This window comes from Indicator indicator, chromosome 32 (genome assembly GCF_027791375.1).
Source record: "Indicator indicator isolate 239-I01 chromosome 32, UM_Iind_1.1, whole genome shotgun sequence".
Taxonomy (NCBI): domain Eukaryota; kingdom Metazoa; phylum Chordata; class Aves; order Piciformes; family Indicatoridae; genus Indicator; species Indicator indicator.
The window spans coordinates 5,429,741-5,499,864 of NC_072041.1; the positions used below are offsets into that span (position 1 = coordinate 5,429,741).

At 48.6% G+C, this 70,124-nt stretch overlaps 1 protein-coding gene across 1 annotated transcript; it reads left to right on the plus strand.

The window, feature by feature from the left end:
• Positions 1-42,581: 42,581 nt before the first annotated feature.
• Positions 42,582-59,045, plus strand: DISP3 (dispatched RND transporter family member 3). The gene is made up of 20 exons (XM_054395014.1): positions 42,582-43,500; positions 44,721-44,940; positions 46,367-46,503; positions 46,920-47,054; positions 47,278-47,438; positions 47,810-47,949; positions 48,701-48,846; positions 50,117-50,278; positions 50,649-50,810; positions 51,250-51,372; positions 51,947-52,083; positions 52,740-52,921; positions 53,356-53,486; positions 53,586-53,758; positions 54,734-54,860; positions 56,021-56,166; positions 56,502-56,661; positions 57,029-57,142; positions 58,090-58,256; positions 58,683-59,045. Exons 1-20 carry the CDS (start codon positions 42,582-42,584, stop codon positions 59,043-59,045), a joined length of 4,005 nt encoding a protein of 1,334 aa, XP_054250989.1.
• Positions 59,046-70,124: the final 11,079 nt, after the last annotated feature.

Sequence of the window (70,124 nt, forward strand, 5' to 3'; positions counted from 1 at the left end):
AGCACCTGATTCTATTTAAGCAGTCAGATTTGTTGTGACATAAAATCCTACTGATGACTCTGAGAGAGACTTGCCAAGAGATAATAAAGAATAAAAGTAGAAGAGTGTTCATCTGCAATTACCTTGGCTCTTTTGGTAACAAAAGAATGAATAATTTTGCATGCAAGTGAAGCTACACAGAGATTAATTTAGCCTACAGCTTTATTTTTTTTTTGTGAGTTATCTGTACATTTTTCTTTTCAAAGTCTGTTTTCCTCTTCTCTATTTGCAAAGAGAGATTGACCATGACACAAGAATGAGCACAGGGTGGTTTCAGGAGTAGACTGACATGACTTGTTTATCCTTTAATTTCAGAAGCACACAGGATAGAGCTATCTATCTAGTCCTTCAGTAATTCCCTCCTCTTCTTGATTATTTCCCCCCTCTTCCTGAAAATTGCTACAGTAAAATTGCATGGGAGCTGAGATCTTGGCCAAAGAAGCTTTCTGTGCCAAGACATGAAAAGGAAAATGTCAGAGACAAAGTATCAGGAGTTAGGATGAAAGTGGTGATACGACCTTAAATCTAGTGTCATCCACAGCAATGCTTTAATTTATTCAATCCATTTCAGGGCCCTTAGGCTGGGAAAGGATAATGCTAGGATATTAAATCTGTCCCTCTCTCCAATCTGTCACTGCTGTGTCAGAGCACATTGATTCCTCTAGTCCTGTTTTATTAACTGTCTCCTCGATGTGGCCTCTCAGTCTGTCACACACTAACCTGCAATTGCTGTCTGAGTGCAAGACCCCTGGGAAACCTCTGGATTCTCTGCTGGCCCCATTTTTCAGCACTTCCAGTGCAGATGTGATGACCTGGTCGTAATGTTTGTTATCCATCCCCACATGCCTGGGAACTGCCATACAAGACTGGTCTGTTGTGTCTTCTCTTCTCTCCCAGGTTAGTGATAGGTCATCCGAAAAGATGCACTGTACCTAACTGTGGTACACAGCCCATGGCATGATGGATGATCCTTCCAGATCCCCCTTGATGATGGACTGTGGCCTGCAGGGTGGGAGCTGCTCAGTCTTGGATTTTGTCTGCAGTTAGTTTAATTGCACCTGCCACTTCTGCATTTCTAGCTTGCAGCTGTGTTGGGCCCTGGGGCAGCCATTGTCAGCAAGTGGCTGCCTGGGGCAGCAAAAGGTTGGACAGTTTCTCACTGTGTAAATAGCTGGGAGCTGAAGGGCAGGCATTTCCCAGTCTGACTGAAGTGTCAGTGCACCTAAGGCTGGTCTGACTTGCCCTAAATTAACTCTGTACTTGACAGTATTATAATAAGGGCTAAACTCATCCCTGCTATAGCTTGCTTAGTGTGGATTCAGATCCTTTTTAAAGGCTAAGCCTACTTGTAAGCATCCTGTGGATTAGTTTCCAAATGTACGAGCACTTGGTGTCGCTGGTTTTTTGGAAGTCTTCCTTAGTGGCCAGAGCTGGCATTTATGCCTCTGCACAGCTTTGCCTCAGTAACTACTGACCCTCAACAGCACAATGAAGCACACATCCATGACCATTAAAGCTGGAAGCAACATTCTGATCCCCCACTCTGGCCTTCTGTCTAACACAAGCAGAAGACTCTAACCCAGGCTGCCTGTCTTCTCAGCTAGGACTGACTCGTATTAATCTGGGGTTCAGAAACTGCTAGGGCTGGGAAATCTACAAGATGTCCTTTGTACAAGTTGAAATAAATCAGATTAATCAGAGAAGTAAATTGCCCAGGGAGCTCAGAAGGGTAAGGGAGCAACATGTGCACAGCTTGTGTCTCATCACGAGCGAGTGACAGAGAAAGTCCTACCTAACAACCATTGTCACAATGGCTTCATCTAGTCCTGGTAGTGGTTTGGAGAGAGGTTTAAGGTTCCCATAATCACCTTCCAAGCTGCAGTACCCAAATCCACTTGCAGCTTTGAAAATGACAGACTTTTGGCTATCTCCTGATTCCATTATCCATAGTCCCAGAGTGCGTGGGGATGGTCCCACTGCAAAGATGGGCATTGGCAGTGGCCTTCTTTGAAAATATGCAGAGTTTCCAGCATTACTGAAAACTGTCTGTTATACAGAGAGGTTCTTTTCCCTTCTGAGTAATTGAACCACCTCTTCCTTGATTTATTTGCCCATAGAATTCCAGGTGGTTTTGGCACCATTTCTTCCCCCTGTAGAGTGAGCAAATATTTAGCAGCAAATCCTCACCTTAATTTCATTAATTATCTGCTGGGGCTGCAAGCCTCTGGAATAATGTCTGATTTTAATAGAGATCTCACAAGCAAAATGAGCTCCCTGTGCCTCCACTTCTTTCGAAGGTCTTTTTCTCCTTTCACTTCGCATCTGGTTTTAATCTCTATCCTTCACTTTCCAAGGATTTCCAGGTTTCTTTGTTCTCATCTGAGATGGAGAGAATAGGTAATTGTGTTTCATTATCATGTCCAATACAGTCTGATCCTGGCTAAGTTTCTCATTCATACAAATAAACAATGAAATAAAGTCCTTAATTCAACCCAGTGAGTTTTCGTCTTAGTGCCTGCCTGCATAATTATTCATTGTGTCTATGAAGATCAGGTTGGAAAGAAAGAAGCCATTTTGCTTTGCTGGCCACATCCTGCTATGAATAATACACAGAGGGAGGAAAGGAAGTGGAGAAGAAACAGCTGACTCAAGTCTTTCTGAAAAGATCCTATTCAAGATGCAGATTCCAGGACCCAAAAGCAGATGAGAAATCAAGATTTTGTTTTCTAGAGCAGTCCCTGAGGTCTGGGGTTCTTGTGAAGCTGAATCTCACTTTGATAGTCTGTGGTAGTCCGGCTGTGTTCTACCGCCCCTGACCTCCCTCCTGCTGCTGCAGCAGCACTGGAACTGAGAGGAAATTAGCAAAACAAAAATATTCCAAATCATTTAATTAAAAATGGGATATTCATGGTGATGGAGGATGGTGCTGAGTGTCCAGATCCCCACTAGTTTACTGAAAGAAACACTTAGAAAGCAGAGTTGCCAAGGAAAAATACCAGAACAGCTAAACAGGTGAAGGCCAGTTCAGGGCAGTGTCCACTGGTTGATGGTGCCTTGAGGCATCATCACAGGCTAGAGACTTCTTTCATCATTTTGTCATTGGTAGGAAAGAACTCCAGGTGACTGAAAATGCCATTTCTCTTCTGACAGAATCTGACCATCGCCTTTACCTTCCTGTCAGCACCCACCTCTGCAATCATTCAGTGCAGTGCTTTGGGAATAGACCTGGTCTGTGAAAGCAATGATGTCCATGTCCTGAAGTCCGTCCAGGCCTGAAATTGGCCAACTTGCTCTGCAAGTACTGTTCAGTGTGCTTTGGGGGACCCAGGAACTGCCACTCCTAGGGTAAGGAGCACCATCTGATGCTAGTATCACTGCCTCTTAATTTAGAGACTGTGTTCTCTGGATGTGCTGGTTGCAGCCTCTTGCAGCAAAGAAGATTTTAGTCTGGCTGTGCTTTTGGTTGCAGGCAGACTATCCTGGACAGTCATCAGCCTCAGGAAGCCAGGCAGGATAAGCTTTCAGATGGAAGCTCTCCATGGCATCTCAGGGAAATGAGGTGTTTATTTTACTATATCTAAGGGTGATAGATAGCTCCAGACATGGGGGTGACTCAGTAGCACTCCTCCATCCAAGCCAGCTTGAAATTAAAGCCCAGCATGCCACTTGGTTATGGAGAATGCACATATGTGTCCAGGATAGAAAACCTCTCTATCATGACCAGCTGCTGAAAAGTTGTAATGTTGTTTTTCATCATCTCAGAGATGTGTCCAACTGCAGAGCATTTAATTACATCCTGCCTGTCTGTGCTTTCCTGTTCTTTCCATTGCATTCCCATTCCTGGCTCCCACAGTGGGGGAACTGGCACAGATCCTCTCTTCTCAGTGGCAAACCCTTGTCTTGCTTCAGCGGAGCAGGGACAGGCTCCCACCGCCCAGACACCGCTGCTTGTCACATCGTTATGTGCAGGTTAAGTGGCAGCTGTGCTCCTCCCCACATGTGGCTGTGCTGCAGGAAACAGAGCGTTCCGTTTAGCATGCACAGAGCCATGCTCTTGAAGTCAGGAGGAGCCTCCACTTTCTCCAGTGGAGCCTTTTGGGCAGCCTGGTACTGCCCTGCTCCAGCAGCATTGCTGACAGCCCCTGATTCCATCACTCCATCACAGATTCAGGATGGGAACCATGTTAATTTCTCCAGACGCAACTTGCAGTCTTTTAGAAAGCAGAAGCTGTTGCTCTGTGCCTCTCTGCTTGTCCATCCTTGTCCATTTCCACAAACATCCATCCCCTCAGCCAATCCAGCCCCTTCCTGCTGCACCCAACTCCCAGGCACAGAGGTGAGCTGATTCCTGCTGCTGATTCCCGAGGGTGAGGACCAGAGCTCTCTATTTACAGACATCTGTTAGGCAGGGACAGGAGGCTGTTCAGGGCACTGCTGGGTTTCCAGATAGGGGAAACTTGTGCCTATCGTGGTAAATCAATCTCCTGTACATAAAATATCACTATAAACAGGGAACACATTTCTCATCTAGTCACTATTTCTCCTGGGAGAAACAGGCAGATCAGAAGTTCCAGGAGAATGAAATACATCTTGCAGAGGATAAATCGATGTGCTCAGTTATAGGGAAGAGCAGAGCATGGACTGTGTGCAGGTGAAAGGGGTGACAGCTGCTATCATCTGCTCTCCAAATACGATTAAAAACATTCCACCAAACAGTTTGTGGGGAAGAAGGTTCTGTGAGCAGAGGGATGAGGCAGCCAGGAAGAGGGAGGAACGTAGGCTTCATTGAGCAAGTTTTCTTATTACCACCCCTGAGAGCAGTGTGTGATATGGATAAAGATGTGGCAGGTTGGTGGTTTAGGGAATTTTAAGTGGGAAAAATCACTTTTATAGGCAATGCCTTAGGACAGCATTTCAATCACTGTGAGCACAGAGAGCACAGTCATTTGCAGAGTGCTTGTAATTAGTTAAATATGCAGGGGAAGGGCAGTCCATCAGTCAGGGCAGTAACCCCAGAACTGAGACCACTCGATTTCAAAGTGCCATGGGGAAATGATCCACCCAGAATAATCAGAGGATGTCTCTCATCTCCTCTCCTAAATATATTTGTTGGGCTGAATCTCATTTTCCCACACATGAAACAAGGGATATTAACAGAGAGCGTTTGGGGACTAAATCCATCAGCCATTAACACAGCTCACAAACATCCTGGCTGGGAGGACTGGCAGCAGTAGGTGGACAAATAGGTAAGTAGATAGCAAGAGATAGAGAGGAGCAGACAAGCAAACACATCTCTGTGTGCTGTGTGATTTGCTTCTAGAGCTTATCTAAGACTCACTCTTGCAAGTCCCTTTCTGAATTTCTGCTCTCATCAGGACATGTGCTTATGGTTTGGGGTCTACTCGTGGGCACGCTGACATTTGAAGACTTCAGTGAAACCAGGTTTTGTTTGTGCTTGTGGAAGTTCCTTCCAGCCTTGGTGACTCTATCAGGTTAAATGGAGAACTGCAGCAGTTGTTGCAATTAACTGATAGCAAAGTAGGGTTCTGAAGCAGCACGTTCCATGGGGGAATAGCACACCTCAAGTGGAAAATAATGGCTAACATCTGTTTCTAAGCCTTGAAGCAAGATCAGAGTATATAGGGTGGAAAAGGATCATAGAATGACAAAATCATTTCAGTTGGAAAAGACCTTTAAGATCATCAAGTCCAACTGTCAGCTCAACACCACCATGTCCCAAAATGCCATGTCTACACAGTTTTTTAACACCTCCAGGAAGGGTGACGCTGCCACCTCCCTGGGCAGACTGTTTCAATGCCTGACCACTTTTTTCATTAAATAAATATTTCCTAATATCTAACCTAAACCTCCCCTGGCACAGCTTGAGGCTATTTCCTCTGGTCTTATCCCATAGGTACCTCTGCGGGCACTGCCCAGCATACATCCACAGCCTAGAACATGTCCCTCGTTGTCCCAGTTGCAGCCCCAAGTTGAATTGCCTCATTGGGTTATCTCTTCATCTCCTAAGTATGTGTGACATTTAGCATTTATTCAATGAAAGTCTTTTCTCCAGCACTAATTATTAAGCCTGAAAAGTTAATATTGAGTGAGGCCACTGAGCCAAGACAATTCAATAACTAGCAGGGAGGAGAGGTTATTCCAATAAAATAAGTTTGCTTGAGCCAGCTGGACTTCCTAGGATGTACTGGGACAATATGACACTTGAAATTGTCCTCTGGCTTGTGTTGACAACCCTAACTGTGCTATTAAAAAGCCATCAATGAACTAGAGTGAGGAGTTGCGAGGAAGGACAAAATGAGAGGGAAATTGAGGGCATTTTAGACAAAATGTAGAAGCAGTGAATATAAAATGCAGCAAGGCATAGCTGGGGGGCTCCAAATTCCTCTGTGATCCTCAGTGACTGAGATCAAAGAAAACTGCTGCATTTCTCCAGGAATCAAGGGCAGCCATGCTGCGACCTGCCCCTGCACAGTGGGACAGGCTTCTCCACCCAGTGAAGGTCTAGCTAAAAGACCTCTGCATCCTTCCCACAGATTTGAAAAGGAAATGATTTTTTTGTGCTGGGAAAAACCTGCCAGTAAATCAGCCCTCCCATTAGACATGGAGGCTGCTCCCTAGAGCTGTGGCTGGAAGACCAGTGCCAATATTTGCCCTGTGAGACCTACACACCAGTCCTGCTAGGTCTGTAGAGACACCTGGAGATGGTCTTGTGCCAAAAGGAACATTCATATAACCAGAAAGCATACTTTGAAATCAGACTCCTTCTGCTACCTCCTCTCCTTCTTTTCTCTCTTCTTTTAGATTTGCTCCCTTCCCCTTCATCTCTTTCTTGTTCTATGCACTTTGCCTTGCCCTGTTCTTCACCCTCTCCATTCCTAACCTGACCCTGAATGTTCCAGTTTGTAACCAGGACTGCTCAGAGTCAACATCTCTGTGTCCTTACATTTTTCTCCATACTTCATGGGACCTGTGCCTTGTGTTGTCTGCCCTGGGATGCTGCTAAAAGCCTCTTTAAGGGTGGAAATGCCACCCTGTAACAAGTTGGGTGGTATATGACATCCAATTATCCAAACAGAGTATAATGTAATTTCACCCCTGGGCAGCGCTGAAAGGAATGAATTTCCTCTGGGTGTGATGTATGAAGCTGCCTCTGCTATCTCTGTTTGCTGAGCCTCTTGCTTCATTCCTACCTCCCCAGCAAATCTCTGAAGCTCAGAAGACACTGGAGCACAGCACGTTTCACAGCTGAGGAACCAAGATAAACCAGAGACACAGCAGCTTGTTGTTTAAATCCCAGAGCAAACAGAGGCAAATTAATGGATCTGTCTATATCCCTCCCTTTCACTCTTCTGTTTGTCTTTTCCTTTCTTGTTTTCTCTCCTCTTTCCCTTTTCCTTTGTTCTCTTCCTTCTTTGTCTCTTGTTATGATAAACATGATCCATGCCACAGTGGCATTCAGCCCTAGAGGCTTTGCTGCACGCCAGGGGAATGGCTAAGACAAGACCAGTTCAGGGGATTTAGCAACTTTAACCTTCCTAGGGATGAGTTGTTTGCCGGGAAGGAAAATGGAGCTGTGCCGAGATGAGTTAGTTAAATCCTGAAGGGAAGGACTGGCAGAGGTGCCAGGCTTTTTCTAATCTTGCACCTCACAGATTTTTAACAGTACTCTTAAATACTTCACTCTCCATTGAGGAAGTCTACAGCATTCCTGATTGACTGTTTTGTGACAAAAGTATAAAAGTATGGAGGCATCTATAGACAGAGAAACACATCTAACAAAATGTTCTAAGCCCCTGAGCAGTTGGGGGTGCCTGATTGTGCATAGGAAGTGGTCACTCAGCGTTTTGGATGCTTGCTGGGGTCTTGCTGCATGAATGCCTGCATCATTCAGTGCAAACAGCCCACAGGAACTGTGGCCTTGGGTTTCAGCTGCTGCCTCTGAGTACCTGCACCTTGTGTCTGCCTGCATATTCCTGAGTGCACAGCTTTGGGAGAGGTAAACAGAGACCTGGATGTAACTAATGTGCTGCCCTGAGCACTTAAAACTTCCCTCTTAGCAGAGAACTGTCCAAATGTGAGCATCAGATTATGCCATGATTAATGGATCACAGATCTGAGGAAAAAAAGAGGAGTTGCTGTGAAGGAACACATTCGGTGTCTGTCTGATCCCTGGAGCCAGCTCTGCTCCCCCACCAGCTGGGTGCTGCCCCAGAGGCTGCTGCATGCAACCTCAGGCCAAAAATGGGCTCAGCTACTACACAGCTTCTGCATTTCCTGATGAAAGGCTTTGTTGCAGAATGAATTAATGGGATTAAGGGTTGATGCACTGTGCTCCAGGATAAGCTTTCGGACTTCTTGTGGGCTGTCACTACTTAAGTGAGGTGAAGGTGGTGTCATTTATGCCACTGTGAAGTCAGAGCCCCTCAGATACAAGCAGCAATGTTCCTTCAAATGTGTACTGGTCTAGCTGTGGGATTACCAGCATGTCACAGAGTGATGGTTCGTCTCATCCAGGACTGTGCCACTGGAAAGGGAAATTGATGTGTACTTCAGAAGGAAAATAAACCATGGACACTGCACAGCATTCATCTTATAAAGGCATGCAGGTGGAACACTGAGGACTGTGTGCAGAATACTCTCACTGTGAAATTGCTTTAGCTAACACATCATGCCTGTGTCTCCTCTCAGGCATTCCCTTGATTGGAACTGGCTTTGGGCATGCCACTAACCAGCTGATAAAGAGGCCAGGATACCTCTGCCCCACATCAGCTTATTGGTAGATTCTTCCCTTCTGAAGATTTGGAAGGAGATGAGAAGAGAGTCAAGTCTCCTCTTTGCAGCACTGGTGAGAGACCTAGGAAAGGCTGTCCAGGAGTGAAAGGAGCACTCAGCACTGCCCTGCACAGTCAGAAAATGTGAAGGAGAAGTTGGGTTAATCCTTCTGGGCTGAACTGTCATGCACCCTTTAATTGTAGGATCACACACAATCTCCTGCCTCATGCAACAGATCAAACAGCATGCTCTGCAAACTCCAGCTGTATTCTCCAAAGCTGCTGCCTTCATGTTTATTTAAAAGAGCTGACTGTGAAACTTCTTTAAAAGCACATCCAATGGACAATGACAGCAACCAGTGCTGGGAGCAATTGTGCAGATCCCAAAGGCCTAAATGTAAGGGAAAGCCCTTTCCTATGGGAGCAGTGCAGGAGGATTCATGAGAGCCAGTCCTGCCAGCCCTCTTTATGTTCCTCTTCTACCCTCCTCTGCCTTTCTCCTTGCTGTGTAAGGTAAATACCAACTGGTTGCTCCAGGCATCTGTGACCCTCTGAAGTGGTGGTGCCTATTTGATCTGCCATTTGAAAGGAGCTGCTGTGGTTTGGCATGTGTACCATGCTTTCTGCTTCCTCCTGTGCCTTTGTCAGGGGTATCATTTAGGACTAATTAGTTCTCAGCTCTCGGGCCTTACAAAGGAGCCTCAGCACCTGGTGGACTCTGTTTGCTGAAGCTGTTATGAAACAAGAACACTCTTTCATCTTATTGTACAAATAATTAGACTAACTCAGCCAAAGTCCCCAGGGATGCAGTTTGTACTTAAAATATCTCCCTTCAGTGACTGGGCTACCTTGGCAGACAGGGTATGGAAGAGCTGGAGGGGCCAAGACCTCTTGTCTTTCATCTGTGTCCCTGTAGGCTCCAATCCTTTCTCAGAAGCTGTATTGCAGAAGTGTGCCTCTCCTAGAGAGCAGCTGAAAAGAAAGGTAACATAGAAGAGTGTGTCCAGCAGGTCAAGGGAGGTTGTCCTCCCCCTCTACTCTGCCCTGGCAAGGCCTCATCTGTGTCTAGTTCTGGGCTCCCTAGTTCAAGAAAGACAGGGGTATACTAGGAAAAGTCCAACAGAGGCTATGAGGATGACTAGGAAGGGACAGGAACCTCTATTTGATGAGGAAATGCTGAGAGACCTGGGGCTGTTTAATGTGGAGAAGAGAAGGCCAGAGCTCTGGAGCAGGCTGCCCACAGAAGTTGTGAGTCTCCTTTCCTTTTTGTGACCTGCCCCAGGTAATCCTGCTTTAGCAGCGGGATTGGAATAGATGCTCTCCAGAGATCACTTCCAACCTCTACCATTCTATGGTTCTATGATATAGGCTTGGAAGAGGCAGGATGGATGACAGATTGTGTGAATGCAGCAGATCCTCTAATGTCTCTTCTAGCTGTGTGGTCCGGTACACAGAGCATGCCCTGTTCTGGGGGGTCTGGTGCCTTTTTGTTGGACCCTTGAACTCTGTGTGGTTCTGGGTCACCTCATCAGCTCTTGTACAACACAGAAGTCTACATATTTATGCTCAATGTCTTTGCCGTGTCATGTATTTGGCTCTGGCATGCCTTAGCACTTTGAGGCCAGTGGATTTCCACGTAAAAGTAACAGCACCTTGGGCAAGTGTTCCTGCATGTTGCGAGGCTGAATCCCATTTATGTCCATAAAGATCAAGACCTCCAAGGTCTCTTCTGGTTTTAGTGTGACATCTTGGCACAGGCAGACCTGAACAGTTTCACAACTCTGAGTTTTCAACCTTTTGCAGTCCTTCTGCTATCAGTAATGTAATCCCCTCACACACATTCAGTGGCTGCCTTGGGTGATAATTTGCCTGCTTTTAATGTATTTGCACATTGAGGTTGAGTTATAGTTGCTGTGGGAACCATAACTTCAAGCTTTATGTTCAAAAAGAAAAAGAAGAGTGTATTTATATACTTCCTTTATTTTGCTTATGAATCAACATCTTAATATTGATGCAATGGAAGAAGAAAGAGAAACAAACTTCTAAACAGAGAGCATAACATCAAGTACAGAGCTGTTTATTTTCTCTTCTGCAAAGTTCCCCTCATAGGCAGAATTCCAGCAATAAAAGGGGGAAAATGATGAACTAGGAAACAAAGGGGAAGAAAGCAAGCAGCAGATAGCTGAGAGATGAAATTAAGCTCTTGAGAGATAAAATGTTTGCATTTACCAAGCACAGACTGCAACATGCAGGAACCTTTGAGTAAAACCATCCAATAACTTGAGACACTGAGATCAGCAGAGTCTAGAACTTACTGTGGGCAACTCGAGTGATGCTTCTGCTGTTGTTCAGGGCAATATCATAGAATCATAGAATGGTAGAGGTTGGAAGTGATCTATGGAGATCATTGAATCCAACCCCCTCTGCCAAAGCAGGATTACCTAGGGCAGGTCACACATTAAAGAAGTTTTTCTTGATGTTGAGGAGGAGTTCCTGTGTTCCAGTTTCTATCCGTTGCCCCTTGTCCTATCACAGGACACATGAAGCAAAACAGACACCGAAAAGCTCATGGGGGACACCTAAAATCTGTTGAGGGTGTCTCTCCTGCTGCTCTGCGGGAGGTCAGGCATTGTGAATTCAAAGCAGAAAGGTTTGCTCCTCATGGACTCAGAGGAACTGGAAACTGTTAGCAGGAGGCTGGAGCAGAAGCCGGTGTAACACTTTCTGTTTCTCAGAATGAGGAATCTGGGTTTGATCTTGTACTGGTGTTAAGTCAGGAGGAACTTTCTTCAAGTAATGGTGTTAGATGGCATAAATCAGAAGTAATGGGGGAGAACCAGGCTGTGCAGTGTACTACACAGGGGTTTCACTTCCCAGCAGGGCCCAATACTGTATCCTGGTCACGAGTTAATATGATGTAGGGTGCTGAAGTACACCCCGTCTACACCAGTACCTTTCTGACACGGCTCCTTCTGACAAAGCCACCAACTTATCTTTTTTCCATTTTATCTCTAATTTTAAAAAATAGAAACCCTTTCCCTCTCACAGCGCCAGCCACTCTCTCACTGGTCACACTGTCTGCTGTGATTTAATCTGTTATTGATTTTTTCCTGAGCTGGTGTCCATAAGGGAAATGAAGCAGCCCAAATCACCAGTTACTTCCCAATATTGTTACCAGCCTCTTACCAGCTGGTGAAGAGGCTGACTGAAAATTACTGAAAAGGCAAAATCAATCAGGCCCCTTCAAAAAGTTGTTTGGGTGCACAAACCCAAAAAAGCAAACATTAGCAATATTAAAATCAGATTCTTTCCAAAGCTTCAGCTGGTCTCCTGTGTGACAGAAATAGCTTTGTTTCCTAAAAAGGGATTTATTTCCACAGCAGACAGTGATGGCTGAGGAGGAGTCACTCCAGTGTGGCAGATAAATAACATGTGTTTCTAACATTATTTTGCACTCCAAAGCTCACAAGAGTCATAACAGCCTTCAGGACAATAAATCTAGAGAGCAGGTTATGGATTTAACATTTTAGCTCCTGGATAGCTGCTGTGAGAGAGAGATTAAATGGGGTCTCTTGTGGATCAGTGGATTCTCAAGGCACACGTGATCCTGCTTGGTCAGGCTCTGACCCTGCTGTGGTGAAGGCTCTTAGAAGACTCCAGTGGAGCTCACTTGCATCCCCATGCACTCAGCCCAGGACCAACTCCATCTCCTTTTGTGGTCAAGCATAGTTTGAGTGATATCCAAAAGATGAAGGTCATGAGGATGGGGCTGCGCTTTTTTCAGTGATGGCCAGTGAAAGGACAAGAGACAAATAGAACAAACGAGGTTTTACTTAAAGAAAAATTTCTCTACTTACAGGGTGCTGGAGCCCTGGAGCAGTCTGCCCAGAGAGGCTATGGAGTCTCCTCCTCCGGAGACTTTCAAAACCTGCTTGAATGTGTTCCTGTGAAGCCTGATCTAGAGGAATCTGTGTCAGCAGTGGGGTTGGACTAGATTGTCTCCAGAGGTCCCTTCCACCCCCCACCATTCAATGATCCTGTCACTCTATGCATTCAGAGGGTGACTATTTCCCTAGAAGCACAGCACATGGCTATTCATAGATGTAACCTCAGAGAAACCTTGGGAAGCAGTGAAGTGTTGACATACCCATGGGAACCAGGGACATGACTTACCTGGTGCAGCCCTGTGTATCACTCAGCACTTCCTGTCAAGGTCCTCAGTGGGTATAAACTCATCTAAATCCATCAGATTTACTGGCAATACACTGACCAGACTGATCTACACCCTGAGAGCTGGTAACTGGGGGCTCAGATGGAGCCCAGGTGGTTGCTGACTATGAAAGATGTCTCTCATCAAGCTCGGTTGGATTTATTGTTGTATGTTGATAGAGCAGGTGACTGCAGGGAGTCCAACAAGACTCTGCATCTCCTCTTGTAAGACATGACTTAGGTTTGGCCAGGCCATTTCTGTTCTTGCCTGTCAAATGTGCTGGTTCTGCATTTCCAGTACATCAATTATGGCCACAGCAAATATTTGATTTCAGTGACACGTGAAAGGAAAGGAAACTGCTTCTCCTTCCTGGCTCAGGATGGGCTGGCTGTGAGTGAAGGAGATGGAGAGAGAGCTGGGGAAGCAACTCTCGCAGTTTGTAGATGAAGTGACATGAATATGTATGAGACTGTAATTGGCTCCCACACATAACAAAGGTGCCTGAAGGCCCAGGCGTCCTGGCTAATTGTTGTAGACAATTAATAACTTAGGTTCTAGTAATTCCATAGCGTGCTGTGTGACTCACTACAGCAGCAGAGTGAGATTCCCTGCAAAAGCTGCTTGGAGATAGGGAGTGTTCAAGGATGCAGGCTCAGGGGCACAGAAGGTCACAGCTGGGTTGGCACCAATCTTGGCTGAGACAGCAACAAGGAGTTGTGACACTTTGTCTTTGGCTGAGCTCTGGAGTCACGATGAGGGAGAGCTCTCACCCTCTTGCTTCTCTCTGGAAACAGGAGCCGGATAATGAGGCTTGGGTTTACTGAAGCACAGAGCAGATCAAAACACGTCCTTGTCCTGTGGCCCAGCTTACACATAGACCTTTCTTGTGAAGCTCTGAATCTCCTAAGCCAAAACCACAATTAGACTCCATTGTGTCCCACTCACAGAGCTCTCCTGCAAAATGGTGGTGGTATGGAATTTCCTGAAGCCCACCTTAGGCTTTCATGATAACCTACCACTGAAACCAAGTCTCTCTGAGAGGAAACACTAGCAAATATACAAAGGGGATGTGGCAGCCACCCAGCTTGCTCTCTGTTGAAGGGCTTGGAATAGATGTGGACTGTGGATGAGGGAAGACTCATGCAATGCCTCATCAGCAATGCCCCCTTGCATGCCCAGGGATCATCTCAAGCCAGACTGTTTCATAAGCAGTCTGAGCAGTGATGGACCCTGGTTTTCAGAGTCTAATAAAACTCACTCTTGCTGGGTTTAATGCATTTGTCACAGCACCATTCATCAAAAGCAAAGAGCACCTGAGAGAGTGCAGCTCCCTGGTGCTTCAGCACCCAGGAAATGAATGGTGCTCCAAGCCTAGATTTTGCAGGCAGTGTGGAGCACATTAAGTCTGGAAAGAACTGATTTTTATGGTGTTCCAACAAGCTCCTCCATGAGCTATCTCTCTATTCCCTTTCTGCAGCATTCATGTAGCTGGTTTTGCTGGGTTTTAACTGCACAACTTCAGTCACTGTCTCCTATTCCTCTTAACTTTTTCCTTTTATTTCTATGACTTTTTTTTTCCCTGGAGTTTCATGGTAGACATAAGAAAGGTTCTCCTTTGCAATGTTTTTATCCATCTAGCACAAATCCTGGAGCAGCAATTACAGGTACCAGTCTGATGCTGTAGTGTTCCTCTTCTGTTGTACCATTTTTAATCCCTCATTCCTTCACTCATTTTCTCTTTCTCCTGTTCTCCTTCCCACATATTCCCCCACTTTTCTATTTTCCTTCCTGCTCTTTTGTCCAGCCTGACCATAGCAAAAGAGGTTCTGCACAACCACAGTCCCATTCCTGTGGGCCAAAAGGGGCTCTGTTCCACAGATTGATGCCTGGGCTTGGATTACAAGAAGGATCCTGGGAGGGATGCCTTGTTCTCATGTGAGCTACACTGGGTGGTTATAGAGACCCAAGTAACTACAATTCTAGAATGTAACCACAGGGAAAAATGGAAAAGAATTATAAATGAATAAATGTAGCAGGCTGCTGATGGGCACTAGTGGAACTTTAATCTCTGGGCCTTATTAAAGTAAACACATCCATGCCACCCACCAGCTCTGGCCATTCTCACTGCTTTGCCATCTGTTGTGGGATGGCTGGATGGACAAAATTTCCATAATGTGCAGAATGTCCTCATGTGAGGCGCAGTAGGAAGGCTGCTGATAGTTTCTGGTGTTCTGGATCTGAGGAGACAAATCTGGGCTTTCACTACAGGGAGGAGATCCAGACTGCTTCATGGGTAAGTCTTCTGAGTTTCAGAACCTGCAGAACTTTTCCAGAATTTAATGAAACTCTCCTCATTTTTCCCCAGGGACAATGAATTTCCAAAACATTCCATAACTGCAGCTCCACCAAAACAATTCTCTGCCAACACCTGAGGCAGTCTGGGAAGCAAAATAAACAAGCAAAACCCAAGCCACACACACTGCTTCAGCTTAATGCAAATAAATCACACAAGTATTAAGTTCACTTCTAAATCTCTCTCTCTCCATCTTCTTCTCTTTCATGTTGTCTGTTTCTTGCCTAAGAATATTTTATCAATCTGCCAGGCTGGGTTTATGTATACTTCAGCCTTTTCTATGGCTGTTTTGTCTGTCTGCTTCCCTGTTTATACTTCTCACTTTACCTTTGTACTGATAGCACTGTGGTGGTAAATAGGGACACACCACCACAAGAAACTGCAAAAGATATTTCTCCAGCCCTGCTTCCCAAGGAGCAGTTTTTTCCCTTTTGAAAGTCCAGGAGCTCCCCTGGAGGGAGCACAGCTGGATCTGTTCCCATGCTGCCATGGCTGCAGGTCACAGCTTTCTGTAAGGACACAAACGCAGAGAGAGAGGTATGAAGGCCCCTGGTGAATGACCACCAGAATAGGCAGAGCTGGCCTGCCAGAGCCTGAAGCCATCCACTTTGGCAAAAGGCAATCCTCATCTGCCTGCCAAGGCTGCGGTGCTCAGACTCACATATGGTCTCTTTTCTTCCTCTCCCTGAGAAAACCAAACCAGATGTTCGTTTCCTCCCCCATGAGTTAGAAAACATTCCTCCCCACCTGACAGTTGAAGCAGGCTGATATTCAGACAAAAAATCATAGAATCATAGAGTGGTTTGAGTTGGAAGGGATCTTAAGAGGTCATCTTGTCTAACCTCAATGCAATCAGCAGGGACATCTGCAACTGGAGCAGGTTGCTCAGTGCCCCAGTCACTGAGCAGGGATAGGTTATCTACTATCTCTCTGGGCAGCCTGGGCCAGGGTCTCATCGCCTTCACTGTCAAAAATTCTTCCTTAAATGTCTGCACTGAGAAGAGGTGGAGGGCTTCAACTGCACTCCCTGTTTGCTTGGGGTGTGAAAGCAGCACAAGCTTTAATCCTGTTTCATCATCTATGTCAGGTTGCTTTGCTTGGCTAGGTGGAAGGACCCAGAGATGAAAGGAACATCTACCTGCTTAGCTTCCCAATATATAAATAGCTGCTGCTGAGATACCTCTGTGTGCTATTTTAGAGGGGGGACAAAAGATTTATTTGCCAAGCGGATACCACATCGAACTCCTTTCTACTGGGTGTTTGAATAGAGAGGTAATGAGTCATACGCTCCATTGCTAGGAGCTGGCCATGCTTTCTGGGGTCAAAATGGAACAGGACTGATTTATAGCAGCCATGAATTTGGTCCAAGTTTTCCCTCCACACCTTTTTTTTTTTTTTTTTCCCCATCCCACAGTGGTAACATTAAACAGGAAAAATACCTGATATCAATGTGTGCAATTTGAATGACAGCTTCTTCTGCATTAATCATTGAGCTTGAATGTGCCCTGCACCTTTGTTAGGTGCACACCAGAACATTTCCCACGTGCTGCTCATGGCAATTTGCACCCGGAGAGGAAGGTTTGATTTTGAGGAATCCATTTGCTTGGTAGGAATTTCTGATCTAGAACCTTCCCAGGAATGCTGGGGGTTATAGGAAATTTTGGGTTCCTGGTAATTTTCTGACCTAGAATCACTTCTGCAGCTTGGTTCTCTAGTATTTGAAGAGAACAGTAACATTCCCTAGTGTATCCAAAGTGGCAGTGGGTATCTTGTTTCAGTGTCTGAATTAGTTTGTTTTCTTGTCCTCCTCCTATTTTTTTTTTTTTTTTAAATTCTTATTCTGGATTCTGTTCTGACTTCCTGAAGCAGGAATTTCTCCCACCTGAGTCTCAGGAGCACTTTTCTACTGCCACTGCCAATATACAAACCCTTCTGATTGTCCCTACTGCATAGCTGGTGGGAAAGGGATAAGAAAGAATGCTTTGCTTAAGCATGTTTTTATCTTATTACTTCAAAATATAGATGAATATCTGAAACCCCAAATAGTTCCAGACAGTGCCTCTAAAAGATTTGTGTTTCCAGCAAGGAGTGGAAATTTTCTGCTGGTACAGTAGAGCACTTTTGGAGAAGCTTTTTATTCCTGTTTGCACATTTGGAAACAAATTCCTGGATTTGGAATGCTTTGAGCACTCACAAATTCTGTTCCAGGTAATGGCAGCTTCAAGTCTGATGCTTAGGGGTTTAAATACAGATTTGAAACCCTCCCTTTTGGCATCTTGTTTTTTTATTATTGGAATGCTCTGACCTTACCCTACTGTGACCCCTTCTCCTGGTGGTGTATTTCTCCTTTGGGAACTTGCCTTCATCACAGAGATAATTTCTGAAGTGCATCAGGACACAGAAGGCTCCAAGTGATTTCTGTCTGTGACATACAGCAGATGCGAGGACCTGAGACGTCTGCTGTATGAAGGTCAGGCAGATGCTGGGGCATTTCTGCCAGTGAGAATGGAGCTGAGGAGCTCAGTTAACAGCCCTCCCTCCATGGTGTCAGGGGTGCTCAGGGGACTGGTAATGGAATATGGCACTCTTTGCCTTTGCTTTACCAGTTAATATTCTCTCTGGTGTGTAATAAGTGAAGGCTAGTGCCAGCTGACTGTGATTTTTGGCCTCTTTGATGTGACCTTGTGGAGTCAACTTATTTCAAAATGCCAGATTCAGCAGCCTAGGCAGGGAGCACTACTGGATGCAATGGGAAGAAGAGCGTGCAGCTTTTGAGTGGCAGAGGATGGCTTTGAAAGGGCACCAGTTCACCCTTCCCAGTTTACTACCACTGGGGTCAGAGTATTGTGAAGGCAGCTGATAAGAAGAGGCAACAGCAGCCAAATAAATGGCTAGAAGGCAGAGATAACCAGAGTTATCCTGGGGGTCCAGGAATAGAGGAACACAGAAATTCTCTGGACTGCAATGTGCCTCAGACCATTCCCTCTATTTACAGATTGTTGTTTATGTTTTATACTAGTAACAATTAGAAGAAAATCTACCTATAGTAAAATTTCTCCCCTTCTGTGTTCAAATCCTACTATGATCTCTGTGGTAGTATCTATATTGGGATGACTCTTTAATTGGAGGCAGGTAAAATGATATGAGATACTCTATGAGTGGATGTGAAAAAGAAGAGTTGAACAATTACAAAAGAGGTTCTACAGACTCTTGAGCGCAAGGAGGAGAGCAGCTCTGCAGAAAAACACAAGGGGAACAAACCCACAAGGCTAAAGACGAACTAGGAATAGGAGCAGGAACAAGAACAGGAACAGGTATAGCAATACCAATAGCAGTAGCAATAGCAATGGGAATAGCAATAGGAAAAGAGGTAGTAAAAGGCTGAGTAACATCTGCTAGAAGACCATTAAGAGCAGGACAACACTATCCCAGTTCATTGGTTCCTGTGTGGAGACAGCTGCCACGTTTGTTCTACTGACTTCCACCTCAGAGTGGCCTACAATCATAGAATCATTTAGGTTGGAAAAGCCCTTTAAGATCAGTGAGTCTACTCATTATCTAACTCTATAATAATGCACAACCTCAGCAGGACGCACACAAATGGCCTCATGTCTCTCCCCTCCCTGATGTCCTCTAATGAGAAGGCTGAACTAAAGGAAAGGATGTCTTGTTCAAGGTTGGGTAGTGAGTCAGTGGCACAGCTAGCTGGGACAAGCCTCAGGGCTTCTTGAGTCCCCAGCCTGCATCCATTGTGCATTTACTGGCAGGAAGAGGCTCTGCAAATCCCACATTCATTACAATACAATCAAGCTTTGCTCTATGGGTCCTTTTTTTTTTTCTCCCAGTGTCTCTCCAAAACCCCAGACTGATTTGCATTTTAAAACCACCAGTTTCAGCTCAGGAAAATGTTATTCAGTAGTTCCCAAAGCTCAGGAGTAAAGATTCTCTCTCAGTTGCTCTCTCCCAGTTCTTTTTGCCTAAAATATATTTTTTGCCAAATTGCACAATACTGATTGCTAATGTTTATGTCATGAATATTCATGACACCCTGGGGCTTCCAGACTGGGGTGGAAAGGGAAGCACAGGAGGCATGGCAGCCCTGACACTCCCACACTCCACGCACTCCAGGGCAGAGACGTCAGGGTGAGGAGGCTGGTTTGGGTAGATGGGAGCTGTGGGATGCTAATGCAGCCTGGGAGCCTTTGGGGAATGCTGGTGCAACTCCATTAAGCCGTGCAGTGAAGGCCTCTGAACAAACAACTGCCATAAAGCCATTAGCTCTCCTTAATTGCAAGGAAAAGGCCCCATACGCAGCAGGGGTTTAGAACATACTCTGTCTCCCTTCACAGCTGTTTCTTTGGCTCAGGCAATCTGCAGGTGGGCTTTGCTTTCCCAGAGAGCTTCAGGACACAAGAAACTCTTCCTGCTCTCAAAATGTGGGATTGTATTGGGCAGCAGTGCCAACTTAGGTCTCCACCTGCAAATCTATGCTGTGGCTTGAATGTAAAAAAGCCTCCCCCTCCTGCGCTGTCTTCTGCTGTCCTGTGGTGTCCTGTGCTGTCTTGTGCTGTCCTGTGATGTCTTGTGCTGTGTCCTCTGCTGTCCTGTGCTGTGTCCTGTATCCTGTGCTGTCTTGTCCAGTGTCCTGTGTCATCCTGTGCTGTCCTGTGTCATCCTGTGCTGTCCTGTGTCCTGTGTCATTTGCACAGGCAGAAGCAGCTGGCCACAGCTCCAGTGCAGAGCTGCTGTGCACCAGGGCTGGGTCACGCTCGCCTTGCGCTGCTGTGGCTGAAGGCTTGCAGGCTCACTGCTATTCAGATGGTGCCATCTGGCTCTCATGAAATATATGAGGAATGTTATCCAATAAAAGAAGGGGCTGGCTGGCTGCATGCCTTCACCTCTGTGCTCTTTGGGGAAGTGATTGTTTCTGCGTCTGGGAAATGTTTAACATAATTTTTGAGTACCAGTGTTGCCTGAGTAGGAAATAAAAGGCTGGAGGTCTGAGTTCTGGCTGGAGTCAGTGGTAACTAAGAGCTGTTTCACTTGATCAGGTCAGGGCTGAGGTTTACAAATACAGGGCATGCAGAAACAGCATGTGATGTGGCTTTGTTAGTTTTGTGGACAAATAGGAAACACCCCTTTCCTCGATGCTGTGTGAAGCAGGATGTTTGGGATAGGAAAAATGAGGTGAAAAGGTCTGACTACTCCGAAAGGAAGAAGCTGGAAAAGAAAGATCACAACTTCAAAAAGGCTGAGGAATGTTTTGTCCCCACTCCCCATTCTTTTCCTCTGAAAATATGTTTTAGCTGTGGCTTAATATCCTTTGGGGATTTCCCCAGGAGCTGAGGGGTGTTTGATGTGCCTGCAGATTGTCCTGGGACACTTAGCTGGCAACTGATGAAACAGACCCTCTCTGGCTTTGGGGTCTGTTGCCTTTTCTTTCAATGTTTTAAGCTTATTCAAACAGCCTTGCTCTGAGTCCTGGCTAACAGCACATGCAAGGAGAAAGCTGTTCAAATAGGAAAGGTCTGAACCACCAGGGCCTGATTCTGTTCTCGGCTGTGTCACCACAAACTCCACCAACTCCTAAGCCCTAACTCTGCAGTGACATTTGTGTGGCTGAGATCAGGTCAACGGACACAAGCCTACTTGTTTTTTATCCACCTACAGTCTTGCACTCATGTCCACCATCACCTTTGGAGCCAGCTCCTCCTCTAACATCCAGGCACACACAGAAGCCTCCTGTACACTCCCAGGACTGAGAGCTCTGCATGCACTCATGGCTCACTCCCAGATGTACACATTTCACCTTCCCCAGCCTGGCTCCCAAGCCACCAGTGGTGTTTAATAGAAACTCAGTGCTCAGTTGTTGCCCAGTCCTCTCTGCTATAATGCTGGAACAAACTTGAAAGCCTTTCAGGCAATCAAGCAGTAATAGACCTTGTGGAAGCTGAAAGCCCCTCAGATAAAATCTACAAGGCCTAAGAGAGCCTGCCTGGCGTTATTTAATGCCTTAGTAATGAGCACCTGAGCAGGAAAGATTGCCTGGGTAGTTTTATTCTGCATAGATGAGCAGTTGGAATTTCAAAGAGGGGCCATAAACAGAAGCAAGAAGGCCTGGTGTGGGTGTGGAAGGCAGTGCTGAGGCTCTGAGAAGGTTAGAGAATATGAATAAAGAGAGAGATGTTACCCTTCAGCTTCCCAGCTCCAGAAAGCATCCTTTAGGTGCAGCAGCAAGCCTTCTGCTTCCTGCTTGTGCCAGTGTGCCTATGGCCAGGCAGCTTGCTAAGGAAGACTGCAGTACAGAAGTGATGTCTCTTGGTGTCACACGTGTGTTTGGGTACCTGCCTGGTTAATGAGGACAGCAGCGGTGTGCAGCACCCCAGTTGGTTTGTCTGTGCCCTGTGGGTTAATAAAACCCACAAATAATGCTAAATCTTTACATTATTAGTGGAACCTGTAACGAACCTCTGGGACCTTTGTGTACACATATGTATGAGTACCATGGGTGAGTGTTCCATGACAGAGCTTTTCAAGTGCTGTGCAGACCCCTCTGTGTTCATGGGGTGATATTTAGCAGATGAGTGGCAGTCTGTGTGTGTCTGTAGTGACAGGGAAAAGCACGTTCTTCACACATATAATTAGTAACAGAGCACCTTCTAATTCAGCTAAGGGCTAGCAGCTCTGTGCTGTGTGCTGAAGGAAGGTGTCATGTGTGTTTATGCTGTCAGAAAGCCATGGACACATTTTAGAAGCTAAAGCTCTCAAGTTGACGCACTTCTGTGTGCAGAGAGGAGATGGGAACAGTTCTTCCACAGCAGGTGTGTCAGCATCAGTCACCATCTGCTTGCCCACCTCTGCCTCACAGGACTTGGTGCATTGCACTCCTGTGTGAGGAGGGGAGCAGGGGGCCGAATGGGCTGGCCCAGGTGAGGCTGGCTGTGCCTGGGGCGGGTGTCAGAAATGCTGCCGAACAGAATCCTGCCATTGTCTGAGTGCTTGGACATGGTGCTGACTGATAACTTCCTGCAGCTATCTGGGCTCTGCTGTGTGATTGATGGAGCACCTCCCTCCCATCAGCATGGGCTCTGCACACACCATCAGCAAAGTTAGAAAAAGCCATTCTCACCTTTACCATATACTTGCAGTTTTCAACAAAATTGCCAGCCCCTCACCATCATCATCTCTGTAGAAATCTCTGTCACTGGCACCAATGCATAGTGCTGGTATAATGCAGTTTTACTCGAGGAGACTCATTAAATGTGCATTCCTTGGAGCCCCACAAGGAAGATGATGGTGTGGTTTTGTCTGCCTGGCTTCCTATTCACTTTGGGTGATGCATCAGAAAGAGCCAATGGCTCTGACACAGCTGCCGGCCTGGAGACAGGCTCAGGTGATGGGCCTGTGCTGCTCTCTAGCTGTTGACTTGACAAATCCATCCAAAACCTGAGGTGAGGGATATGTTTCCTAGGTATCATCAGTGCTCAAATAGGCAAGAAGAATGGACAAAACATGTTTAGGTCACCTCTCTAATGCACCCTGACTGAAAACCATTCCCATCAGGTGCAGCAATTTACTGATATAATCCTGCTTTTGCAGGAGTAACAAACACATCACTCCAGTAACCAGGCCAAGGATGAGGGGATGTGTTCTCTTCCCGCCTCCAAAACCAGAGTGAGTCACAGAAGAGCATGCAGTAAATAAACACAAGACTGCTGTATCCAACACTCATTAGAGACCGTCTGTCCTCACAGCACAAAGCCCCTGACCTGTGGGTGGTCTTTATCATAAACAGGACTCTTCCGACTCCTGAAAGCCAAGGCAAGGGGCAATGGTCATGTTAGATGGTGAGAATGCCTTGTTCCTAAAGGCACTCCTAAACAGAGATTTTTCTCTCCCACCCTAGTTAACAAGCCACCTCCCATTTAATGACTCCTACCCAATTCAGGGGTTGTTGCTGCACCCCTCTGCCACTCAATGCACTTAGATGGCTTCTGTATGGAGTGTTCAGCACTGGCAGTACCAGCAGGTAGCCAGGACTTCTTTCCCGAGCCCCGGCCCTTATCGGGGCACACTGTGGCACCGGCCAGATGCTGCAAAAGTTTCAAGCAGTTTCTCTTCCAAGATCCTCCCGGTACCGGGATTCTGGCAGTGCCTGCAGAGCCGCACTCACACCCCCGCAGCCCGTTACACCGGGCATTGCCCTGTGAACCGGTCCCGGGCTTGTTCACATCCCGGAATGGTCCCCAGCACTCCCGGTCTCGCAGCCTCTGCCCTTCCCTGTCCTCTCCGCCAAAAATCTGCCCGGGCAGGGCCTCACCCGGGGGCTGTTCCCAGGCGCCCCACGCCCCGCACGCCGGGCGGAGGCGGCCGCTCTTCCGCTCGGGGCCGGGCCCCGCGGCGGGGCTTGCTCGGCGGGGCTAGCTCGGCGGGGCCGGCGCGGCGAGGGTGCCGCACTAGGGGCATGGTTTATAGAGCATCCGCAGCCATGAACGCAGCCCGACGGGACGGTAGCGGGCAGCGACCGCAGCTCCGCTCCTGAAGCGCAGCGGAGGGGGCTGGCGGCTGCCCGCCCTGTCCTCCGCCCCCGGGGGCCGGCGGGCCGTGCTGAGCAGGCGGCCGCGGCGCACGGCGGAGCGACGTTAAAAGGCAGCGGCGGTGGCGGCGGCTGGCAGCCGGGTGAGGGCTGCGGGGAGCGGTGCTCGGCGCTGCTGGGCGGGCATCCGGCACCGCGCTACCCGGCTGTGCTCCGGCGGCGCTACGAGTCCCCGGCTGCTGCTGCCCGGCCCGGGCGGAGGTGAGTGCTGCGCTCCGCGGTGCAACCTGGCAAGGGGCATGAGGAGGGCGGCGGGAACGGCTGCCTCCCGTTGAACCGTCTCCTGGAGCCCTCTGCCTCGATCGGCTCTGCCTGCGAAGGTCGCCCCGGGTCCCGGTGTGGCAAGCGATAGGAAGGGGAGAGCACATTTTCCCTGCTCTCCTCTTTCCCCTTACTCGCCATCCCCATCCCCTCGCTCCCCAGCCCCATCCCCTCGCTCCCCATGCCCTTACTCACCATCCACAACCCTTCATTCTCCGTCTCTATCCCCTCTCTCTCCATCCCTATCCCCTCTCTCTCCATCCCTATCCCCTCTCTCTCCATCCCTGTCCCCTCTCTCTCCATCCCTGTCCCCTCTCTCTCCATCCCTGTCCCCTCTCTCTCCATCCCTGTCCCCTCTCTCTCCATCCCTGTCCCCTCTCTCTCCATCCCTGTCCCCTCTCTCTCCATCCCTATCCCCTCTCTCTCCATGCCTATCCCCTTGTTTCCCATCCCCTCACTCTCCATCCCCTTGCTCCCTTTCCCCATCCCCTTGCTCCATATCCCTTTGCTTCCCATCCCCTCTCTCTTCATTCCCCATCGCCACACTCCTCGTCCTCTCCGTTCTCAGTTTACTTTTTTTTTTCCTTAAAGCCCTCCACCCCCGCACCCTTATTTATAATCTTTTTTTTTCTTCTTTTTTTTCTGCGGATGCACCAGAGAAGTCCCTGGGCTGTGTGTTTAGCCAACTCTTCCTGGAAGCTCTGGAGGGTTCATGAATATGCACAACCAGAGCGGTTCCCGGGAGGCTGCCTCTATAATGAGCTGATTGAGCTGCGCCTGTAGCAGGGCTGCTCTCCTGGGGGAAAAGTTGGGTGCCAGAAGTGAGCACCTTTGTGTTCCTGGCTTCACGGAGGGTTTCCAGTTTCCCCTAGGAGAGGAGAGCCCTTCTTCATGCTCAGGGCAGGGGCCTCATCACGGACAGCAGCTGGAGTCAGGTGTTTGTGTAAAGAGAATCATGTACCTGGTGCATGTAAGGTAACCTTCCTGGTTTATACTGACTTGTGTAGAAATTGACTTTTCCTGCCTAAAACCCGTGGGTCACTAGTAAGGGCATTACATTGCTTAGCAACATCACAGGTGCAGCCCAGTCCTGGTGGTCTCCAAAGCTATGCATGTCCTGCAGAAACGAACTCTTCTGTGTTCCTCCCTATTTGGTGATGTGACAACCAAACCAAAAGAGTGGAACTGGTTGCCTCTGCCCAGGTATTTGAAAGCACTGGAGAAGGATCGGAGCTGCTGGGAGCTGAGTATAACTCAAAACCTTTAGGACAGATGGAGTAAGATGAAAGTGACGAGTCCCACAGGCATGCAGGACTTGACATCTGCCTTGCCCTCTGCCTCTTACCCTTTTGTGGTGTGCACAGGCATAGCAGCCTGGTGGTTAGCAGCTTCAGCTTATGCAATATTAAGGTAGCACTTGGACAGCTGTGCAGAGTCTGTCAGGGTTTACTGTAACATGCAAAGAAGTTCCTTTAAAACAAGGCTGATGCTGCACTCTTCTGCAGCTGCAAGACATGACTCAAGTGGGATGAGGACTTGTGTGTTAGAAGTGCTTTTACAATTCAGATTGACAGAATAAACACACTTTTTGCTCACAGAGTCACACACTTAGACACATAAAATCAGCTATCTTGAGAGCTCTTTTTTTTTTTTCCCATGAAAATTTGGGTGAACTTTTGAAACTAACTTTTTATTCTCACCAGTAAAACTTTGCTCGGGGACAATATTTTTTCCCTCTTCCTCCCCAATGACCTTGTGAAGTGTTGATAAAGATATCCACAGCATCAGCTTCCTTTGACTGCTCTTTTAGGCTGTGTGTCTAGATGGAAACCTAGCAACACAATAACTCTATTGAAGGCAGATGTTTCAATAGCTACAAGGCTTTTATCATACTGGATGTGTCTTCACAGGTTATCCTCATCAAGCCAGTCTCTTTACCCCTTTGGAGCCTTATAGTTTGATTCCCTAAGCCTGGAATAAAACAGACCTGAGCTAGTGAAAAAGACAACAAAGATGGAATGGAAGTACTTAATATGATAAAAGATCTATTCCTTCTTTCTTCCTGCTCCCCTCAAGAATACCTGCTGTATTCCCAGGAGGAAAATACTCCACTACAGAAGGAGAATGCTCATCCAATAGAAAAATGATTGAAGGAATTCAGCCATCAGTGTTTGTGGCTGTTTGACCTAGACACACATGGGGAAAGGCTAAGGGACAAATGGCCCAGAGCAATATGTGACAGCATAATGTGTGAGAACCATGCTGGTGTTTGGGAAGTAGCATCGGCATTGTGGTGAGGGTTGTGATTCAGTTTCTGCAGCGTACAAGGCCAAATCCAGCCTCAGAAGTCGCTGATGCTCCATCTAGATTTACCTCCCTGGCTATATTCTAGTGTTCTTAGCTCTGTTGACAAATACTCTTGTTGACATGCTGTCTCTTTGCAGCAGTGGAGTAAGGCACTTACAGGGAGTCAGGGTGACAGTATCTGACTAGCAGTGTGTAATTTGGGGACACAGAAAAGGGGGATTTCACACTGGTGAAATCTGTTAGTTTTCAGGTGTTTGGGAAGAATGCCTTTGCTAGGTACTAGAAATTCTCTCAGTACCTACTACATCCTTGGCCATGCCTCCCCTGAGCTTCTGCTTTTTCAGCAGCAATGAATTAAACATCACAAATGCCTTTGTCAGGCCAATAGAAGAAGTCGTTAAGTTACAGGAGAACTTCCACTGCTTCTGTATCTGTCACGTCTGAAGTGCCAGAGCGGTTTACCAAGCTGTGTTGTGCAGGATTTTATGGGGGTGGCTGTGATGTGTGTGTATGTAACTGCACAGCACGAGGCTGAGGTGCTTTAGCATGGCACAGGGGGAGGGTGTGACTATGGTGTTGGCTTTTTGCATCCAGAAAAAACACAACACATCTGAAATCCTCTTGTGATCTCAGTGATCTGAGATAAGTGCTGCTTATACAAAGATTTGCCTTTTGGGTACAAGTGCTTAATAAGTAAGCTTGACTGGAACTGGAGAGGGATAGGAGTTCATACCCTGATGGCATATGGAGAATCTGGATAAGCTGTGATTTTTATTGCTGAAGTTTGAGCAGGTCCTTCTGTGAGTCCCAGGGTCTCTGGCTGATGTTGCTGTGGTCTCTGTGCATGACAACATGCAGCAAATCCCAGCAAGACTCTCTTCAGCACAAAGCATTTAGCATACAGTTGGTTTAGTCCTCTAATCTTATCAAGCACTGACATAAATGAGAATTGAGCAGATTAATTCATTCTAAAAAATCAAACCCCTTTACATTTCTCAATGTAGTGCAAAAGATTTCACCTTTCACTTATTTTTAATTCACTGCTTGTTTAAAAGTATCTGACTGTAGATTTGGGCTCAAAGGTGCTCAGTAACCAGCTCTCTGGGATGTGAGTTTATCTGCTGTTTAAGTAGCCTCAGAGGATTTCAGGATCAGAGCTATGAAAGTGATCTGGGAGGCTTGGTTGTTGGAAGTTGCAAGGCTGGCAGAGGAAGGAGTTGCTGCTAAGTGTGGGTACTTGTTACCTCTTTGGTGACACACAGTCCTGCATGCTTTCTGTTCATTATATGCCAGTCCAGAGGAGCAGAACACATCCTTTGCTTGCCTTCCCACACACCTTCCTGTTTCCCTCTGTACAGCGAGAGAAAAGGGTCCTCACGAGGTGCCATCCAGCTCTGTGAATGTGTGGCCAGGGGCAGGGGAATGTATTTCCAGACTTTGTGATGAAGTTGAACAATGAAATATTAGTTTCAAGCACTCCCTTATGTCTCCCCTGTGACACCACAGACCAGGCTATGTCTTTAAATGATTGATTTCACACAGATTTGCTGGGGTTCATTCATCATGATGCAGCTTTACTAGAGTGAATTTTCTCTGAATTCTGAGGCCTTTTCTGAGGGCTGGATCCTTCCTCCTGTCCTCTTGCAGAGAAGCAGCTTATGTCATGAACATCTCTGCTGTGACTGTTTAAAGAGTAAGGTTCTGTGGTGCTTGTGACTCAGACTAATGCAAGTCAATTTAAAGGACAGATCAAGCACAGGGTGACTATAGATTGCAGTGTCTGGCCTTTAATGAATAATTCAGGAGCATGGGGGAGGCAATGTAAGAGTTAAATGCTTCGTGCAGCTCTAGGTGAAGTCAGCAAGAGAGATTTTGTTGACCTCAGTCCAGCATATGTTTCAGTGTAGGTTTAGATGCAAGTTTGTAAATTGTCCCATTGATGGCAGTGTGCTTCAGGCTTGAACTACAACTGTCTGAATTAGCACCTAGAGGAATATTTTTTATGACCCTCTTGCCTATCATACTGTCATTAAGTGTCCTCTGCAGCACTGTGAGAGGAGTTTTCTGAGGTCTCAGCACTGCTAGTGAGTCATGCTTTTGTAGGACTGAAACCCAGAAAAGATTGATAACTGGATTGTCACACTACTGTGGGAGAAAATACAGACACAAAAAGTTTGGCAAAACAAGCTTCCGAGGTTTCATTTTAGCTGCTTCGCTGGGAATGCTGCCCTCCTTTTGCAAGAATGAAGCACGTGCATGTCAGATTTCACCAGACCTGAACCCTCAGAACTTCACAGCTCAGGAGTCCACTTGTGCCTATTCCTGCCAGGGACTGAGTGTGATCCCTTCATGGGGGCGAACTGAACCCCTCCTTGGAGACCCACTGTGCTGGGGATAGCAGAGCAGCTGTCTTCTGCTGATGGAAGCAGAGGATGGTCTGCAACCAGAGCTTTTGTTTTATGCTGCGTGTCTGCAATAGCTGTGGGAATCCTGTTCTTCCAGCTGCCCCAGAGAGATTTCCTCTCCCATAAAGGTGCAGCTCAATGCTAGCCATAGCAGCACTGTGGTTTTGGCTGGAGCAGCAGCACTGAGTTGGAGGAGCAGAGCATCTCCTCTTTCTTGTAATTTGGGAAGTATAAAACTTCCAGGGAAAGCTGTGCCCTTGCTCTCAGCCTGCAGATCCTGGCAGTGCAGCAGTCTTTGCTTGCCCATTGCAGAGCAGGGTACACAGGCACAGGCTGCCTCCTGCACTGAAATCACAGCTGTACCTGACCCTTTTCTCCTTTTCTTCTTTTTTCTTTTTTGAGTTATCTCTGCTTGCTTGGGGAAGGAGGTTGGGATAGTTTCCCTGCCATCTGCCTTAAGGCAGCAGGCTTGAAAGCTGGCACAGTCAATTCCTGATCTTTGCCAAGCTCTGTTAGCAGAGAACAGCTCCTCCTGAATGGAAGACAGTTCATGTTACATAAATAGTGGAGAAGGGGGAGAGGCCAATGTGTTTGCAGGGAGTGAAAGACATACTGGCAGTCATCTGGTTCTTAAACTGCTGCTGGCCTTGACTCTCTGCTTCTTTATGGGGGAGAATCAGAGCTGAGAATCATTTTTCTGCCTGCACTTCAGGATGTGGATGCTATTGCTTCACGGGGGGTGCTGAAGTTACTTTGGATTTGTTGCTGGGAATGTGAGCTCAGGATCTACCTGTTAAGAGGACTTTGGCCATGCTTGTATGGGCTTCAGGGTATCCTTCTGGATGCTGCCACAGATTTTCTTCTCATGTTGCTTTTGCATAGCAAAAATTTCTTTGACTTGAACACAGAATAAGGTTCTGGGAGATCTCTAGCTCTCCTGGCTGGCTGATGTTGGGCTAGCAAGTCACAGAGTCTGTTTCTTCAGCTATATGTGGTGATACCTATTTAATAAGTAACAACAATGCCCTACATCAAATTGGCACTTTCATCTCCAGCATCATTTGGCTCACTACATTGTTTCTTTGGCAGCTTATCTTCAAAATGTATCACAGGATCCCAGTTTCCCCTGCATTCCTATGTTCTTAAAGGATTTGTGTTTGCAGACAGACCACTAGCAGGGAAGCAAATTACTGTGTTAACCTTCCAGGCCTCTGCTGGGTATGAACATCTCTTCATGTTATGATATTGAGCATGGGAGGAGCTGGGGCATCTGGTAATCAAAGCAGAGGATTTGGAAGAGTTGGGTCTATCTTTAGGATGTCTCAGGTTTTGGGGACCCGGTTTGTGTCACTGTTAACTAGAGTTGTATTTACTCCCCAGAATGGCAACTAAAACTTAACATTAGTTGTAATTTGCCTGGTTTAGCTTCTGTTAAAATCAGCAAAAGCAGTGGCTGAATTGCAGCAAAGCAGGAGCTCAACTGTGGAGCCTTGCTTAATTCATTTGTAAACTTGCATATAATCTGACCTGCTCCCCTAGAGGAGTAAGGGAATTGGATCTGATAGGTGTTTGCAAAGGGTTTATACAGTCTCCGATAGAAGCTGATATGATGCATAAATGTAAAGTGCTCTGCTCCTGGAGGGATGTGCTGTATGTTGACTTGTTTCTTGGCTCGGCTGCACACCCAGGAGCTGGTAGTGAATTGCTTTTGAGAGCTGTATTAAGGTCTGCAGAGACAATCTGGAAAAACCCCAAAACAACAGCTAATCCTTTCTGCTGCTCAAGCTACTGCTGAACATGCAGCATACTTGATTCTCTGAATCAAATAATTTGTCTTTTTGTTCCTCCTTTTAACAAGGCAAATGAATTCCTGAAGAAGATGGAGCTGCAAACTCAGATTTGCACTAGAGCCCAATAGGGCATTTTCAATGTCTGAGAAAAACCCAGTGCAGTCCTGACTCCTGCTTGTAAAGCAAATCTGGCCTCATCCTTTGTCTCTATATTTCCTCTGCCACCTCTTTCCTGTCACCTCCCACCTAGCACACCCTTGGGCTAACAACTCATGTGCCAAATTTAATTTCCAAGCCAATTTTTGTAGCTGAGCTGAAATGGAAAGGTGGACAGGCCCTCAAGAGCATGAAAGCAACTCAATAAACCAGTGGGCTCCATTTAAACTGGGGGCTGTGAGTCTGGGCAATATTGACAACAGCTTGTTTTGAAAGCTAAATCTGTTTTGCTGGAAAGCTTGAGCTAGTCCTTGAACCGTGCAGAAAGCTGCTTCTTCTGGTGCTTCCTGCCAACAGCCACAATTCCCAAATTCCAGGCCCAGGCATTGCAAGGTGTGGTTCTGCAGGACCCACTGAGCACTTGTCAGTGCCTTGGACTCAGCTGGGTGTCAAATCCCTGGGCATGTTTTTAAATGAAGTGTCTCAGACTGTTATATGTGCTTTTGAGTCACGTGTTTTCCACATCCAAACTGAATTTTACTTCCAAGGCCACTCCTTCTCTTTCTCCCAGTCTTAACTCTTGCATCTCAGCACCTCATGTGGGGCTCTTTGAGCCAGGCAGCAAGTGGGCAACTGAGCTGTGGTCTGTGGGGTTCTTTGGTCCATTTCACTTCTGTCACAGATGTCAATATGCTTGTGCACAGAGCATGGCAGAAACGCTGCAGCGTTCAGGAGCTGAAAAATGCCAGCCTGTGACAACTGAAAACAAGATATATCAGCAGGTAAATGTTTCATCCCCTGTGGCACTGCTTAAGCTGAAGAATAGAAGCTTCATTCCTGTAAATCTGCTACATGGAAGCAATTCCTTGGTGGAAGTTACCTTGCACTAGCTGCAGAGTTCACAATGTAGGTTTCTCTGTAAATGGTACAGGAAAGCTTTGGACTTTATCTAGATTCCCATAACGGAGAGCTGCACTGGAAGAGGCAGAGGCAGATTAAGTTAAGGCTGTGATGACATTTCTTTTACAGGCTTCTTGCTGTTTCTTGTATTTCTCCCATATTTCTGATATGTTGTGGGGGAGATCACTCCTTCTGGATCCAAATCTTGGCAACTAAACTCATTCCTGCATCTCCACCACCTGCCTACATCCCCATCTACTCAGTTATGTTGCAGATCCTGGTGCTGTTTGCATTTCTGCTCCTCTGGATTATTTGGGGGATGCCTGCAAATGAGTTTGGTCCCTGACTCAGCCAAGTGGGTCTGGTTTCCAGAGAGCCAGGCACAATTCCACTTCAGCATAGGTCAGTGGAGTGAATCCCTTTGAAAATCATTTCACAGATGTCCATGAAAGAATAGCCTGTGTTTGCTCAGGAGGCTTTGGGATAAGGCATGTTGTGAAAGGGTGGAAGATGGGATCTCAGGCTCCAGAATATGAGAGCAGTTCAGAAGCAGACAATGTGGTTTGCCCCAGGAAGAACGAATAGTAGAGCCATGAATGTTTGCTTCAGGTTTGTGGCTTAATTGCAGGTCTCAGTGCTGCAGTTAGAACCAGGAGCATCTCAGCCTGGCTGAGAGATGAGGGATACAGTGAGGAACTGAGAACAATTGCCTGAAATGCTAGGATCCTTTGCCAGATGGCAGCCCCTTGCTATCCCTTGGGTTGAGTGATTGCTATTCATGAGCCTCTGAGCTTGTGCAGCTCTCATGGTTAATCTCTGAATCTTTGGTGGTAGAAGGGGAATAGGGCAAGGGGGTATCTGCCTCATTCTGAACTGCTCCTGTGCTAGGCTTAGGTCACAGGTCTGTGTTGGAGGGAGGAGAAGAGGGGACAGAGAAGGGACACTGCTGCTGTCTCAGCTGAGTCCTGGTGGCCTAAACCTGTATCCTACAGACGTGGCTTCACTGGCAGCTTCTGGGAGCTGCCACTAGTAGCATTTCCCTCCCTTGCACAGGCACTAACAGGAACCAGCTCTTCCTGTCTCTTGTCTGTATTAGGAAGCATCCTGGACTCTCCCTGAGATTAATGTGTCATTAAAGCCTGTTTGCTTATTCCAAGCCTTGCCCCCTCCTCCGCTAACTGTCTGCAGGACTGTGCTCATTGAGCTGCGATAACATTTAATGTGAGTTTCTGCATGGTTGGTGCAGCTGGCAGAAAGCTTTAAGTCCTTGTACTGGCAGGGGATCTGCCGATGTGTTCAGGCACTGAGGCATCTTGTCTCCACATCCTCCCCTTTCCCTCAGGAAGTTTTCCTTCTGTTCTGAAGAGCCTCATGTTCACTCAGGTCCTACCCTGGAGCAGTTAGCTGTGGCACTAGAGGCTCTCCAGCCTTTGGGTTTTACATCTCTGCTTCCAGATTTCTCGCTGATCTTGGGAAGATGAAAAAGCAGTGCTAATTAATGGAATTCCAGAAGCACCAGGTTTCCATGGAAGGACAGCAGGTAGCTGCATATGTTTCAGAGAGAGAAGTGTGGGAGGTGGGAAGACATACCTGCTCAGATCCCACTACGGAGGCTGCCGAGAGCCAGCTAGCCACAAGCTGCTTTGTGAGTCCCTTCCAACCCAGTGGCACATTTTCCATGAGTGAGAGCAGAGTGTGGCTTGCTATAGTTATTCCTGCTGAGCTGTGGTGTCTGTCAGGACAAATTCTCCCCAAAGTTCAGACCCTCACATGCTCAGAAATAAGAGGCTGCATCTATATCACAGATGAGCTCAGCACACGGAGCTGGAATGGTGCACGAACCACTTTGGGTATGACTTCTGCTCCCTCACTTATAAGTGCACTACTGCATCACCCATTCCTCTTTCATGCTGGTATGTGGAAAGCCCTGCTGAAGAGCTGAGTGGGACTGAAATGTCCCCACCAGAGATTCCAGTCCTTACAGCCTCCCTGTTGTGAATCTGGCATTTTCTGATGTTGGTAAACTACAGCAGCAAAAAGACAAAAGACCTTCAGATCCATCAGAGTGGGGCTGGGTAGCATCTGGAGTGAGGCATTCTGACTCATATGACTCTGACACATGTGCAGATGTCACTTTCTACCTGGAGCTCCTTCCCTTGGAAGGCCAGAGGCAGAGCTGGCTGAATACAGACACTTCAGGTGAAGGGGAATACTTGCAAAAAGTTTAACCTTAATAGTACTTCTTATGTTGGAGTGGCAAGAGATGAAACAGCTGCCTGTGCTGTCCTTGGCAAGTAGGACAGGTTGGCATTTGTGTCTTACCTTTCATATTACTGCCCACAGAGCCACAACCACCAAAGTTGCCTCAGTACAAACTGCTGCTTAGGTTGAGGGTGAGGAAGAGACTCACATGCATGGTGAGGAAGAAATTACCCTCCTCCTCCTCCGTAATGAACTGGCAGCTTATGGGGAGACTCTGGAGAGGGTGTTTTGATTAGTCCCAGAAGCACAGGGTGCACACAAGCAGGCCATTGCTGGGCAGCTGCAGATGGAGGAGGATGCACAGCCAGCCCTTGTCTTCCTACTTCCTCCTGCTGCAAGGAGCAGGTGTGGGGAGTGGGGTCAGAGCAGGAATCATGCAGCTGAGCATAGAGTGGTATTCGTGCCCATGGTGACATTAACTGAGGAGCCTGAGCATGGGGTGGAATAATAAATAACTGCTGGGCACTGCCAGCAGGACTTGGCTTTCCTTTTCAGGGTGACAGTGGTGTGGGAAGCTTGAGTTTATCTATAAAAGAGCAGCAAACAATCTTCAGGGAGGGCAGTTTATTCCAGGGGCTTGGAAACTGGTGAATCCTCTCTGTGGTCTGAGATTCCTTCCTGGAGTGAGTGACAGTGATTGGGATAATAATACAAGGCCCTGGTTTGTGGCAGCCATCTGTGTTTAATGATCTGTAAAGGCTTTGCCAGGAACACAGGTGCTCAGGGGAGATGCCAGAGTGTGGAAATCCACACACCTTTAACAAGCTTGTTATCTTGGGGCCTTGGGAGGTGGGATCCAGGGTGCTTTTGAAGTCTGTGTCAAAGCACCCAAAGGCACGCAGCTGAGCCAAGAGCCAGCCCTTTACTTAGCAACAGCAAGAGGCTGGGGCTCAGACAAAATCTAAGTCATTTTTGTAGTGGTTAGGTAAGTCATTTCTGAAGCATATCAGAGTCTCAGCTTGCTTGGCATCCCTGTGCAGAAGCCGCTCAGTGCCACATGCCTGAGTGACAGCAGGGCCTTATCATTAACACAGGCAAGGAAGTCAAGTGGCAAACATGGCCGAAGGCTGCAAGGCATGTTTCATGAGATGTTAACCAAGAAGCTGTCTTCTAACACTTACAATCATTAGCTATGATAACCAGGAGCAAATTATTTTATCAGGAAATAAATTTTCTTGGCAATGTCATGCAGGTCAGGGAAGTTCCTATGCAGGCTGATGCCTGCAGCAGTCCAGAACATACACGGTTTGATACCAACAAATTCTGGTGACCTTTTTCTTTGAAAAGTGCCAGTTTCGGTCCTTGGAAGCAAGTATTTTGGGAATAGTTATTGTGTTCTTTTGAAATTCTTTTAAATCTGTCAGGATACAGATTCTTCCTGGAGTCACTTAGGAAGTAACACCGTGGGACAGACCTCATGGCTGGTATCCACTGGAGCCATGGTGGGGCTGCCTCAATTTCCATACGAAGGTCTCCCTTGATCCAAGGCTGTGGGATCACTCTTCTTCTTAGCTAAGGAAACATTCAGACAAATGGTGGTGTTAAAATAGGAAACTCTGGTGGTTGAGCTAGTTGTTATTTGCAGCACCTTACTCCTAGCAAAGTGCAGCAGAACTGCTTTTTGTTCCACTTCTTGCCTTTGCTGTACATCCTTGTGGGGCAGAGCTGCAGGGTTACCTGGTTCTTCTGTCCACTTTCTTCTTGTATGTTCTGTGTGCAGGTAGTGGCTTCTCACACAGCAAAGCAAGCATCTTTTAAACCAGTCTCTCTCCCTTTTCTCCACATACTGACCTTGTAGACCCTTTCCTTGTCCATATGGCAAGGTTAGAGGTGAAGAGAGTTGAGGGAACTGCTGGTCCTTGCACTCTCTGGCACTGTTAAGCCTTTCTGAGGCGGCCCAGGTACTGGCATGCACGTCACTAGTTAGCATAGATGGTGTGAAATTGTCTCTGGGTGTGGAGGGCGGATGTCTCTTGGCAGCAGAGAGGTCAGGTTGCACAAGGATGGTTACGTTTCATGTTACAGCTCGCAGACCAAAGCCCTGCTTGCGATTTGTTGCACACAGCCCCCATCTGTGCTGTTCCCTGCACTCTAAGAAATGAGCTGTGTTGTGTGCCAAACTAGGCACCCAGGATAGGTGTCTGGTTTTCCTTTCTGAGCTCACACATCTGTCAGATGGGGACTACACCACCCCCTCCTTCTCAGAGATACTGGAGAAGATTCAGTTCAGTCCTGTTTGTTCAGCCCCGAGACTCTGTCGTGACAGGCAGTGTTGAAAAGCTCATGAGGAAATTAATAATTCTGCCTCTGAGCCAGGCTTGAGCAGCGTGCAGGAAATGAGGCATGAGACCAGGGGCTGAACAATGAGGAGAGAACAAGGTAGCAAATAGCTGCTGGGTTGGGAAGCATCATCCGTTGCATGCACCGGTGGAGGCCAAAGTCCCTGCCTTTGGACACGGCTTGGAAGAAAAACTGCACCGCAAAGCATTTACAGAAGAGGGGCAAATTAAGAATGCTGTGCCAGCCCTGAATTTGGCATTTCCTGACTGGTGAGTGCTTGAGTTTGCAGCTAATCTTTCCACACTGTTTTTGGCATATAATTATGAGGTGATCTAATCAGTGCTTGTCAGACACGTGGAACAGCAGGGAGGTGCAGGGAGGAGAGCCCCCACCAGCCTCTGTCCATTCTGAAAGCAGGTCAATAGATCATAGAATCATTTTAGCTTAGGAAGGAGCTTTCAGATCATTGAGTCTGGCTGATTCCTTCCATTTCCAGCTGCTCTTATCTTGGGCAGAGTGTAAAAGTGCCTATAAGGGGAAGGAAGGGGAGGAGAGTCAGCAGTGAAAGAGGAAAGCATGCATTTACTTGATTTCCTAAAGCTTGGGAGATCAGAGAACCCTTCATCCTGTAGACGGCCCTAGCTGTTGTCTTGCCTCTTGTGGGCAAGGGGAACTGCAGATGACAGAGCTTTATGTGTATATACATACACATATTTTTTAATCTTTTTGTTGAACTTTTTTCCCACCAAATATATTTAGAGTATTGCACTGCAGTTCCATCAGCAATGTGCTGCTGGAGCATTTTGATGTTATCCTGACTGGCAGAGTGTCTGGGGTCTCACCAAAGGATTTAAAGCAAGTGGGAAGGGAAATGCAAAGGGCCCAGAAAAAAAACCCAAGAAACCCCAACAGTTTAAAGCCTTGTTGCTTCATTGTGCTGTGCAATTGGAAGAGTAGTCATTATTGATTTACAATGGTGGAGCCAGTCCAACCAGCAGTTTAAACCAGTGCCTTTAAGCAGCCTGTGCATCTCTGGGTTTGTATTCCACTGAAACAGGTTCTGGCTTCTGTCCTCAGGCACTGGTTCTGCTCAGTAGCTGCATTAAGGCCATGCTTTTGGAAGTATTTCAGGAGATTCAGGCTCAGGTGCTCAGTCTGAGGTGTCCTGTGCATGTTTTTCCAGGAGTGTAACACCTCTGCAAGTCAAACTTCCAATTAAGGGCCCAGAAATTTTGTTTAGTTCCTCCTTACTGTTTCTTGTTTCCCACTGATGAGAGCTGGTCTGCACCAGCAAAGGGCAACAAGCAGCCTCCTCCATGAACAGGGTTACAGCTCTGTTGATAAAGGGACAGCTGAGAAAGCCCTTCCTGCTTGTTCCTTCTAGACTAGTCTCAGTGATTCAAGTGCAGAGCCAAGCTCTGGGTCCTGAGTCTCAGTGCCCCTGTGGAGCCCTGCTTTGCAGTGGGTATCCATTAATGATGCCCTCCAGTTGTTTTATGCAGCCAGAGCTGTGCAGAGCATTCTGCAACATAACAGGGCCTGGGAGGCACCATGTCCACCCCTGCTATAAACTGTGCATTGTTACTGAGGAGGCTTTTTGCAGAAGCAGAATCATTTTGCAAGTACAAAAGCCATTTCTCTCCTTAGAGGAATTTTGTATAGCTAGCAAAGGGGCCTAAAGCTGCGTTTGGTAGACACTCCAAGAATTTTCAGGAATACAGATAGGACCACGACACTGCTAACTCTGCTCTGAAAGCTTTGCCCATGGAAGAAAAAAATGTGAAGTTTAATTATTTTGTCGATAGGAATCTCCCATTTTACAGAAATTGTCTTTCCCTCCCCTTCTAGCCTTGTGCTTTCTTTCCTTTTCTCCTTCTAGCTTGCTGATGCACAAGGCTTTCTTTTTTCTATAAGGAGGAACAACTGGGTAATTGAAATGGAACACTAGTGATGATTTTTTAATCTGAAAGTCAGCATTAATTAGTCAGGTCGAGCGTAATTAGCTTCCTCATCTGTCACTGCCTCTCCCCAACTTGTCAATGACTTTCCTCTATCCTAGATTTCACTGAAAAAGAACTTTTGTCACCTGGGAACTGCATGGATGTTTTTCCTGGCTGGGGTGCAAGTGAGTGACAATCCCTGCAAGGTTGCTGGGATCTGAGCTGGATCCCACCTGCTGCAGGCAAAGGCAAAATTCTTGATGATCATAAGGTCTCCCAGGTTTGGCTTTGTCTCTTCTTTTCTGCTGTGTGTCAGGCTCACAGGGGTCCTACTTGTTCTGACCCTGTGCTCCATAGCCCTGCAATGCATGAAGTGCTTCACTCATTACTTGGATCACATTGGTAAGGTGCAGCAGGACAGGGAGGATGCCCAGTTAATTGCTGAACAGGGATGCAAATACCATTTTCCAGTTAAAGTATTTGTTTACTAACTACTTTACCCAGTTTTCTTTGCCTTTCCATGACTTGATGAAAGCTATGCCTGCAGCAGCACACTAAATCTGAGCCAGGAACCTTCTTTACAGGAGGTTCTGCCACTCTGTAGAGTCCTGACTGCTTTTGAAACCAGGGAGGAATCCTGTTTACTTTGGAAGGGGCAGAGGGAAGCTCAAGAACTCTTAATGCTTATCCCAATGGGCTGGATCAGTCAGTGCCTCTTCTCTAAAGAAATGTATATGAGGCTCCTAGGACATCTCTTATCCTCTGTTCCTTCCATCCTGGAGCAGAAGTGAGGCAGAGCTTTGAGGGCTGGAAGATGAGGTCCACTGTGCATATCCTGAAATTGAAAAAGTAAGTGGGCCATGCTTCAGTGCTGGGAGTCCCTGGGTAGTACTGGAAGTGGTAGAGGGAAAACAGGCCAGTGCCCAAGTAGAATTCAAGCAGAAAAAATGCATTTCATTCCCTTCTGGCTGATTTCAGGGTTTATCTCCCCCGCCGACTCAGTTTGCTGTGGTTTGGGGTTGGATAAGCTTTCATCCTGACCCAGGCAGGATCTGAGGACGGCAGTAAAGCCAGACGAGTCCCAGGGACAATGCTAAGTGAGCTGTGTCTGGCTTTGCAGCCGAATCATGTGGTAAACTCTCCTTTGAAGGGAGTTCAGAGCCGTGGTGCAACTAGGGCAGGATGCAGGCACGTGCTTACCCCACATGCAGAGGGAGGCTGTCACTATTGGGGACAGCACCGCCTCCCTCCCTGCCCTTGCTTCTTTGTGGACCAAATCTTGATCCTTCCTTGACTCACTTTCCACGTGAATCCAGATAATCTTGGGGCTTTTCCAGGATTTGCTGTGGTGGGGTGTGTACCAGCAGCAGAATTTGGACCAGTCCTAGGTTAGAGAGCAGAATGCCTTGGCCTGAATACATTGTGGGTGCCCATCTGCTGCAAGTTGGATTTTGCAGTCACTGTGAGAGTGGATGGAGAGCCAGAGGGAGATGCCTGATCCCTTCCTTGAGTTAAGGATTTAGCTCTTGGTTAAAAAAGAAGATATCATTCTTCCTTTGCTGACTTATTACTATCTCAGTCTCATTTCCCTTTCTTATCACGTGCAGGCTCTTCTGTTTCAGGATTAGAATCTTTTCCCTCCTTCTCAGTAGCTCAATAAATGGGAAATTATTATGGCTCTTTACCTCTCTTTCTAAAGAGAAAATAGGTATGCTTCAGCAGGTCTTACAGTAGCTCCATCCTGTTGAAGGAGAGCCCAGGCCAATGGGAGATAGGGCAGCTGGAGTGGAGGTGACTGTGTGTACACACAAAGTGCACAGATGAGATCACTGAGGCTTGCACCTACAGTGATGCAGCACCAGTCTGCAGGGCTAATGTGAGCTGAAGGTCTTGGAGGCAGGAAGGTGATGGCTGGGAGTTAAACTGGCCCAGGGCTGGCATGTACTGGGGATGCCTACCTACAGACATGAGTAGCATAGGGGGAGCTGGGGCTGGCACTGTGCTGGGTTTGGGGGACCTGGTGTGGACACATAGAATGTCACTGCCCTGGGATTCTGGCTGCTCTGCGGGGAGAGTTTGGGCATGCAGAGTGTGGCAGAGAAGGCAGGACTGCAGTAAGGAGCAGCTGGGGAAGGATTTGTATGCAGATTGAAGGACCTGGGAAAGCGTCCTCCCTAGCATGACGAAGTAAAGCTCTCTAAGCAGCAACAGAAGAGCACAGGGGTATGCATGGCCATGAAGCTGAGACAGAGGAGCACCTGCAGACCTGCAGTGTTGTTTGTATGCTCTTGGCTTTGCCCCAGTGCTAAAGGCTCAAGAAGTGATGCTTGGCTGTTCAGGGAAACTTTCAGGTGCTCCCTGGTTGTTTAGGATTCTGCATCCTGAATATTAAAGAATTTTAATGGAATCTGAACTGAGCTAGATTTCTCCTAACCTTTCAAGACTTGAAAAGACCCCTGCCTTCCTTTCTTCTTGCTAACAGCCCTACATATGAAGAGGGAAACACAGCCGAGTGTTGAGAGCCTCCCTCTCTTCACCCTGTTCCTGAGGATCAGAGGTTTGGCAAAAGAGGGACTGTGGCCATCTGCCATCAGTGGTCCCCATCTGGTTTGGCACTGCGAGATTGCAGAGCAGGAGGTGGATTCAGCAGAGGCTTACACATGCCCTCCTGCTCAGCTCTCTGCAGCCTGGCTGAGCCAACTGCAGGAGCCCAACCACAGTGATGGTTGGGAAGGGCCCTGTTCTCACACTGGCAGGAAGGGTGGGATGTTTTGGCACCAAACATCCACATCCCCGCTTTCCTTGGTGTGTGCAGGAGCAAGGAGGATGGAGCTTGGAGGTTCCCTGTTGCCCACAGGCTCTGCAATGCTGGGAGCACTCTGCCCAGCCTGCCAGCACAGATGCTGTTGAGCCCAGAGTTAAACCCATGGGAGCTGCGGTAGCTCCCTTGAAGTCCCTGTGAGCAGAGCCACAGGCATCACCCAGGCTGACCAGAGCTGGAGACATTGTTATGGCCCTTGCTCCTTGGCACATCGCTCTTCTGCCAGGGAACATTTCTGCCCCATTGCTCTTCCTCTTGGTCCCAGTTCGGGCAGCAACTAGGCTTTCTGAGGACCTAGAGTTAAGGAGTGCTGGCAATTCATCTTCCTGCTGATCTAAGCCCTGTTGAGATAGAAACACTGGTTAGGAGCAGAGCTCATAAATTGCTTCTGGCCAGTATGTAAATGGCTTGGAACTGTCAGGGACAAGTAAGAGTCTGAAGCTTCGTCCACTCAGTGAGCTGGGGCTGCTCGGCTTTGCTGCTGGGAAAAGCAGTGACTCTTCCAGGGTCTGGGCTTTGCTTTCGGGGACCACCACTTGTGGCTTCCTGTCTTGGAAGGCTACCACACAGCACCCAGGAGGGACACATGGGAGAGTCTGAGAACCTGTGGGTGCTGGTGGCTCCCGGGGTCTCCCTTATTTCCTACCCCTGTGTGAGCTGAACAGGGAGAGTTTCCTCGTTCTCATTCCATGAGGGCAGTAACTGCCTTTGCTTCCTAATTGTTCCATAGGAACTAGGAAAACCCGCTCTATAAACCATATCCCACAGGAGGAGAAGGAAAACGGGGCTGTTCAGCCCCTTCTCTGCCCATGCTGGTGGTGAAGAGGGAACTGGAGCAGGGAACTTGAGGGACTAGAGCAGGGTCTCATTGACTTCTCTGTGAGGATTGGTGTGTGTGCATCCAGATGCTTGTGTTTCTGGGTCTGTGTGCAACAGGCACACTTGGTGGGAAAGATTAATGAGACTGCATATAGCTGAGAGGGGAAATCTATTGTCAGTTGTGAGGAGAGGAAGGCAGGGTCCCTTGCATTTTTCATCTGGTACCATGAACTGTTCCTGGGCATGAGAAGCAGGTTAGCTAATTAAATGTTCCTGCTGCTGCACTCTGAGCAGCATCCTGTGAATCTCCTGCCATCTCCATGCATGGTGTTCCTGGAACCCTGCAGAGCCCTCTTCTGTCAGAGCACTGAGCTCTGGGACCGTAGTTTGAACTTCTCCCCTTTCTGGTTTCACTGCCACAGGGTGTGGGATACCCATCGTGAACCTGTACTTTCAGTGGCTGCAGCAGATCTGTGGGGTCTTGCTTTGCTGCTGGGGGTGCAAGGCTGACAGGGCTGGAGTGTGCTGTCCTCACCACTACTGCTGCAGGGACCCTTTGGCAGCTGCTGTGGATTCCTGGTTGTGCCTGGTGACACCACGTGCTGGGCCTTGCTGACTGCTTTCTCTGTCCCTTTGTGCAGGTGCTGGACATGGACACAGAGGATGACCCATTGTTACAGGACGTCTGGCTAGATGAGGAGGATGAGGATGTAGCCTTCAGCTCCCAGAAGAGGCGAGAGGGTGCTCTCCTGTGTGGGAAAAGCCCCTGCAGAGTCAGGCCCCTGCATATTACACTGCCTGTGTCTGGCTTCTGGAATGTTGTTGGCTGGGTATTTACCAACCCCTACTGCGCCAGCTTCATCCTCTTCCTGGGCTGTGCCATCCCTGCTGTGCTTGCTATTGTCATGTTCCTCCACTACCCAGCCCTGGACATCGACATCTCCTACAATGCTTTTGAGATCCGTAACCACGAGTCCTCTCAGCGCTTTGATGCTCTTGCCTTGGCCCTCAAGTCCCAGTTTGGGTCATGGGGGAGGAACCGCCGGGATCTGGCTGACTTCACTTCTGAAACCCTGCAGAGGCTCATCTTTGAGCAGCTCCAGCAACTCCATCTCAATGCTTCCCATCTTGGGGTCAGTGCCCGAGTCAAGCGCAGCACCCCAGAGAGCAGGATGAGCTCCCAGGCCCAGCTGAACCCAGGAAACAGGACTGCCCGGACTGGGAGGGGTGCCCCCCACTGGGACTACTCCAGCACTTACATCAGTGCCAACACACAGACCCATGCCCACTGGCGCATCGAGCTCATCTTTCTGGCTCGAGGGGACTCTGAGAACAACATCTTCACCACCGAGCGCCTGGTTACCATCCACGAGGTCGAGCGCAAGATCATGGACCACCCTCACTTCCGTGAGTTCTGCTGGAAGCCCCATGAGGTCTTGAAGGACCTGCCCCTGGGCTCCTACTCCTACTGCTCTCCTCCCAGCTCCCTCATGACCTACTTCTTTCCCACTGAAAGAGGAGGGAAGATATACTATGATGGCATGGGACAAGACCTTGCTGACATCCAAGGTGAGCTGGGGGCCCTGGGTGGGGGCTGGCATGTTTTAAGGCCTGCATCTCCTGCAAGTTCAGGCAGTTACTTACTGGTGTGCAGCCATGTGCAGAGAGGAAGATGCTGCCATGTTGTGCCTTGAGGAATTGTCTGTTCTGTGCTAGGGCCCCTTTTGAACTCTTCTAGCAAAGGCCCTGCAACCTCAGTCACAGACCCCAGCAGGCGAGCAAGAGGGACAAATGCAGGGTGGTACAGCGTTGTACAGATGCCTTCTATTGACCCTTGTCCCCTGCAAATGACTGTAGTTCACTAGAGGCATGTTAGATCTTGAATAGACAATAGGGATGAGCTTCCCTTCACCATAGAGTATATGACAGAGGTCTGTGGGCTGCTCTGGAGCTTGAAAGGCAGCTTGTGAGTCACCAGCTGTAAAGACTCTATAAGGAGAGGAGGAGGAAGGCCCTGCCACCTCCTCCCAGCTCTGTACCCTGTACTGTGCCTGTCTAGTACAGCAGAGGCTCTGGATGGTGAGAAACGGGTGAATCATGAGGAGTCTGTGGGTGTGATGTGGCTGTGGGATGAAGCCTCCATCTGTCTCCCAAGCACCGGCTGCAGACGGTAGCTGTACAGGAGCCATACAGGGAGCAGGCAGAGGATTAACTCCGTCTGCTCCAGTGTGGTAGTTCTGCTGTTAAAAAAGGAAAGAGAACAGTTTCTGTGTCTTGTGTGAACTCAAGGGAACTTGCATTTTAGGGGTAGGCATAGTGCCTTTTACTCAGCACTTACTCTGCATCCCTTACACCATCAGGTGGCAGAAGTACCAGGTCACAGCAGAGCCAGGACTCCTCACCTGCCATGGGTTTTTTGTTTGGCTCTTGTGCTTCCCATTGTGATGGAGCAGATACTGGCCTGCTGTAGGAGCACTAAGTGCATCCAGCAATATTGATGGGAATGTTGTGTGCACTGCTGCTCGAGGCAGCTGTGGTTGAGATCACATCCCTCATGGGGAACTGCCTGTAGGCAACATCACAAGCAAACTCACAAAGCAGAAGTGGAATGCGAACCTTTGTCATTCAGCTTTCCCCAGCCCTCCTTGCTCTCTGCAAGGCAGCAGCAGTCAGTGTCACTCTGATGAAAGGCAGGATCACTCCTGATTTCCCTTGGTCAGAGTAGACCCTGTGCCTTGCCAAGTCAGCTAAGCAGGATCTAACAAAAGTGGTGCTGCTTTCTCCCAAAGGGTCCCTGGAGCTGGCCATGACCCATCCCGAATTCTACTGGTATGTGGATGAGGGCCTGTCTGCTGAGAACAAGAAGAGCTCTCTGCTGCGGAGTGAAATCCTCTTTGGGGCACCGCTGCCCAACTACTACTCAGTGGAAGATCGCTGGGAAGAGCAGCGCCACAAGTTCCAGAACTTTGTCATCACCTACGTGGCCATGCTGGCCAAGCAGTCCACAAGGTGAGAGTCTGTGCAGACAGAGCAGGTGCCTTGCTGGCAGTGGGTGAGAGCAGGAAAGGCTTCTGCTCCCCTCAAGGAGTGGATGGAATAGGCCCTTCAGGGTGTAAAAGCTTCAGGGTGCCAGCTCTGGTTTGATAGCCCTGGAGCATCCATTCTCACCTGGAAGGCTCAGAAGATGGGCTCAGGCACAGTGCTCTGAATGAGGGTGGGGAGCATATGGCAGAAAACCACTCATATGCTTCCCTTTAATGCCACTTCCTACTGCAGCAACATGCCAGAGACATCAATAGAGACAAAGAAAGCAAGCCAAAGATTGTATCCGGTGCCTGCCTTTCCTGTCTGTTCATTTCCGTCTCACAAGTCCAATTCCCCTGACTCCAAAATCACTCCTGCTTTGCTTTCCTGGTCTGAGTTTGGCCCCAGCTGGTCAGATGCAGGGGGTGAAATGGGCTGTACTCAAGACATCAGTCTGTGGATCCAAGTCTGCTTCTAATCGTGCTAGGGTAATTCCTTCCAGAAGTGTTTACCCTTTATATAGGGACATGAGGAGGGGAGTTTTAGGGCAGGAGAAGTTTCAGAAAATGCTGCCTTTTTTCACTACCAGGTCTGTATGACTTTGGTTGAATAGAATCTCAATGGTTTGAGAGGGAGATGGTCAAATAGAACTAGAAGAATAGCTCAGTTTCCAGCCAGCTGAGGGAAGGAAGTGGGTTCCAGTGTCAGTGTACTTGCTCCACTGCTCTGAACCCCAATAGCTCCCAGAACAAAGGGACATCGGTCTTCAAAAGCAGAGTGAAGTGCAGCCTGCCCCTGCCACCCCTGCAAGCAGGCAGCCACAGAGTGTGCTCAGCACTGGGCTGGCAGAGCACACTGCAGTTAGGGTGTGCTGAGGGGGAATTGGGGCCAAGGCTTGATTCTGAAGCTCAGGTTTCTAATAGCCTCCTGTGGTGCAGTTATTGTACTCCTGGTTATATTATCTGGGATTACTTCCTCTCAGAGTCTGCTTCCAGAAGCAGAAGCTGGTAAATCATCTGGTTTCTGATAAGCTCCCACTCTGCCCACATCCGCTGGTTATTACCTTTGTGTTCAATATAATAAGCAATGATTAGGATTACAGATGGGATTGGTTTGAGGGTTTCAGGAGCTGTCTGTTAGTGCCAAAGACCCACCATGCACTGGAAGCATTTAAAAAAATATTGGATGTGCTCTTTTCTTTTTCTCCCTTCTGTGTGAACTTCACCTCCAGCAGCAGCCTTGTTCAACCCGCTCTCACCATTGAACTATTTCCTCAGAGAACTGCCAAGTTTATGGCAGCAGTGACCCCCTTTGGCTCTGGGGGACACACTGTCCTTCGAATCCCCTGGTTCTGCTGTCTCTACACTCAACTGCCTACTCCTTTTCCTTTCCTCATATCTTCCAACCCCAGCAAAGTCCAGGTGCTGTATGGAGGGACGGATTTATTTGACTATGAAGTGAGGAGGACTTTCAACAACGACATGTTGCTGGCCTTCATCAGCAGTAGCTGCATAGCTGTCTTGGTCTACATCCTTACCTCCTGCTCAGGTAGGCTGTAGTCACAGATGCCCTGCTCTTACCCACATCCAAACGTGCTGTGGCTGTGTCTGTGCAAGCCCCAGGAGAGGCTCTGGTGCTCTGACACCAGCCTGGCTTTGTGCCACAGCAGCATGCAGAAGGTCATGCAAGTCTGATTCTCCAGAGCAAAGATTTCTAGGCAGGGTTAGGAGAAGGCTCACAGAGAACAAGAATAAGATGCAAATTCCCATTTTACAAGTGCTGGTAAAGCTGATGTAATTTCATGGATGGGCCTCATGGGAAGGAGTCTGCAAACTGTACTCTTACAGCCCTGAGCTATTCTCTGTCACCAACACACTCCAGGGAACCAGTATCCCAACAGGGCAGGTGTGAGGTGTCTGTTCTCCCAGCAGGACTATCTGCTCCATATTCCTTTCATCCTCTAGTGTTCCTGTCGTTCTTTGGCATCGCCAGTATTGGCCTAAGCTGCCTGGTGGCTCTGTTCCTGTACCACGTCGTGTTTGGGATCCAGTACCTGGGAATACTCAACGGTGTGGCTGCCTTTGTCATTGTGGGGATTGGTAAGCACATCCTTCCTCAAAGCTACCTGTGCTGCCTTCCATAGCTCCTGCCTGCAGGAGAGGGAAAGGTGATGGTGGCAAGTGCAGACTGAATTGTCAAACCCTTTCCCTCCATTACCTGTGAAGTGAAATTATTTGCAGAGCAAATGTTGAAGGGAAATTAGATTTTAGCATGTGTCCCTGCTATGAGCAAAGTGTCAAAGTCTCCTCCCTCTTTTCCCAGGGGTCGATGATGTCTTTGTTTTCATCAACACCTACCGCCAAACCACCCACCTGAAGGACCTGCGGCTGCGCATGATCCACACCATCCAGACAGCAGGGAAGGCCACCTTCTTCACCTCCCTCACCACAGCTGCAGCCTATGCTGCCAACATCTTCTCCCAGGTATGCTGCAGCTTTGGGATTTGGGGCTTTCTCTTTCTGCCAGAGGGCTCCCAGCACCGTGTTTCCGGCCTCTCCTCCAGCACAGAGGTGTGCTGGACTTGCTTGCTCTAAGAGAGCTGTCCCTTGCATGTGCTAAGGCAGTGGACACTCTCCCTGTATCAGCATCCGAGACAATATTTCTTGTGCCACTGATGAAACAGGATCCAGTGGTTGTCAGGCTCCAGCTCAGCTCTTTGCTAGGTTTGCTGACTACCATGGCTGAGGTCAGCATGTGCTATTCTCAAGCTCCTCCAGATAGCTCTATCTAGACTGGTGTCTCGCAGTCTCCTGCCCTAAGTGATCCCAGCTCTGTGTTCTCTCTCTTCATGTAGATCCCAGCTGTACATGACTTTGGACTCTTCATGTCACTCATTGTGTCCTGCTGCTGGGTAGCTGTGCTCTTCACCATGCCAGCTGCTCTTGGAATATGGACCCTTTATGTGTCCCCAGTAGAGAGCTCTTGCCAAACCAGGTGAGCCCTGGAGCTTCCTTGTGTGGGTGAAAAGTTGTTGTGGAGCTCACTGCCAAGGCAGTGTGCAAATCCCTGCCCTGTGCTCTCAGTTATATTCATAACCCTCAGACACCTTGACTTTGCCGTTCCTTGTTAGTCTCTAGCAGAAGGGAAATTTACCTTCTGCCATACCAGATAGGAGCAAAATGGAAGGGTCCCAGTGTATGCACAGGTGCCTCCCAGGAGCCAGACTCTGCAATGCCAGTCATGCCTCTTCCCTGAATCCTATGGAGTACTGGAGGCATTTGTGTCCTCAGAGCACTTACTGCACAGCTGAATCCTCAGGGTGTGGAGGTACAAGCCCTGTGATGCAGACAGATCAGCATTGCTCCTGCCCGTGAGCAGCAGCAAGGCATGGAGATTTGTATCTGGAAGTCAGCACACTTCCCCTTCCCCTGCTCTTTAGCAGTGCAGGTGACCTGGCCTGATTTAATTCATTAGCAGGGAGGTGAACTGATGAAAGTGCTGTCAGTCAGTGCCCTGTGTTCAATGGCTCAGCCCTGCACTGTCTCTAGCCCAGCCTGCTGCCAGAGCAGCTCAGCCCCTGACCTCTTCAACACTTAGTGGAAATAGTTCATGGCAGAGCCTGTTGCCTTTCCAACTAATTGGAGCAGACTGTTGCTGCTCTTGTCACTGAAGGAACCCACTGGTAACTTTGCTGCATATGTGGCTTAAAACTCATGCCTTTTTCTCCTTCCCTGCTGCAACCCAGCTGTAGCCAGAAGTGCACCAAAAAGAGTGCCTTGCACCTGGCTGAAGATCTCTTCATTGCCTCAGAGACCACCTCCAGAGCAGGCAGAGAGACTCTTCCGTATCTAGATGATGACATCCCACTGCTCAGTGTGGAGGATGAGCCTGGTATGTGCCTGCTGTGTAGTGCCAACTTCCGTGGTCATCTTACAGTTCTTCCTGCCACTGGTCCATGCCTGTTTCCCTTTTTTCACTTTTAAGCTGGACGTGGTGCTGTCACAGGAGGTTGTAGGAGTCTGCACTCACTAATGGTTGTAAGTTGCTTTGAGCTTTTGAGTGGGTGCTGCTTTCTCTAATGAGGATTGTACTTTCTGGCTGGAGTCACTGATAGTGACATGAATGTAGCCATGAAATAGCACATCCATAGCAGCAGGACACCTCACCTTTGAGTAGAGTTTTTCCCTCTTCTCTGCCATTCAGAGCAATGCATTTGGGAGGCACACAAGAGAATTGTTGTTCTCCAGCATCACCTCCTCAGAGAATCTCCTTTGTTGTGGCAAGAAGAGGGCAGTGACTTTTCTGAGACCATATAAGCTCTTAAAACTTGCTGGGATCTCTTCCTTTTCAACCACTCTCCCTCCCCTGCCTCCACCCAGTGGAACTGTTCTGGGCAGTGGAAAGCTTTCAGGCCCAGCAGCAAACAGGAACTGGATGCAATGGATCAATGGCCCATTGATCCCACAGCAGTGTGCAGACCCTCTTCCTGCAGGGCAGGCTCTGAGCTGCCTTTGAGAGGTGGCCCTGTGCTGCAAGAGCTGTCTCCTTAGTGCAATGGTAATGGATGGAAATAACTCCTTCCCTTCCCCTGTGCAGAGTGAACAGCAGGATGCTTTTTGACAGGGGCCCCAGGACATCAGGGATCTTGTGAAGAAGCAAAGCAGCTTTTTCCAGTTGGGTCAGCATGGCAGGCACACTTTGACCCCATGACAGAAAGTGCCCCTTTCTCACCTGTAGAGAAGAGAGCAGATCCCTAGGCATCCTTGAGCTGGAGTGGAGAGATTAGAGAGGAGCCAGGCTGGAGGTCTGCTCTGTGTAATTAGCTGTAAACGATACTTAGAGGGACAGGTTGGCTCAAGAAGCATGCAGTGTCCCTGTGACCTTATGGACAGTGTTAGTGGGATCTGGCAGAGAAGGAAGAGCCTGAGGCATAAGCTTTGAACTGAGCTATTTAGAAGTGTAGTTATCACATGAAAGTGACTTGACAAAGATGCTTCCTGTGACATCCTGGGAAATCCCTGCCTCTGCCTGGGTCTTACTCTGTCTCTTTAGAAAGAGTTGCACAGCACCTTGCAGTAGATTTTGTAAAGGAGAGCGGAAGGCAATGAGAGACACTCATGGCACTGAGCACTGAAGCAGCCTTTCATTTCTGTCTTTCTAGCCTCTCTGGAAATAGGGGATGTCCCCTTGGTATCTGTGATGCCAGAAAATCTGCAGCTTCCCACAGAGAAGAGCAGCCGGGGTCACTTGATAACTCACCTGCAGGAGCTGCTGGAATGCTGGGTGCTGTGGTCTGCAGTGAAGAGGAGATGGGTGATTGTGGGTAAGGAAGAGGGGGGTGTTCCATCTGCGTGGACTTCAGAGGGCTTGACAGCATCTCAATCAGGCCCCCAGCCTTGATTACTAGTGACAAGAGACTGAGACAAGTAGATGACTTTGAACTTGGTGGAAGGTGTCCCCGGAACAGTCAGTCCCTAAGGGAAGTGCTCAAAGAACTCTGACCTTTTTCCGTCCCTCTCTTCTCACTCAGAGCTGAGATGGCAAGTCCTGACGGGCCTTCCCTGGGGCTGCCAGCCTGTTTAGGGGCTGATCCTTTTTCCTGTTGAAAATACCATCTCTTTGCCACACCCCTGCTATCTGAGTGTGTCCTAAGTGCAAGGGTCCCATACACTTACCTGAGCTTCTCCTTGCAGGGCTCTTTCTCCTTGTTTTGCTCCTGTCCATATTCTTCGCTAGTCGCCTCCACCCAGCTAGCCGTGCCCCAGTCCTGTTCCGGCCAGACACCAACATCCAGGTGCTGCTGGACCTGAAATACAACCTGAGTGCTGAAGGCATCTCCTGCATCACCTGCTCAGGTTAGAGTGCTGCTCCCCAGAGCATGGTGGGTTCAGACTGGCCTAAGCCCTGGGCTGGAGGAGCTGAAATGCGAGGTAGGGCCAGATATCTGTCCAGATACCTCACTGGACGTTGGACAAACCCCCCTGAAGGGAGGCACACATTGGGAGTGGGATGCTTGAGCTGTCTGTAAGAAAGGAGTGTTTTGAAAAGTATTTCCTGCTTTGGCCAGGAACTGCCTGAATGATTCTGCTGGAGCAATTCCTTTTAGTCCCTGGAAACAAACTTTTTCTACTCTTAAGTGCTGGCCACAGTCCAGTGACCAGCTGGGAGTCTGCAACTCTTTGTTCCCTGCTTTAGGGGTTGGTCCTCAACAGAAGAGGCCATGGTGTGCACAGGGCTGGTGGGTCTCTTGGCATGCTGTCCACTCTTTCCTCCCTGACTAACCTTGTGGGACAGGTTTGTTTCAGGAAAAGCCCCACAGTTTGCAGAACAACATTAGAACCTCCTTGGAAAAAAAGAAGAGGGGCTCAGGGTCACCTTGGGGAAGCAAAGGGAGCACAAATGATGCAGGGCAGCAAGGTAAGTGAGGCATGATAGTTTTGACCACATCTAGTCTCAGGATCCAAGGATCCACTCAAATAAAAAGTAAATCATCTGATCTCTCAATAGCTTATGGGGAACAATCCTCCCCGGCCCCTGCTTCCTGAGCCCTAGCCAGGTGCTAGGTGTAAGGGGTGTCATTAGAGCCCCCTTGCCCTGCTAGTCTCCAGGACATTGTCCCATAACCCAGGTGGCAGTACAGTATAGTGACAAATCCCTCTGGCCTGAGTCACATAGGTTTTGCATCCCAGTCCTGAGTCACCACCTTGCTGGCAGCTGTGTGTAGAGTAAATTCAGCCTGCTTTGAAGAAGATTTTTTAGGATAAAAGAGTTTTTGGGCCAGGCCCTGAGGTGACATGAATCAAGAAACCATCAAGAATTACTGCAGCTGAGGATGTTTTTGTGAAACCTTTGAAGGATGTGCTGCAAGGCAGAGGCTGTGCCTGCTGCCCAGAGGAGAAGCAGACGAGAACCCTCCTTTGCTGCTGCCCATGTCTGAGGGATTTGTTGATTGAGAAGTACCATTAGCCCTGATGCTTTCTGTTTTCTTCAGATCTCCAGGGGACTGTGTATATCTCCAAGTCCAGAAGCAAGGGAAGACCAGCTATCTACAGATTCTCACTCAATGCCAGTGTCCCTGCTCCCTGGCAGATGGTGTCACCAGGAGATGGGGAGGTGCCTTCATTCCAGGTGAGTCAGTCCAGAGATGTTGGACCCCCCTCTATCAAGAGTGCAACACTCAACAGGTGAGCACAAGAGCCTCCTCCTGTCTCTCCATGGGGTCCCAGGTAGCTCAGGATGAAAGTTGCAGGGCATTGCAGTCAGGTAGCTGACGCTGAGGGCATTGTGTCTGGCATTGCTAAGCCTCACAGTGCCACAACACAGTGCCAGCAGTGGAAGCAGAAGTGTGGGTGTCTGTGGAGATCAGATGAGGCCTGACATCTTCAGCTGAGCTGATTCTAGTAGAAACTGTTATGAGCTGAATTCCTACCACCTCTTTCCCTCCATCCAGACACAGGGTGAGCAGGCAATGCTCCTTGAGCACAGGCCACACTGGGCACACACCACCCCAGGAGGACTCACTTTCAGATGTCCCTCACCCTAGACAGAGCAGCCACCATTGAGCCTAGACCACAAAGGATGGGGTGGTGGTGGTGAGGGGCCCCATCACACACTGGCCAACCCTGGGAAGGAGACAGGCTGAGGGCTGGCTAGGTTTGTGCCTGCAGTGCTCATTCTGTGTGGCTGTGCCAGTGCTCAGGGAAGAGGGGAGTGTGTGATGCTGATGTGCAACGGGCTGCGACCCCGTGGAGTTAAGTGTCTGTTTTCATTAATCCGTTGCTTAGGTGTATAGAGTGCCTTTCGGTAACTTCACCAGGAAGCTGACAGCTTGTGTGTCCACAGTAGGGCTGCTTAAGCAGACGAGCCCCAGGAAGTGGATGATGACCACCTTGTCCTGTGACACCAAGAGAGGCTGGAAGTTCGACTTCAGTTTCTACGTGGCCGCCAAGGAGCAGCAGCGAACACGGTAACCTTCCAAAGCGCCCTAGAGCCAGGCAGCAAAACCAGCACAGCTGAGGGGCTGATACGAGGTGTCCAATGTCCAGGGCCAGTCCTGCCCTCAGTTGGTGACACCCATGGCCCCAGGACTTGCTTTGCTGTGGGTATGCCCCATTATTGCAAAGTTATTTTGCAGGCCCATTATTAGTGTGCCAAAGTCTTGGTAAGTGCAGGACTATGACTGGGGGCTTCACTGGGTGGCAGAAAGATATTGCTGGTCACGATCTTACCCACCTGAACTCTTGGGTTGCACAGGCAGCACAGAATATGCAGTGGGTAGGGATCCAGGTCTGGAGTTGTCCATCTTTCCTTCTGTCTTTGAGAACATCTGTTTCCATGTAATAATTTGGACACCTCTTTACCACCTCTGGTCCCCTATAACAAATTCTCTTTGCCACACAGGAAACTATATTTTGCCCAGTCACATAAGCCCCCTTACCATGGCCGAGTGTGTGTGGCACCTCCTGGCTGTCTTCTCAGCTCTAGCCCAGATGGACCCACCAAAGGCATCCTTTATGTTCCCAGTGAGAAAGGTAAGCTGACAAGGACCCGTCCAGCCATGTTCATTCCAGAGCGCCAGACCTTTTCACGCCACCTGATCTAACCAACTTTTGTTCTCTGTTTGGCAGCAGCACCCAAAGCAAAGCTGTCAGCCACTTCTGGATTTAACCCCTGCATGAACACAGGCTGCGGGAAGCCAGCGGTGCGGCCCCTGGTAGACACAGGAGCCATGGTGTTCGTGGTGTTTGGCATCAGAGGCATCAACCGCACAAGACACCTGGACAACCACGTCCTTGGAGACATGGTACACACCTAGCATGCTGGGCAAGCATGCTGAGGGCTGATGAGTGAAGGACAGGCTCCCTGGATGGTATTTAGTTAATCCCCACAGCCCAGGCAGCATGCTCCAGCAATATAAACAGATGGAATAGCAGAGATGGTAGCACTGCGATGAGCCCAAAGAACATTTCTGTTTTAGCAAATTCACAAATAAAGGAGATCAGGAAGCCCTTACTTAAATCACTTCACACTTCTCAGAAAATCCCTTTCTGAGTGCAACATCTAACCTTTTAATTTTGAGTCTAAATCTGGCTTTCCTGAAGATTTTAGAAGCACACATCTTGAGCTCAGTATGAAAATCCTACTACAAATTCAAGATCCAGGGAACTGATATTTTTCCACAACTGTTTATCTTGTTATGCAATATTAACATGAAAAATACAAATCAATTACTCTGAGGAAAGATTACTAAGTGTGACTTTTCTAGCAACAGCTTATCTTCCAGATCTGATATCTTGACACATCCACAGCCTTTCCCCTGAAAAATTCTACTTAGCTCTTGTCACTTGGCAGATGCACTTCAGCTTTCTGCTCTTCTTCCTGCCTTCTGATCTGCAGAATCAGCCTTTGCCTGTGTTCTCTGGAAGAGGCACTGCAAAATGCAGGCAGTGAGGTGGGCAGAAAGCTGGAGTTTCATGCTGGGCACTGCTGCTCCTTGTGAGATGCTGATGGTTTTGGGCATGGTGTGGTGGCTTCTGTCATACTGCCTGAGCTTTCCTTTTTCTTTTCTTTTGAGGGGGTGGGGGCAGCATATAAGTTCTTCCTGGGTTATCTGGCAAGGCAAAGGCGTCAGGTGGGGTTTTCCACCATATAACGTGTGGTCTGTATAAACTAGTCCCATGCCATGTATCAGAGAGGACTCAGCTTTTACCTTCTTGTGCCAGTGGCTGGGTGTGTGCCTCACGTGTGGTGCTCTTGTTGTTGTGTCTCCTTGTGAAAGGGCAGCGTTATCTATGATGACAGCTTCGACCTCTTCAAAGAGATTGGCAACCTGTGCCGCCTCTGCAAAGCCATCGCCAGCAACACCGAGCTGGTGAAGTCAGGAGGGGCTCAGTGCCTGCCCTCTGGTAAGTAGGACCAACACCAACCACAGAGTCCTTGGGGAGATCCTGGGTCCCTGGGTGGTGACTGGTTCTCACTCTCCAGTCTGAGAAGTGTGGCTGCTGAGAGCTTTTAAACTTCCAGCTCCCAGCTTGATGAAGCAGGGAAAGGAAAGGAGGCAGCAGCTGGTGGTAAATGCAGGCAGTGCAGGGAGGAGAGGTGTTTCTCAGCAGTCAGCTCTCCAGGCCTGGCTGCAGCACAGCTCTGCCTGTTTCCACCTGGCTTAAGTCACAGCTCCCATCTCCATGGGCCATTCATCTCATACTTCTGTGTGTTGTACCAACCATTTTGGGGATGAGACAGAGTGAGTGGGACACGAACATCAGACTCCTGTTCTGCAGCTCTGCTTGCAGTAGTGTCTGAGCTGGGGTCTTCAACAGCAAAAGGGAAAGGCTGGTGGCTTCTTGCTGCCTCCTTTTGCTCCCACGGCAGCTTTTCCCTTCTAGAAGATGCCCCTCATCATTCTTTCTGTGAGAAGAAAGAGAAACATACTCTTTAATTCCAAAGACATAGAGCATGTTCTTCAGGTTTTAATCCAGTGAAGATAGAATTGCATCCATTTTTTCCTGTATTGGAAATACTTGCAGCACAAGTATTGTTTGTGATACACTTACAATCTTTTTAGACAACTTAATATCTTCTTGGTAGCTCCTGAACAAACATCACATCACACCTGATCTCGTTGTGGTGAGGCTACTCATGGCCCCTGTGGCCTTGCCTGCCTAACCAGTGACAGTCTCCTCCAGTTTCAGGGGTCACAGGGTTGTGGAGCTGTCTAGGAAGTGTATGTTGGCTTCAGGCCAAAGGCCAATCTCATGCCTGGAGAAAATCCCTGCCAGGCCAAGCAGACAGCTCCTCAGCACTTGCTGTTTGTACTGCTTCCTGGCAGCTGGGGACAGACAGCAGTGGTGGTGTTTGTCAAGTGCAGATGGCACAGAGTGCCCTTTCAAGCCAGCAGCAGCTGAGGGCTCTGGTGCTGAGACCTCAAGGGCTTTGGCAAGTCAGAGCTGCAGGGAGAAGCAGCTGCTGACAAATGGGGCCTGCAGCTTTCTCTTGTTTTTTTCACCCTTGCTCCAATGTGCTTCCTTTCCTTGTCCTCCATCCCACGCTCTTTCTTTCTCTCCAGGTTACAGCATCTCCTCCTTTCTGCAGATGTTGCACCCTGAGTGCAAGAACATTCCTGAGCCAAACCTGCTGCCTGGACAGCTCTCTCATGGGGCAGTGGGGGTGAAGGATGGCAAGGTGCAGTGGATCTCCATGGCATTTGAATCGGTGAGCACAGGGCATTGCCTCCTATCCTTGTGACAGTGTCTGGGATTTTAGCTCTGCTCTTTCTGCAGTGGTCCCTTTGATTTGCAGCCGTAATTTAGTGTTTGTACCTTGTAGCACAGATGCCTGCGTTCATGAGGTGCTGGAAGTGGCTGCTTATGCCAGTTTGCTCTTACCATGAGAGCTCAGGCAGAGAGCTGGTGTCAGCTTTATTTGTCTGCCACTGCCAGTTCTGCCTGGTGCTGCAACTCCAGCTGGCTTGATCTACCTCTTCCCTTGCCAAGCATACCCTGCCCCAAAGAGCAGGACATGACAATAACATGTTCATCTTCTTACAGACAACCTATAAGGGGAAATCTTCCTTCCAGACCTATGCTGACTACCTGAAATGGGAGACATTCCTGCAGCAGCAACTCCAACTCTTCCCAGAGGGCTCTGCTCTCCGACATGGTTTTCAGACCTGTGAGCACTGGAAGCAGATCTTCATGGAGATCATAGGCAAGTGACTGCCATGTTTGTGTCCCTGAAGAGATATGGTACACCTCTGATACATCTGCACAGCACGCTGTGATTTGTTACATCTTCAGTCCCTGGCCATGGCTGTGCAAACTCCTAAAGCCCATTTCTGCTCCAAGCAGTATAGACTATCAAAATCCTAGGCAAAAACCAGGGAGATGGAGGGAAGAGACCCTTCCCTGCTGATGTGAGAGGCAAAAACTTGATCCCCTGCTTTCCACTTTCGTTCTCCCCTTCCCATCTCCCCTGTTGTGAGCTCCCTGCATGCCTTGTGTCCATCAGGGACACTGCCTTTCTCATCCCAGCTGTCGCTCTCCAGGAGCTGAATCACCTCTGTCTTTTCTTCCAGGAGTGCAGAGTGCCCTGTATGGTCTTGTCCTCTCCCTGGTTATTTGTGTGGCTGCAGTGGCAGTGTTTACCACTCACATCCTCCTCCTGCTGCCAGTGCTGCTCAGCATTTTAGGTAAAAACACCAATTGCTATGTGTTCAGCTCTTCCTTTGTCTGAAATCAGTGGGTTGTGGCAATGCTGAGTCTCTGGTGGTTTGAACTGAAGTGCTCTTACTCTGTGTAAATCCTTTTGGCTTTCCAGGAGTCAGTCCTGATGGACCTAGGTAAGCAGGAGAAACTCACAAATGCACAGGAACCTCATTGGGAAAGTAGATTTGTGTGTCTAACTCCCAGTGTGTTTTATCTACACAATCCCTTCTATTTGTTTAAATAAGGGTTTTAGCTGCACAAATGCCATCCCTGCCTGTTATGTATAATAATGTGATTAAGTCCCACGTGCTCTGAATAACAATTGCACTGCTTCCAAGGATCTGCACTATGGCTGCTGTTTCCAAGCAGTGGGAGACTTTAAAAGCTGAATATTTTAGTGGTTTTGTTGGTATTGGAAGCAAATTTGTAAATAATTCCCTTTCCCTGGCTGGCGATTTGACGATATTGTGGTCTAAGTGTGCTGCTAAACTTCTTGCTTTAAAAATCAAATCTGTCATTATAAAACCACTTAGTCTGCCACACATGACTTACAAACAAACACCACTCTTGCCTTCAAGAAAAACCTCAGCCATGTAACTCCAGCGAGCAAACCCAAGAGCCCTTGTTCCTGTAGCATCACACGTGCACACTTGCCTGTGATTGGATTCATTCAGCATCAGCCTCTCAGTCTGCCTGCTGTGTAACTGGGTGCTGCACTGTCCCCAGCAGGGCTGATTGCCTGGGTAAATGGTCCCTATGCCAAGGGAAGGTGAGGGAAGCATTTGCCTCTGTGGGCAGGAGGGCTGTGTAAGAGGTTCAGACTAGCTGGCATGCAGGCCTGCAAGGCTGTGATCCCAAACTCCCCAGTGATTACTTGTATCAGTAGTCACAGAGTCCTTTAAATTTGCTTAACCTGGCCTTCTTCACACAGGGGTGGTCTGCTTGGTGGTGACCATCATGTACTGGTCTGGCTGGGAAATGGGAGCTGTGGAAGCCATTTCCCTCTCCATCCTCGTTGGCTCCTCTGTCGATTACTGCGTGCACTTAGTGGAGGGCTACCTGCTGGCAGGGGAAAACCTGCCCCTGTGCCAGGCAGAGGTGAGCTCTCTTCTTCTGATAGCCTTGCACCCGTTCTGCCTGTGCCCTCCATGTCACTCAGATGTGATACAGATTCACAAATTGCACTGGGTTGGAAGGGACCCTCAGAAGTCATCTTGTGCCCCCTGTAGTGAGCAGGGACTCCTCCAACTAAAGCAGGCTGCCCAGGGACATATCAAGTCTGATCTTGAATGTCTCCAGGGATGGGCCTCAACCACATCCCTGGGCACCTGTTCCAGTATTTCACCATTGTCATTGTGTAGAACTTCCTCCTGATGTCCAACCTAAATCTGCCCTGCTCCAGTTTCAAATCATCGTCCCTCATCCTATCCCTCCAAGCCCTTCTAAACAGTCCCTCCCCAGCCCTCCTATAGGTGCCCTTCAGACCCTGAAATGCTGCTCTGACACTGCTGTCCCTCCTGGCAGGACCCCGGAGCGTGCCGGCAGTGGCGGACGATTGAAGCCGTGCGCCACGTGGGGGTGGCCATCGTCTCCAGTGCTGTCACCACAGTGATCGCCACCGTCCCACTCTTCTTCTGCATCATTGCTCCTTTCGCCAAGTTTGGGAAGATCGTGGCCCTCAACACTGGGGTCTCCATCCTGTACACCCTGACTGTCAGCACAGCCCTGCTGAGCATCATGGGCCCCAGCACCTTCACCCGCAGCAGGACTTCTTGCCTCAAGGCTGTGGCGGGAGTGCTTCTGGCTGGCCTGCTGGGTCTGTGCATCTGCCTCGTCCTGCTGAAGAGTGGATTTAAGATCCCTCTCCCCAGTGGGACAGCCCTCTAGACCCTATGCTGAGAGCCACATTGCTCTGCCCTCTTGCTCCCGTTCTTTTTTTTTTTTTCTTTTTAAAGGATATTTTTTGTAAGAAAAAAAAAGAGGAAAAAAAATCCCCTTTTTCCAGAAGTTTTTCCACTCCAGATGCACTTTATTTTCTAATGGGTTTTGCTCTGAACTTGTATTTATTTTGGGTAGTGATGGATGACGGACAGTGAGGGCTGCCCAGGGAATACCTCAGCCCGTGAGTAGGATGAGAGGAGTTTTCCTTCTCTCAATTTTCTTTCTGCTTTGCTTTTCTTTTTTCTTTTTCTTCCTTTCTTTTCTTTTTTTTTTCTTTTTTTTTCTTTTTTTTTTTTTCTTTAATGAACAAAGCTTTCTGGAACCGCAAAGCTGAAAGGGGAGAAGTTGGGAATGCCATCTGATCCCCTCCAAAACCCTTCTCTCTGTCCCTCCCCTTGGCCAGGTTCAGCATTGCAATGATGGCTCCTGAGGTGATGTTCTACCCCCACACCAAGCCTGTGCCTCTTTACCTAAGCCTTTGACAACAGCAGTGAGGTGTTGGACAGGCCTGGGAAATAGTATTGTGTGGACCCCTTTGCTGTGCCCTGTACCCAAGCTAGAGCAGCAGTCAGCTCTCTGCCCAGGAGCTCTTATGGATGTCATTGTGGGATCTAACTAGAGGCGTTGGATGGCACCGCTGCCGTGATCTGTTTTCATCATTTGTGGAGGGTGTCAGGACATGTGGCTTTCCCTGCTTTCTGAAGGGACAGCAGACTCTTAGCTGGGAGCTCTTGGGTCTGTCAGCAGCCTTCAGCAATGCAGTTGGTGTCCTCAGCAGCCTGCTCTCGGCTCCCTCATCTCAGTAGTGAGGCCAAGGTAGTATCAATGCCCTGTTCCACCTCTGCTCAGTGTGTGACCTCACCAGTCACTGCCTCTGCTCTTGATGGTCTTTTTTGTCATGGCCTGCATGAATAAACAGTGCTGCATCCTCTGTGGCAGCTCAGAGACACTCTCCCTTGTGGAGACACGAGGGCAGGGGAGCTTCAGCCTGTGGCTGCTGCCTGCTCAGAGCAGATGGCTCATATTAAAGTAAAACGAAATGGCAAACTGGTGCCATTAACAAGTACATTTTAAGCATCACTGATTCTATCGTATTTTTTAAGTGGCAATAGCTCAGTGTGTGCTGTGATATGCTGCACATCTGGGCCCTGCAGAAGGGGAGGGGGTCAGGCCCACTGGGAGATGCATTAAACATTATTTACAGGGATGTCAGTAGAGCCGGGGGGGGTAGCCAGAAACAAACGAAACTCCATTTGTTTGCAGAGACCATGTCCCTTGGTGTTCTGTCTGGACTATCCCCCTTTTGAAGACAGAAATTCCAAGAAGCCAATTCCCACTGCCAGCCAGGTTCTGGGGCCTGCTGAGACAGACCAGCAGCTGCTTTTGCTTGGCTCAGGGTATCCCTACTCTGATCCCTGCCAGTGTTACACCTTCACTTCATGTGAAACTGCAGCAAATGTTTGCTCCTAAGGTTCCCCAAAGTTTAAACTGGAGAGAGGAGTGCCAGGACAGGACTCTTGTTAGTGACAGGGAAAATCCAGAGCAATCCTGCTGTAGGCAGTGAGGGTGGTGAGACCATGAGCATAACAGACACGTTTTTTTCCTCACCATCCCATGGTGCAGCTGAGTTACCCCTTTCTGCAATGTGTTAAATGTTCCTTGGTACCTACCTCTGATCTGCACCAGTTCCTTCGTGCTGAACCCTGTGCCCATGATGAAATGGTTCTGGAAAGGATTTTTTACTATTCTTTAGCTGTGATGGTTGCTGTTCAGCCCCAAGCCTGGTCCATAAGCCATGCACTTCCATATGTCAGTTCTCCAGATTTAAGTACTAGTGGTGCCCAGAACTCCCCTAAGTGGCAGTGAGCACAGAGGGCAGTGTGCTGATCATTTACAGCCCCATAGGGCCCACATGGCTGTGGGGTGCTCCAGGGGAGAGCAAGATAGCCCTAGTTTTCCTGCCAAGGATGTTCTGGCTGGCAGCCTGACCTGAATTTAGCTAACGCCTCAAACTCCTTAAAGCTGATCAATATTTTCAGGTCACTAGGCAAGAGAATAAGGTGCTGAGAGCATTCTTAGAGGAAGTTCCTCCTTCTATGAGCATGCAGAAACCCTGAGAGGTTTTTGAGACAAGGCATAGATGCACTTTGAATCCTGCAAAGTTCAAACTTCATTTAAGCCTCTGCGTTCTATGTCTGTGCTGACTCTAAAGAGGCTATGTAAGGCCTCCACCTCCAGAGTGATTCTGGACACACCATGCTGGGACCATTCATTTAGCCACTCGTGAAAGGCAGAGATTAATTTCAAAGTAATGGAAAACCTTTTATGCCTCCTGGGTCTGATCTGCAGACAAAAATAACAGTTCTCAGCATCTGAGAGGCTCTGTCCTGTTTTCTGGAGCAGGCAGGAGATAGGACAAACTCTTGTTTTCCCTCCTCTCTAGTAAGCTGACCTAGTGCAGAAAGGCTGCCTGTCACTAGCAGGAGCAGGGCATCACCTTACCCTTTTTTGTCCAAAGTGGGAGAGCAATGGTTGCAGTGATTCAGAAAGGAAAACGAGAGACTGAGATAAGTGCAGAGCAGTAGCAGACGACCCACAAAGACTTTTGAAGAGATTGTGCCCCTCCAGTAAGGAGAATGAGGCAATGAGAAGAGAAGGAACTTACTCCAGATTGTAGTAGGATGGCAGAAGAGCCAGGAGGTGATTCTAGGTGATGCTTTTCACTGCAAGGACTCATGGAATGTTGGTAAGCTGAAAATTTAATTAAACGTGGTCATGAGCCTTGTCTTAAGATCTAACTAGGTGTTTGGCTCATCACCATCACTCTGCACAGCTCTGTGGTCAGCATGGTTGGTGCTTTCTCTATGTGCTGTGGAGTCAAAGAGGTTTAGAGGTGAGACCCAGCCTTCCTCAAAATGCTTACAATCCCCTGATGTCCCCAAGCATCTGAGGAGACAATGAATCACCAGCAGATGTGTACATCCATCTCTGTGTAGGCAGCATCCTCCTTGGAGTTAGGAAGTATTCATAAGCCTCCAGCAGGAAGAAAAGGGCTGGGTTTATCCCAGCAAATGCAAGGGTGGGGCTGACAGCCCTGCTGGGAATCGCTGCGCAGAGGCAGATGCTGGTAGCAATAAAAAACAAGGCCTCACCTGCCTGGCACTGTGCCAGGAGCAGATGTTTGCCCTAAATTAATTCCTCCCACATCTCTGCCCATCTTCTTTCTCTGATGACTCCTCTGTTTCCCAGACTGTCTCTTGGGCTCTGTCATCTTGCTGAGCAAGGTTCAGCCTTCTCTGTGGTAGCTGCTTGTGCCCAAGGTGTTCACAGAGTCTGGACTAGAAGTGACTGGAGATTATCTCAGGGAATATTTCTGAGGCAGGGGAAGCTGGGTAGTTAAAATGCTTCATCCTAAACTGTCAGATTTGATGTTTCTACCCAGTACAACAGAGCAGACCAGCTTCACTTGGAGGAGAATGCTCCTGGTTTCTATTTCAAAACAATTTTGTTGCAATTAGGAATTTGCAGGAGTTCTCAGCTACAGCACTCTGCCTGGGGTGTTTCTGTTTACTGCCCACGCCTTCATCTGTAGTCGGTCCTGCTGAGGGTTACATTCTGAGAAGATGGTGTTAATGTTTCAGGATGGGGATCATCCCGGAACTGTGCAGCCTTCTGGAAATGAAGCAGGTCCTGACCTCACCCTGCCAGCCCAGAATGGTTGCAGAAGGGCTGTGCTAGAGCACTATGATGCATGCACAGAGATGGTGCTGGTGCTCTTTGCCTTCAGCAGAACTGCTGAGGAGTTCAAGGATCCCCATGGCTATGGACACTCAGGGAGAGTCTCTGCTCTACACAGTCCTGTTGAAATCAGCTTTGGAGTGAGGAGGAACAGAGCTGATGTGATTTGCAAAGATCAGTGTCAGAGGAAGGAGCAGACCTAGGTCTCCTCCCTTTGCATCCTTATGTCAGGGTGCTTCTTAAGATGCTGCTGGGTCTACATGGGGTCTGTACAACCATCTGGGGCATCAGGTATGGCCATTGACCCTGGCAATTTCAAAGGCTGCAGATGCTGAAGGGGGATCAGTAGTTGAGCTGGGCTGTTTTTCTCCATCCCTGCTGGATTCGATACTATGCCAGAGCAAAGGCAGCCTAAGAAATATCCCCAAGAGAAGGGCATGTGGTGTGCTTATGGAGTTACTGGGACCACTGATACAGTGATCTGGATGCAGCTGTCTCTACAGACCCCTGGCTTTGTCTGCACTGAAGCAAAATATGATGTTGCTTTATGTCACAGCATCTAATTCTTTTAGCTTCTCCTGCACTGAAAATTCTTACCAGAGCAGCATGCCCTCCTGGAAGGTTATAAAAATCTTTTTATTTAACCCTGTGGCATGTATAAATCCTCCCACACTGTCCAACAAGGAAGCTGTGCTGACTGATTTGCAGCCAGGCAGGACAAATTCACAGTCTCCTAGTTACTTATTCTGAAATCACTCCTCACCCCAGATAGTCACAAGCCATAGTTCACAGGATTTTCAAAGGCCTCTGCTAACTCCTCTGCCCTGGCTTAGCACCCAGGTCTAAGAGCCAAGAGTCTTTCAAGGCCTGTCTTCATCCTGAGGATGCAGTTGTTTGACAATTTGTCCTTCTCCTCTTCTGGCCAGTTGCTGGAGGGGACAGGAGGGCGATGGCCAGGACCAGAGGCAGAGCAGAAAGGTTTGCAGCGGGGAGCAGAAGACAAGAAATGTGAGGAGGATAGTTCAGAAGCAGAGGGGAGAAGAGGTGTGAGCATCCCAAAGACAGAGGGAGAGCACTGCCGTTTCACCACGTCGTATGCAGACCTTAGAGTATCGGTTCTCAGAGTGACGTAGCACAATTCCTGATGTAATGTAGGCGTGTTACTTTTGTAAGTCGTCTCCTACCCTCACTATTTTCAGTGTTCCTTGATTTTTGGAGACTGCTGTAAATAAAAGATTTTGACATTCGCACATTTGGATCCCTTACTCATCACCATGTCGCTGTCGTGTGGAAGCATAGTGCTGGCCAGAGTGGCACTAACAGGTTGTGTTGTGTACAGCACCTAATGTGGGATGACACCACAGCATGCAATGTGCATGAGGCCGTCTGCTCCTGCTGCTGAAATCAAGCCCCTTGAAGCCAATTTACTACATCCAGAAAAGCTGAAAGCCTAGAAACGCCAGGTCAAGATCCCACACAGGTCTGCAAGGCTCTTGGCTCAAGCAGGAGCTTTAGCCAAGTTCTATGGAGGCCTTTTACTCCTCCATTCCATACTGTGCTTCTTCCAGTGCACCAGCACTTCTGTGCTAACCCCACAAGAAGGGGACTCCTCTGCCTGCTCCTGTGGCACTGCAGTTTGTCACAATACACAGTGCCTGGCACAAACTTCTACTCAAGATTTTGTCTCTGTCCTGTGCTGTAGCAGCAGAGTCCTTCTCTGCACCTCCCAGGGTCACGTTGAACTGATGCACACAGAGACCAGCAGCAAGATAGGAAGACCCAGGCATTTGCCTCTCTGCAGCCATGCTGAGTGAGGTTTGCTCCCCGCACCCACTCACCTGGGTGTGCTCTCACTGCACCCAGCTACCATGCTGCTGGGAAGGACAGCACTGGCAGCACATAGCAGCAAAAATCTCCCATCTTTTCAAGGCCACAAAGGACAAAGTTACTGGTGAAACCCCGTTGTCATAAATACCAGGCAGTATCCACAGGAGAAGGTTTGGCTGCTGGGAAATTGTCAAGTCTGGAAGGGGTTGGTTTTGGCTGCAAATTCAGCTCCTTGCCTCAAGAGCAAGTACAATAAGCCGTCCCTCACACATTGGCAAGGAGCTGTGTGTGGGCTGTGGACCAGGATGCTTCCCTTTGCAGGTCTGTGGAACTACTGGGCAGGGGTGAATACCCAGGGCTGCCACACGTGGGGATGAGGGCACTGGGGCAGGACAGCTGCAGATACCAGCAGCATTTAGAGTTCTTCAGAATTCAGCTGCTGAGCTGGAGAAGGCCTTGGGACAGGGCTCAGAGAATGGATTCCACTGGGTGCTAGCTGCTCACGATTCATTTCAAGCTGGCAGAGGCAGGAATGGACTGTGTTTGTGTCTGTGGGAGCCTGTCCATGCAGGGCTGCTGGCTCAGCCTGTGTGAACACCTATGGTCCACGCTCTTAAACCTTCTGCCTGTGGCTTAGCAGAGTCCCATCATTCCTTCCAAGGGTGCTGCAACAGTTGTATTCCATACCCTGAAGCCCAACCCCAAGCCCCAGTCCTGTGGTTTTGAAAGGAAAAAAGCCACTATCAGCGGCCACCTCTCTGAAAACCTGCGTGTCAGAGCCTGCCCCTTCCACTTTAGCAGACGCTGTCTCTGCACCTTTGTGCCTGCTTCAACTTCCCCCCCCCCCAGTCCCAGGTCACCTTTTGGGAAGCTGGAGAGATGAAGCAGCCTTCCCTAGTTCCCCATATTTTGGGGTGGGAGCCGCTAAAAACTGCTGAAGCGGCCGGCGGGGTCTGACCGTTGCCGGCTCAGCGGCAGGTGCGGGCGGGCGCTGAGGGAAGGACGGGACTGGACGGGACGCGGTGAGTGGTTTCCCCTAATGCAGGTGTCTGTCTTCTCAGGGTCCCCCTCGACCCGAGCTTTTGGGCGGTCCCAGCTCTCCGTGCTGCTCTGAGGAGCTTTCCAAGGGACGTTCAGGCGCCGGTGCACGCGGTGGGGGCTGCAGTCCGGCTCTTCCCGCCTCAGGGCAGCAACGGTCCTGCTCCCCCTCCCTTTTCCTCTCTTCTGCAGGCTTAGCGCAGAGATAGGAAGCTTTTCAACCTTATCCTCGTCTGACTCAGCCATGCTGATGAAAACCTGGGTCTTCTGGGATTTTAATCTGTTGCTTTGGATCCCCACCCCCCCCCCCCCTCCCCCCCATTCTAGAGGTTTGCTCCTTAATGATTTTTCTTCCTGGTACTGGGCCCTCTCTAAGCTCCTTACCCCACAGAGCGAGCTGCGGCAGCAGTGCCCCCTTGAAAGAGGCTTGGTCAGTGGCTGGTTTCTATGCAGCCCCACATGGCTCATTATCTGAGAACCTCAGGAACAATCTCCTGCCTCTGCTGAGTGACACGAAGGTCAGTCCAAGAGGATGACTCACTCTCTTCCCTTCCCTGGCAATTTGTTACCCTGCAAATGACACATCTTCCTGGCCCCTCAAGCGGTGAACAGAGCTCTGGCACACCTGTGGGGAGCTGTGCTTCTAGGATGCTCCTTTTTTTGTCCTTGTGTGTGTTTATTCAGTTATTCTGTGCTCCTCAAGGCTTCAGTATGGGGATGAGCAAAAACTGAAGGCTGGTTGCAAGGCTTTCCTTAGCTGTAAGTCAGCACAGGAGCTGAAATGAGCCCAAAACAGTGGGAATTTGAAAGGCTTGTGGATCATCTTTTTCTAAATGTTGGCCCTTGATGCCTATTTCTTGCTGCCTTTTTTTTTCCCCCCTCAATTTAGAGCAAGCTTATTGCCCCAGGAGCTCAGCATGAGGATATGTTTCAGACTGCTGTCTGCCACGAGCAGTAGAAAGGGGCAGGGAGCTTGGTAGCACCTTGATAGCTATTTTGGCAGAAGAAAAGCAGTGAAGAAGCCTGGGCAGGCATAAGTGCCTTGAGCTGGGGTGAGAAAGGTTGCCAAAAATTTCATTTCAACCCCAGGTGAAGCAGAGAAGCTGTTTTGCCAGGTGTGGTTGTGCATGTGTCAGTCGGGGGCGGGGGGTCGATTGTCAGGTAAGTGCAGCCCTGGCTGGGCTGAAATGCAGCAGCTGGGAAACAGCTCTGTAAACAGCTGCTTGTGATGGGAATTGGAGGAGGTTGAATTAAATTACAGATAGGTTGTGATTTAGAAATGTTCTCCATCTTAAACATGAAATGTTCTGCTTGTGGAAAAGGATTTTGGGAGGCAAAAAGAAGGGAGGAGGCAAAGGTAGCTTCTGTGCATGGACCAACAAAGAGAGGGGGGTTCTTGAGAGGGAGGTGTTTTGTGCTGCTTTGGGTAGCTGATCTGAGGGCAGGGAGGCTGGGTTATGTCCTCTTCCAGTGGAAGATGTGGAAATCTTGGAGTGCCCAGAATGAGAGCGTGGGTGTGAGGGCAACACAGTCACTGAAGAGGTGAGCTGAAAACGTGGCACTGAGAGCATTGTGGCTAGCTGGGTTTGGAGGAAGGCAAGCAGGTCTTGCTACTGCTCTACATCAGGGTTTGTTAGATTGTCTTCTGTGTTATGCTCATTTTAGCTGCAGGTATGGTTGCTGATGTCATATTCCCCATCACCAAAGAGCTCTGCAGCCTTGTCAGAGCACTGCTGGGTGATCAAGAAGTTCCCATGTGAAATGAGGTGATCTGAGATTATTTCCTTAATTGGACAGAAGCTAGAGACTTATAAGTGCAGACTTATAAGGGATGGGGCACTTTACAGACTGGGGCAGGGCAGACTCAGGGTGAGCTTTTAAAACAGCTGTGTGGAGGTGCTTTTATTGGTTTATTTATTTTTCTCTTAAACTTTAATGACCTTTCAGTTGAATTTCTTTCTACTGAGAAGTGCAAGGTAACTGCAAAGCAAGGTTGTGTACCTGCACTAGGACTTTTCATCTCTTCTAGCTGGTGGCCTCTGTGTGGCTGAACTTCCTAGGGCTGTGTTGTGTTGGACAGTCTTAGAGAGCTGTTTCCAGTCTTAATGATTCTATGACTCAGGTGTTCTTTCTTTAACCCTTTCCCAGTCTCATCAGCTGGCTTGTGCCTCCCCTAAGATGCTTTTCCCTTTGCAGACAACAAAAGAGTTGGGAAGAGGAGCAAATGAATTGTTGAAGCAGTCAATGCATAAACTAACTGCCCACAAATGGCTGGCTGAGTCTGGACCGAAGTTTGTTGTCTGAGTATTGAGCACTGCCTGTCAGAACAGCTCCATGATATGGAGAGTGGTGAGAGCCAGGAGCTGTCCCTTGGTGGCACTCAAGAGCATGATGAGTTTGCTGCCGTCTGTCACATCTGCTCTGCTTTGCTTCAGAGAGTTTGTGTTTGGACAGTATAGTTTTGTCACTAGAGGATGAGCAGTGATGGTTCATCTCCTTGACTGTCACCTGGGCTTGTAGTTGTTTCCTGAATGGGATACTGTTGAGCTCTTTGGGAGTGAACTGCTCCTGATGACAGCTTCTCAGGTTGGCAGCAGAGGTTGGTGGGCTTTTTTAGACCCTTGTGGGGTTCCTGAGGGTTCTAGTTTGTCAGAGGTACAGGTGTGAACGAGCATCAGACCTGTCCCCTTCCCTGCTAGTCATGTACCTCTCCAAGGAGTTGCTATAAGGGAGCTGAAGGATAAACCCAGGCTGCTGTGAAGGCCTGGAATGACAGTGATGATAAATCACGAGAGCTTCCCAGTGCTTTGTCTGTATGTCTTTAAGCTTTATTTTTCCTGATGTAAAAATGGAAGTGACATCTATGTCTAATGCGTGAGGCTGTGACCTCAGTGAAATCTACTGATGGATGCTGCCAGAACAGCCTCATGCATCATCTCAGGCTGATGTGCAGAGGCTCTGCCCTTGCTGAGCTGGCTGTTGTGCAGACACCCTCACCTTGTCCCAGGGCTTTTGCCACTAGCTGGGAAAACAGGAAGGCTGCTATTTCTTTGGGGCCTACTTAAACTGGCCACGTTGGAGCTTATGTGGGAGGGAGCATGCTCTGAACTGCCCCAGCATGTGTTTAGGTGTCTGCTGTGGTGATGGATCATTTCTGGCCCACCACTATGCAGTTATCTTCTAGGCCAACCAGAGGCTCCATTTTGCTGGGCCCTTTCTGCTTCGTACCTTTAGGAGTGAGCAGCCTGTGTAGCTGGCAATAAAGCTGAGAGAAGAGCATGCCCCTGACTCTGAAATGCACAGCAGGCACCAGGGGAGAGACACCCAACTAACCATTAACTCTGTCCTCCGTAGGTTATCACTGTGTGCTACCAGGGAAGTCCACTAGCGCTCTCCAGAAAGCCTTCTCTCTTGTCTGATCTGCTGAGGCCAGTTCTAATGAGTCAGCTACAGACAAGCAGCTTCAGCTTCCTCCTGACACATGGAGACAAGTAAGTTTTTCCTCCAGCACTGCTGCTCTGACCCCATTCCCACTGAGCTAAGAAAACTCCCTGCCCCACAGCCTCTGATTGCAAACCCTCCCTTGCCCACCCGGCAGCTGGATTTTTGGGAGCACTTTGGGACAGCAGCTCCCATCAGGGTGAACAGAATGCTGGGGTGGGGAATGTTTGGAACAGAGCTGGGACAGCCCAGCAGGCAGAGCCATGTTCCCTGTGTTGTGTTTGAAGGGGATGGTTCTTGGCAGCACTGCACTGGAGCTGCTCAAGGAGCCTGGCTGGGGAAGGCTGGTGGTGACCAGCCACTCACCTCGCGTGCTCTCGGCAGCCTGCAATCCCATTTATTAGCACTTAAATTTTGCTGTCTCTGCTCCAAACAAAGTGTTTAGAGCATTGACACAAACAGCTGTCCCAGTCAGCCAGATCGTAACAAATGGGAGCTCTGGCTGGAGTGTTATTTTGCTGCAAGGGGGCAATATATCTTGTTACTAAACAATGAAACTCGTGATGGATGGTGATGAGTCTCTTTGCTGTCTTGCCTGATGATCGCACTGAAAAATAAACATAAAGCCAAAGATGTTCCCAGGGATCTAGAGTAGGCCTTGTACTGTACCTAGGAAGAGACAGCTTTGAGTTTCTCTGGGGGCCTTAACTGCAAAAGCCTTTTCATCAGGCTGATGATTATGCTGCCTTCTCTCCAGAAGGGATGTAGTGGTTGGGGGAAAAAATCTGGGGAGAGAGAGAAGGAGGTGCTGCTCTGTAGCAAGACCTGAAGACAGTTGGTCTCTTCCCTGGGAATGCTGCAAGGCTCTTGTCCTTGGTAATGTTGCCTGTGGTCTGACTGTAAGGCAGAACAGGTCGAACAGTGTCATTTTGTTTCAGCCTGGAGCAGGGCTGTGTTAGAGGGGAGCTTATGGCTTGCAGG

Coding starts and splice junctions, on each gene's coding strand:
- DISP3 (XM_054395014.1), top strand. CDS start 42,582: ATGGACACAGAGGATGACCCATTGTTACAGGACGTCTGGCTAGATGAG. Junction 43,501..44,720: donor AGACCTTGCTGACATCCAAG/GTGAGCTGGGGG, acceptor TTTCTCCCAAAG/GGTCCCTGGAGCTGGCCATG. Junction 58,257..58,682: donor TGCCCCTGTGCCAGGCAGAG/GTGAGCTCTCTT, acceptor CCCTCCTGGCAG/GACCCCGGAGCGTGCCGGCA.